This window comes from Pinus tabuliformis, chromosome 4_1 (genome assembly GCF_031772625.1).
Source record: "Pinus tabuliformis cultivar Carrire ecotype Pingquan chromosome 4_1, CPIR1, whole genome shotgun sequence".
Classification (NCBI taxonomy): domain Eukaryota; kingdom Viridiplantae; phylum Streptophyta; class Pinopsida; order Pinales; family Pinaceae; genus Pinus; species Pinus tabuliformis.
In genome coordinates, this window is record NC_142303.1 from 470,404,241 (window position 1) to 470,476,329 (window position 72,089).

Sequence of the window (72,089 nt, forward strand, 5' to 3'; positions counted from 1 at the left end):
TGTTGTAATACTCTCTCCACTCGTCATTAAACCATAGGAGTAGGTGTCCTTTGACCTCTATCCCCTATCCTTATTTTGTATGTTTGTGATGCTGTCAACATTCTTTAAGGAATATGTTGGCTGTGCATTGCATTTAGTCGCTTCTGAGCAAGAAAGGGGACTCCTGGCTGGTTGGTAGCACTTCCACATTCCATGAAAAAACAAAAGATTATAGAGACTTAAATGGCTCTGTTTCATCATCAATAAACTTTTGTTGTATTTATGTTCATCTTTCCTTCCAAGCATTTGAATGCCTCTGTTATGAAGCGAGCCACCGTAGCCATGCTTCCGGAATACCTTCATTTCTGGCATTGCAATTGGTTATAAATATATGTACATCAAATTTTATTAAGAGGTGGCCATCATTTCCAAGCGGCGGCTCGGGCTCTCTTTTGCCCAAGGGGCATTAATCCCATGAATTTCCCAAATAATAAGATAATTTAATTTAGTTGAATTCTCATGGCAGAATCTCAGCAGCGGGAAAATAAAAATTAGAAACCCACGGTCCCCAGTCTTCCGTCAGCTGGAAGGGAATCCCATAATCCTCCACTGACACGTCCAAGGGAGGAATGTCCTCTACATTTAGAGACCCCCAACTCTCCAGACTTTCAAGTGCTACTGAATCCCTAAATGCCGGATCCTGCGCTGCTGTAATTTGTCGGTCGTCAATGTCGCGTTCCACTTCCAAACTGGACGATGGGGATGACGCGCCGTTCTTCTCCGAAGTCAGATGAAATTCCTGTGCGGCGAACTTGGCTGCCGCGGCTTGAATTTGCGGCGGCGATAGAGACGAAGAGCTGAGAATTTTCGGCGGGGAGTGGGGGAAATTGAGCTTCGCGTTGGATCCTCTGAGGCAGTACACAGCGAAATCGTATGCGCGGGCAGCCTTTTCGGGAGAGTCATAGGAGCCCAGCCAAATTCTACCGCTGGAATTGGGCATTCGAATTTCCGACACCCATTTTCCCCATTTCCTCCTTCGGATTCCGTTGAACTTCTCGGACTTCAGTGAGAGGCTTTCGGGACTGCTGTGGCGAGTCTGGTTTTGCGAGGGTTTAGTCATGGCCGGTTTTTAGGGAAAAATGAAACTAAGGACGTGCTGGTGAAAGTTTGGAGTCTGTAAAGGAGGGATTGTGATGGCAAGAGTATTTGAAAGTCGGGACTTGTAGAGGTGTAAGTAGCTACTACACGTCCGCCACTAAATATTTGCAGGATGAATGCGAATGAGATTGTTTGCTGTATGGCAGCAAATTTATAGAGACGAAAAACGTGTTTGAACTTTGAGTGTATGGAATTTCTTCAGATGTACTCCATGACGACGGATGAAATGAAGACAAAATCCCATGTTGACAAAATAGTCCACTTTATCTGATCCCTTTTAATCATAAGTTGTTTACTTCTGGAAGATTCTTTTGATTCATTGCCCCTTTTCTTCTAGAACTCTATTTCAGTCCACCGACCCTTTCCCACCGTAACTTTGCGAAGGCGACCAGAAGTGATCACCTATTTCCACAACGACGGACATGTCACACTCCAGAGGGCAGTGTGCTGATCCTATGGATTACTAAATCTCACTGTTTTGTTGCTTTGTGGGGTGGTTTTTTAATACCGCGGACGCCTTCTATGCCGGGAAGAATGGTCTTGCAAGAGTGGTTTATCCACCTCTACTAATTTCCTTTACCCTCCATGTTTTTATGTTTTTAATTTACATTATATAAATTAAATGGGTGGCAAATGTTAATGGGCATTATTCTATAACAGGTATAAAACATTCTTTTCATGTTATAAAACTTTTTTTTATGTTATACATTTTTTTTTATTGTTATATATGTCAAGTTGCTAAATTTATTATACATATTAAATTGTTAAAAAAAAATAATTAAATAAGAATTTATTATTATAGAAAAATTAATTTATAAGTTAAACATATGTATATTTAAAAACACATGTAACAAGATTTTAACAATGGAAATTCACTTCAATTTTTTTAATTTATAAATAGGTTTTCTTACAATATCATGGGTCAATATCATGGCTTATGAATACCACATGCCAAAAAAATCATAACTCATTTGATACTACACTTAATCATATGATATTTGTTTTTCTTAATGAATTTAATTAAAAGGTAAAAAAAACACAAATACTTTGTAAATAAATTTTAGCATTTGATCTGTATATACTAGTAAGAATTTCTTATGGAAGATAAATCCCTACCATCCACTTAAGAATTATTGGTAGTTAAATTAAAAATTTGAAAGTCCAATTCCAAAAAAACATGCATACTGACATACATATAATTACATAGGTGATTTGCATGTCATATGGCTATGCTCTTCCTTCTCTTGGCAATTATATTCTAGCACAACATTATCACAACAACTCTCAACTATAAAGAAACTTATAAATCTCTTATAATCCATTTCAAGGTTAGTCCTAGGTCACTATGTCAGCTCTTCTAAAGTCAATGAAATAACATAGGAGCATAAGAAGGTGTTCCATAATTAATGGTGTTTATTAAATCTAACCTTAGCCTTTATCTCTTTTTCCATGGTTTTCTACCCATACATTGATCTTATTTCCCATATAATTCCATATAAGTTGGCTAAAAAGGGGATAATCATAATGGTCATATAATTAGAGAGTGTTTTTAGAGAGATACCCTTTTATGATGAATTGTAACTCCCATCTTATAGCAATTAAGTGATACATGACAAATTTATATCAAGGGCATAAAAACAAAATCATATAGTAAAATTGAATGTCATAAGTTCTTGCAAGCACAATTGAGCAAGGATGAGATGAGAACACTATTTATTGTAAGCTCGTGAGGTAGAGTTTAATTTTTTTCCCCTTAAAATACATAAATTGCATTGTCTCTTATTAAGAGAAACCCTAGTTCCAAGAATAATCAAATAAAACAAGCTTCGAGGCATGGGCACATGGGAGAGGAGTGCCATTAATTATAATTGGGTCTCATGAATACAATGGAATTAATTATAATTGGGTCTCATGAATACAATGGAATTACCAATTTATTGTTCTAAATCCCAATTGTCCTTTTATGATGAGTTGTAACTCACTTCTTGAATCCATTTAGGTAAACATGATGAATTTGCGCCAAACAAATTTTAATTTTTGGGTAACGCTAATTTGACAATGTTATACACACAAATATTTTTAAAATTGATCCCTAAATGCAAAATTATCACATTGCCTCTTACTCAACAAAGCCCTAATTTTGTAAATAGTTAAATGGAACAAGTGTTGGGCCATGGAGTCACCAAATAGGAGGATCTCTAGCTATACTACATTGTCACAAGTTCAACGTAATCAGTAATTCATTGGTTCAGATCCCAATTATCATTTTATGGAAAGTTTTGTTTTGTTTTTTTTTTTTTAATCTAGGATAATTGGTAACTGGTGAGAGTTATCCTCAACAGGCCCAGGATCAAATCCAACTGGCTGCCACTATAAACCTAGGCTAGGTGCAACAGCCTGCAAGCCGCACACAATAGCAATTAACTTATGCCTCAACAAGAGCTGAGACGTCCACTCTGGGGTCGCCTACTCTTCTAGCCAAGACACAACAGGGATCATTTTATGGAAAGTTGCAACTCACATTTTGGAGTCATTTAGGGCAAGGAAAATTTTATGGATGGAAGTTTATCTTAAATTTTAGAAACTTTGGTGAATCTTACTAGTCTCTAATATGCAAATTGTAAAATGTTTGGCAATATTTTTGTAAAAATATTTAGATTTATGATAATTTTATATTAGTCTATATAAAATTTTGGTAATTTTTAAGATAAAATAATTTTATACTATAAAATGTGGGCGAATTATTAAAAAAACAACAGAAAATTAGCCCACCAACTAATATTAGCCCCTAAAATTTTCTCTCATTTAGGGACACATGGTGAATTTGTGTTAAGAGTATGAAAAATAAATCAAGTAATATAATTGAGTGTTGGAAGCTCCTACAAGTGTGTGTGGAGGAAAAGATGATGCAAAGGCTCTGCCCACACACTCATGGGGTAGAGTTTTTCAAAATTAATCACTAAAAGGAAAAATTATATTGTCTTTTATTAAGCAAGACCATTATTCTAGAAATTGTCAAATAAAACAAGTTCTAAGCCATTAAAAACCAAGAAATTTCCAATGCCTGGAGGACACCCTCACTAGTGTCAAAATCATACAATAAAACTGAGATAAATACTAAGACCAAGACCATGTGTACATGTCTTATTTGAAAGGGTGTACCTATTCTTCCAATTCAAGTATAACTATTTAGACCAATACAAGAAGAGCTAGTGGGGCCATAGTCATGGCTAAAAATGGTGTACATTTTATGCAAATAAAGAAGGAAAAGTTAGTAGAGGTAGGTAGTGCAAAACCAAAAATAAAGTCAGGTTTGAAATAGGGCATTTATCTTTTGGCGAAATTGGTTTCTGTGCTGAAAACACCCATTATTGTTATTGATGGCACTCATGTGACTATGATTCTTCCTCTAACCACAACATATATAAAGGCAATAAAGGCAATAGTGTTAGACTCATGCATATATACTTTTTATATATTTATTTCTGGTTATTAAAATCTATAATTGATATGGTATCACAGCCAATGATTTTCCACTATGTATATGAAGAAATGTGTAAGAAGGAGACTATGTGGTTTGAGATGTGTGGAAGAAGATTATGTCAATGAAAATTGCAATGACTTATCCAGTTATGACGTAGTGGGATCAACAGTGCCAGGTCGCGTGGGGGCGTAGGAGGTGAGGCTACGACGAAGGGGAAATAAGCCCTAGGCGCCGGACGATCAATTCAGCGACAGAGCGAAGTTCCACTGCTGGATCTGAGTTCATTGCTCGAGAAAGGTGGATTTCGTGGGTCCCATAACCCACAGGTTCAGGAGATTGAGTTAGTAGGGATCCAAATTTAATGGAGCCCATAATCGGTTTTCATTAGATAGAATCATTCTAATTAAAAACATATTTTTGTCTTAAAAAAAAATGAATTTATTAAATAGTAATTTTTTTTTAATAAATTAAAAAAAAATGAATTTGGTTAAATAGTAAAAATTACCAAGGTCAAAGCTATAAATTAGACCAACACACGAAAAAGGATATCTATAAATATTAGAGAGCAAATGTGATATTATGGATATTTTGTTAGATGATAACATCACTCTCTAATTAGAAACATTTGTTCTTAAAAATTAACTCTGTAAAATAGTTAAAAACATTAATGTTAAAGCTATGTTGAAAGATGGACAATAATTATGTAAATAATGTAATTGTGGATTTTTTTAATATTCAATTTATTTTTTAATAAAAAATTATGTAACGAAAAAGCTCATATTTATTGGGATTGGCCGAGAGGCTCATTATAATTTGAAAAATCATTTCTTGAGTAATAAAATTTACCATCCTTTACCAAAAATTTCCTTTAACACATTATTAAAATTTGACCTCTTACTTTTTTTGTGTGAATTTGTTTGATTCAGTTTCCTAAATTTTTTCGTACATTTCTTTCCGGTCATCTTTTTTATTTCATTTATATTTAAACCGGCTTTAAATACCATCACACCGAAACTGATATACAGCAGATTTGGAATCGATTAAAAAAAAAAAAAAAATCTACAAAAAGAAATCATCATATTTAAATAATGTAAAATTATGAGAGATGTATTTTGTAATTGACGACTAGAAACGAAGAAGGGCATCAAGACTGAAGATGCTGTAAAGAACAACACTTCACTCGCCACTCCTTAATAACACTTAGGGTTAGCGGTGTCCTTTGTCCTTACAGTGTATCACTGCGATGCTAGAATTTGAAAGTACGGACTCGTAGAGATGCAAGTAGTTAATACACTTGTGCCACTAAATATCTGCAACAACGAATGAGAATGGATTGTTTGCTGTAAGTTAGCAGTGCCACTGAATATGTGCGGGAACGAGTGAGAATGAGATTGTTTGCTCTAAGATATATAGAGACAGAAAACGTATTTGAGTGCATGGAATTTTTCTGATGTACTGCATGACGTCAATGAACGCTCATGTGAATTTTTTATGATTTAACAGATTGCAGGAAGATTGTTGTACCACTTTATATAATAAATAATTAAAAAAAGAAGAGGCAAATGAAACCAAATCCCACGTTGAAAAAATAGCCCACCTCATCCGATCCTTTCTAGATTCTAATCACTATGTTTCATAAGTTGGTTGTTTATTTCTGGAAGATTCTTTCAATTGGGTGTCCCTTTTCTTCTAGAATTCTATTTTAGTTCACTGCCCCTTTCGCACCGTAACTTGGTTGGCATTTGCCTGGGTGCCCTTATTTGAGCTTGACTTTGCAAAGGCTACTAGAACTTCCACGACAGAGGAACATGTGGTAGTCTATAGGGCAGTGTGCCGAGCCTATGGATGACGGCAAGCCATAAATCTCATGCTATAGGGATTTTAATGCCTTATAGTATGTCTTTTTATTTATGACTATAGCCATTTCATGCCATGGTAATCGGCCACAATAAATGTGGGTACGTTACGGCATCTACACATCACTGGTTTCGTGCAATGAGATCAACCAAAATGGCAACAACATTATACAGAAAGGCTTTTCGATACGGCATCTACACATCACTGGTTTCGTGCAATGAGATCAACCAAAATGGCAACAACATTATACAGAAAGGCTTTTCGATACGACCATTATATTACATTTAATGCAATAGCATTAAATATTACACTCTGATGTACGTGTCAATTTGGTTTTTGTTTGTATCATATTTGTTAAACTTTTATTTTATTTTATTTATAACAATGTTTAAAATGAGTAATGTTAAACCTATAAAGGACTTCTTTTAAGAATATTTATCTCAATTACCATGCTCATTCTGAATCTTTTATTTATATTATAATATTTTTCAAATAATTTAGAATAAATTATATAAAATTTATTATTAATTATTAATTTAATAAAAAATAATATGTTATAAAATATAATTTATATTTAATAAAAAATAATTATTTTTACAATTACTTGAAATATTTTAAAATACATATTTATGAATTAAAGATTATAAGTTAATTAAAATGTTATAATAATTTAAATTTTTATTTTTTTTATAAATAATAATTATTGACATATGGATATGATATAATTTATAAAAAAAAAAAAAAAAATCATATATAATTTATAAAAGAAATTGACAAAATTCAACGTAGACATCAAACTTATTATTTAAATCTCATTTATTATTATCATTTTTTTTATAAAGAAGAAATACATTGAATATAAAGAATAGATTTTAATCTGGAAATAATGGTATCTATATTAATACCAAATAATAATGTTTATGTTAATGTGATTATAATAATGATAATTCATATTCATTGAGATCAAAATTAGTTTATCTCATTTTTAAAAACCAAGATTATTTAAATTTTTTAAAAATTTTGTTTTTAAAAGGGAAAGTTTATTTAAATTCATTGAAATCTTGTTTTTATGCTTTAAAAGTTGTAAGAGAAGTATTCCAAGATTATCATAGTTTTTTAGATTTGGGAGGTTAGAAAGGTAAATGAGTTTTAATTTGAGAAATTGATTTTCATCTTCAACCATCACAAAGGTGACAAATTTTTATATCCCACAGTTTTAGGAATTTTCCCAATGACCATTGTAGTTATGTAGTTCATGGGAGTTGGTTCTTATTCTAGTAATGTTGATTTCTTTTTTATACTAGTTAGAACTAAAAGATATTTTTGATCTTTTAGAATCCGGGTTACTCCCTCGTAATATCTTGGCTTCCTTTTAATGTCTAACTCTTCAATGCACCACAAATCCTCTTTAAATTTAGATACAATTATATTTTAATATTGTCCGTATGGGTAGGATGACATCCTCCTATATTCCCTAATGATTTAACCAACACATCATCTTGATGCCATCTTTGCTTAAGGTGTTGATAGTAATGGATAGAGTTCAATTTTTTTTTTGGGGGATTCTCTTATCATCCATGTTGTTTATCTTGTTCATGTACATTAGGTCCTTAACCATAGTTGATCTATAAACTATCATGGATATTCCACTAGATAGTCCATCAAAACATATATGTTACTTAAATATAAATCTATACTATGAAGAGTTAATTCCTTTAGATTCGAGATCCCTTATTACCAATTTTGTTCTTTATGTATGCAATAAATTAAATGTGAAAAATAAAGAAAAGTATTCACAATCACTCACAAACCACAATGAATGCCAATTATTTTTTGGAAAACCCTTTCAAAAGAAAATTCATTCGAAAGGTGAATCTACTATGTCCTCTTTTATCTCGAATTGAAATAATACAAGTGCAAAGGAGAAGACATTATCTATGTAGTTACCTGAGACATGTGGTCCATGGGCTATTACAAAATGTAAACCCTCTCAATTGTGCTCTCTTTGTCTCTATCCACTCTGAGCTACCTAAACTTGACATGTGGCACATATTCTATAAGGTATTGTAAAGTTCAATAGGATACTTAATTTGATCTACCTAATGGAATTTACGTAAGACATTATGTTGCATTGAGTTGTGTACATTATGTTACATGGCTCCAAAGATAAATAAATGAATTGTTAATATATATATATATATATATATATATATATATATATATATATATATATTATAAAACTTAAATAATACTACACCACTTATCAATAAAGTTTTCATCTTTAAATGTTAGTAGTTAAGTGGTAAAGGCTCAAATCATTATCTATTTTTGCAGATTTTCTTATATGGCATGTATAGTGTACTTTTTTTTTCATGAATTCAACTTTAGTTTTCTTTTTCATAAATAAAAAATTAAAATAAATCTAAATCCATATATATGCTCTCTTCATGTACATGATACATCTATTATGCAAAGTTCCTTGGTAATGATATGTTTTTTCATGCGTGCAACATTGAGTAAGATATAAATATAAAAGTAACTTAACTTGCAAACTTGATAACTTGTAAATGAAACAAATAAATCCATTCTAACTACATTCCTCAAAACTAATGTAACATTGATAGAATATAACATCAAATCCACATCATGAATTTAAAAGTCAATGAAGACATTGTCATACACACAAGTTCAAATTCATGTATTTGTATTCCAAATTTGTCTAGTTATACATTTTTCTTTTCTACAAAATGGAACTTCATTCCCAACATAGATAATGGAAGTTCATGCCCATGAATGACATTATGGAAATGCCGCCTCACGACTGATCTAGAAATTGGGTGTATAAGTCACCATCGCCACTCTTGGCACTCCCAAGTGCATTTCCAAAGTGATATTGCTGCAAAAATTCAATAACCAATTAGTTGTAAAATCCAAAATCCATATAATCAATTTCGTTAATTAATGATAAGTTTTTGATCAACTACTCATTCTCACCATGAAGATCTAAGGCAATGGAGAAGACTGCCCTTCCTGGGTAGATGGTGGAGCACTTGGTGATGGATATAGGCATGGTTCAGGGGTGATGGATAAAGGCATGTTGGGAGAAAAATTGGAAAAATGTAGTGGGTTGGGGCGATGATACATCCCCATTGGTTGTACAATAGTGGGAATAACCCTAGGGCGAGCGATCACCCTAGGGGGGGAAATTGGAATTTTAAGGGTGGATGATTGGAACAATGAGAAGGGCGGATGGTTAAAGGGGAGGGGTGGGAATTAGGAAGGTTTTGCGAAGGCGGTTATAGGCATGGGAGAATTTATGAAGGAAAAAGGTGGTGGGTGTGACCGACAATACATCCCCATTGGTTGTACAATAGGGGGAAGCACCCTCGGGGAGGGAATTGGGATAGTACTAATTGGAGAAGTGCTCCCAATGCTATAGTTTCTTTCATCGACATGCTCATCAAATAATTGGAGTCGACAAGTTGGCCTGTCAACTGTAACAACAAAAAAAGTTCATATAGTTATGCCTATGCATTGCAAATGATAGTATATCATATTTCACATGAAAAAATGCATAACATCACATTTACCATTTTTGTGTATAATAGAATGTTGCACTAACTCAGGCATGTGGTCCACAATTCTTTGTCGTTGAGAAGACAACTCCAGCTGTTCATTCATGCTCTTTCTTTTTGCACGAACTCGTCCAACCCTTTCAAATTGTAGTTTATCTTTCCTTGCATTTGACTTGTGACCACAACACCTTTTCTTATTGATTGGGCTCAAGAAACTATGTTTTCTCTTGGTAGTGATCTTGGATGGAGTTATAGTATTGAAAAACATTTTGTTGTATTCTTGACATACTTTGTCTACCAAGTTGTTTAATGCATATGCCTGTTCCAAATTTGTAGGTATTATGGATCTCAATTTCTCATGAGTTGATGAGTTAACGCGTTTCATTTCATCATCTTCAAATAATGCACTATCTGGTCGTACATTGGTCGTTTCAACATTATATGAGAAATTATCTAAATCATCAATGCTTGTTTCATTATGATAATTTAGAATGGGAGGAGAATCAAAGCATGGTAGAAGCTTTGTTTGGATTTCTGGGCCCAATATAGCTGATTCATTCAAATCAAATAAAATTCTAGGAATTTCTGTAGTAGGATTAGTGACATTAGGGAATACATTTTCACCCAAACTAATGTTACTTACCAACATCTCAACTTTCAATACATGTTTACAGATGTTTCCATTTAAGGCCCACTTGCAATTACACAAGTGTAGATTGGAATCTTTATATATGACATTGTACCAAATATCACGAGTATTGTTATTTTGGCTACGAACCCAATAATCGTTTTTACTCTTTTCATCAGGCACACAATCTTCATTTGGGATTTGGTTAGCTCTACACCTGGATGAATTCAACTGTTCCTCAATTTTTCTTGGTCGTACAAAACCAGCTTCTTTTAAACATTGCATATGATTGTAATATAATACAACCTTTGTCAACAACACATAAATCAACCAATCAACCCGCCTATGGCATGCATTGTTTTTCTCACTTAGGTACCTTTGCTTGATATACCGATGGTAAGACTCAATTGCATTATTTGTATTTTGATTGGAATGTGGAAAATTTCTATACGCTTTTGCCCACATATCTGTAGAAAGAAATTTATTGGTTATGAATTAATAACTATACATATGACATGCAAAAAAGAGTCATTAAAGCCACTTATAAGAAACTTACATATTTTGTTGTTGGTTAACCAAGTTGTTTTAAAATATTCCAAAACTTTGTACGGTCACTGAATCCTTCAAATAAATTTTCAACTGCCTTTTTTACAGATTCATCATCTGCACATGTGTGCATGATTTCTCCTAAAGCATGGAAAATTCAGATTTGGTTTTCCCTTCCTTGGACTTTTTTTCCAACATTCTTCAACCATGCACGACGAACATGCCACACACATAATAATATTGTACAGTTGATTGAAGACCTGGAATAACATAATTTTTAGATAGAATATACATTAAGAATATTTTTATGTCTCTTATAAAAAGAATAAACACATCACCTTAATGCTTCAATTTCAGCAGTAGCATCATCTGTAATGAAGGCTTTAACATGCCAATCTGGTTGCTCTTTCTTCCCAATGGCAAAGAGAGTTGACATCCATTTACAAATATCAGCTATAGTATTGCGTGATGATATCACCCAAGCTACTAGAACCCCATTGTGATGTTTGTCGAAGACCATTAAAGTGTAAAGTTGATACTACATTACAAACAAAGTACATAATTATATTTATATAAGATACAAGCATTAAAATGGTGTTGAATAAATGAATTAGATTTAGGGTAATTTTGTACTCACCCCGTACTTATTTGTACTAAATGTTGAATCCATTGAGATTATATTGTTGTGAGAATATTTTAGCATCATTGAACGCATCCACTTTGTCTATATGCCTATGATAAAAGGGATGTTTTCAGCAAGATCTTGTTTCTGGTATAAGAAAAAGCTCTCAGCGTGTTCCTTATACCAACATTCTACACTGATTGGATCACTTTGATCTTTAACATACTCTAGCCTTATGGTATCATTGTAAATGTTTAATATATCTTGTCTTGTCATGTATGTATCTCGATATGTCCCTGTGTATAACTCACCGAATCCATCCTTCACATTAGAGATGAACTTATCCCATATCATTGTAACATTAAAACCTCTTTGGATTAAATGTTGGACAACAGATCGCATATCCCTTGTTAAATGTGGTGCATAACTGAATCTCATAGGCCTATTGATTGCATCTTTTCCATGACAAACAACATTGGATTTATCAATATGCCTACATGCAGTATATATTATTACAGCATCATTTGGTCTAAGTTGAAGTCGCCGCACAATGAAGTGACATTGGCAACCAACTTTAATACTTTCATGTTGATTGTGTTTTTTGTTTTGATCTGAGGATGCACTCATAATTCTGTTGTTGCACTTCGGACCATATGCACACCAATAACTATATATAAAACATTTGCAACAAATTAGATATAACATTTATGCATATTGAAAGGAATTATACATATATTGAAAAAAGATATAAAGACTCACATAATGTACTCCAGATATGTTGAAAAATATGTTTGTCTAATATCCTCTGCTTTTTTACTTCGTTGAGAAGCAAGAAGAAATTGAGTGGGTGCCCGTTCACTCGATTCCTCTCTTCTTATAAAATCATCAAGTCAACAATATGGACTAATTGCAACTTGGTCCCCATTAATCTTTGTCCATGTTAAATCTTCTGCTGAAAATTCAATCATATCCTCTGGGTCTTCAACTTCCAACTCATTAATCCTCTCCCACTTCTTCATTCTTCAAATACCTATAAAAATTGCATTGAAAATAATTTGGTTTGAGTAGATATTATGGTCTTGATTAATGCATATCACTAAGAATAGCAATCACATTTTTAGGTAAATATTTTATAATTTTCAGGTAAACCACTTTGGTAAAGGTAATACTTGGGTCATTAATCAACTTATAGATTTCATACAAATTTAGACTAACCATATATGACATATGATGTCTTTGTGGAGGTAGTGTCACCATGTTGGTCTCATGGTACAACTTGTGATGAGTGGTTGAGGTGGAAGGGGTCGAAGGGAAATGCCTAACATGAAAATCTCATAAAATCAAGGATGTGCCCAACATTGAGACATGAGATGGTGTGCTAATAGAGGCCCTTCAAAGACGATTCGAAGGGAGAGACATAACACCTCTCTCAAAGGAGGAATGTTTTGTAAACTCCTAGATTGACGGTTTGGGTCAAAAATAATGTAGGAATGTCACACCACTTTGAGTTTGATCAAGAAAGAACTAAGTTTACTAAAGGGAGCAAGACTCAACGCATTCTCCATAGTAAAAGTGGGCATTCTGAACAAAGTTGATTTAGAAAATTTAGAGGCTACATCCATATGAGGGAAAAGGTGATTTTGATGCCTCCCCTCAAATAACCTACAAGGAAACCTAACTTTACCCTTTTCCCCAAGAACTTAAGAATCACTAGTCAATGGATCAACCATAAGTTGACGAGAATATTTATACCACACTTCTAAGACTCTAGGTATACCAGAACAATCCTTAAGAAGGTGATCACCCTTACAAAGCTTGCAAAGGTATTTGGGCATGTGTTGCATGTTGGAGGGTTCCTCAACATTGCCAACACTCACGGCCATGGCTGGTTTGTTAAACCCTTTCTTATGTTGCTTCTTCTACTTCTTCCCTATGTTATTCTTCTTAGCCTCCTAGTTACCAGCATCAAGACTTTCCCCAGGGGAAGAAGAAGAAAGGGTAGAAGACATGACGGGAGAAGAACTGATTTATTCATAGTAAAGTTTTATACAAGATTAATCAACATCCTACTCACTTGGCCCTTCTTCTCCTAATGGTGTATTTTATTAATTTTATTAAAAGTATAAATATGAACATTCATGTCATATTTTATTAAGTTTTTTAAAAGTATAAATATGAACATTCATTAAGTATAAATGCACTTTCAATTAATCATATAGGACCTGTAATAACCCCTATATCACCCACCACCCCACTCTATAACATGCTAATTAGTAAGTTCAGAAAATTAGTAGAGTTTTTAGAATTTTAATTGAATAATCAATAATTATTAGTGGCAGGAATTTAATTTTTGTGGAATGTTGTAGAATATTTATGTTTTTTTGGTCTTTTTAATTAAATTGATCAATTAAAAAAAATTCCATACAACCAAGTATCATATAAAACAAGTTATGGTGTTTGGTCATGTTGTATTGATAAGCCTTCATATTATATGAAAGCTTATTTACATTAGAAAATCTCCATGGTAAAGTGAGTGCAAATCCTCGTGATTAAAAATCTAGATACATGTTTTTATAAATGTATAGATGTTTAATTTATGTATTACTTGTTTTTATAATTAATAATAATAATATAATTTAAAATACAATTATAGATTAGTTAAGTTTTATGTTTTTTTAAATCTTAATAAAATGAGATAGACTAAAGTAGTGTCTATTGTTATTGATTATGAATTGATATCCATTATTTACTAGTCATCTAATTTATATGGTTGCAGTAGTTTCATTGAACTTTTCTAATCAAACATATTGTTTTTCAAAAACACAAGCTTTGGAAGTATTTTTTTTTTACTTTGATATATATTGAGAAAGGCATGTCTCCTTGAAAATTGATATCTACCAATATTTATTAGCCATCTCATTTTTATGACTGCACTAGTTTTATTATTTTAAATTTTTCTAACCGAACATAAACTTTGCAGCTAGTTCTAAGAATTAGAATCCTACTTTTGTTAGTACATTTGATGAACTCGGTAGGTTATTTATTTATTCAATATGTGTGTGCTTTTATTAAAATGTGTTAGTTGTATTTCTTTCTCCACTTATAAATAAATGTTAAGAACATTGATTTGGCTCCTAAGACATAGAACTTAATAAACCATAACCGGTTTTATATCATTTGGTAACAAATTTCAAAATCTCAATGACAAATACGTGAATTATTTCCATTTTAGTATAACAAAATTTCCATTTAGATATTAACAAGAGTATTTTGGGAACATATTTCAATTTGTACAAAATATATTATGAACTAAGTTTACACTTCTTTTCATTTTTTTAATGGATCATTTGAATTTGATTAAATTATTAAATTTTGGTAATAATAATAGTATATTTTACAGTCCTAATTACATTTCTAGAATAGTTAATGGACAAAAAGGAAACATTATTTATAAGTAATTAGAATTTATAATTATAGTGAATGAAATTTAGTTAATGGTTTCAATTTTCTTAATTAATCATAATTTGATTAACTATTTTATTATTTAAAAATATTTTGTTCATAAACTTAAATATTTCGTTTCAATTTTTATTTGTAGAATTTATTTTAATGTATATTTAGGTGAAACGGGAATTGGAATGTTTTGCATTTCATTCTCTTAATATTCTTAATATGAAAAAGTAAGGTATTTATATATTGTTAAATGGATTGCTTGTCATTTCTGTGGTGAGGCGAGGGATATGTATACAAAAAAAATTACATACATAAAACAAAGTGAAAAATAAATTGTTACTTTCCGTTTAAGTTAAGCTATGTGATAAATCAAACAAGAAAAATGGTTTTCGTTTGTTTTGCGTATGATAAAAGATCCTATGAAGACCTATTCGTCCTTTCCACTCTCAAAGTAGCTGGGCCTTGCGGAGATATCTTTTATGATGGGTGTTGGGGCTATGTCTCAAAAGAACTAGTGACGCTTCCAGCAGCCAAAAGAATCAACCAAGGTAATGAATCAGGCTTTAGTGCTTCCCGCACCTCCACCTATAGGGAAAGATGCCCTAAAATTTGGCCAATAAGATACCTTCGTCCCACGGGGGCAGTCGAGTCTTTAGCTTCTTGGTAATCAGTGATCAGTACCGAGCACTATACAAGTCGGGTAGCCCCATATAGTACTGCACGCACTGAGCCTAAGCCGAACCCCCTCTGAATCGGGTCTCTGTGCTGCCCGGGTAGTCTTTTCCGTGGGATGATTGAAGGATTTGAAGCACCCTAAAAGACAACTTTTATGTTTCAAAATGTAACATGACCATGGCGGCTTATTTGATGCCTACCCCCAACAGTCCTAACCCAAACTATAAATTATTTTATGGCCCCTGTGGGGAAATTTAGATTGTTCAAGTTATGATTGGTTTTAGGTGTCTTCCTTCACTTATGGTGTGAAAAAGTAAACTCAAATAAACTATGAACAAAAGCTCTTGAAACTTGATGCCCTTTGTTCAAAGTATAGAGTAGCTTAGTGTGTGTAGTGCAATGTGTGTGTAAGTGACAAAGTGAACATAAAAAGTGGAATGATGTAGATATACGATGATCCTTTACAAAATCCTCTACTTTTACTAAGTTATGCTTGTTCCTTACCTGCAAATAAAATAATGTGTGGTTGATGGGCCACTTACTACCTTCCTATTACACTATGTGAGCCTAAAAAGGGAGATGGAAAACCAAGTGCTTTGAGAAAGCTTTCAGATGCAAGCCCAGGATCGTCTAAAAGACGCAAGGGAAGCAGGGGCTACTCCCTTTCTTTAATAACACTCTGTTCCTAGTCCCACTGCTAATGAAGTAAAAATGCTTTGGTTAGTAAAAAAATATGTGTGGATTATGGACCACTTACTCCTTTACTAATTAAGTTATGTGACTTGTGAAAAATAAAAAAAACAAATTAAAAACGATGTCACACTTCGTTTCTCTTAAGAGGCTAGCTATAAACTTTCATTCACAAATATATAGTGTTCAATTAAATAAACAAAATTATATCTAATCTCACAGTTATTTTCGCAAATGTGTATTATAAATTGAATGTATGTAGATAAATATGAGTAGATATGCATTTTTGAAACCAAAATCATAACAAATTCATATGTAAAATTAGGCCAAATTAAATTAAATTAAATTGAAAAATCATGCAACCCAATATAGTTTTGGTAACCAATTTATTTTAACATTGCAGACTAATAAATAGTAACTAATACAAATAAACCAAATTATATAAACAAATATTATTTTAACTCAAAAGTAAATGTAATTAATTTTTTATAGAAAATAATTTATATTCCATAAAATTTAATTAAAATCAACCAAAATCACTAAATTCTTATTAACCAAACAAAATCCTAATGAAAACGTTTCCTGGAATACTTGATTTAAAGCAAGAAATGGAAAAAAAATTTAACCTGAAATAACAAATTTTTTTTACTAAATCAACCAAAATCACTTAATTCTTATTAACAAAACAAAATCCTAATGAAAACTTTCCCTGGAATGCTTGATTTAAGGCAAGAAATGGAATATTTTTTTAACCTGAAATAACAGTTTTTTTTTTACTAAATCAACCAAAATCACTAAATTCTTATTAACAAAACAAAATCCTAATGAAAACTTTTCCTGGCATGCTTGATTTAAGGCAAGAAATGGAATATTTTTTTAACCTGAAATAGCAGTTTTGTTTTTAAGAATATAAAACATAAATTAAAAAATAAAAAGATAACATGTTATCTAACCTTTTTAGAAATAAATTAATGAATAATAACCTCTAACTTATAAATAAAAATTAAATTAAAAAAATTTCATATGGATGGAAAACCTCCGCCAATATTTTAAATACCCTAAGTATTAAAAAGCAATAACGAATGGAAATCTCATAAATGTAACTCATGGAAGCGCTTTTAACGAAATTCAAAAATTTATATTTGGTGTTCAATCTTAAAGATGTATCATTGTATTGTATAAAGCGGATTTCCCAGAGACTGGAAGATCCGGAATGCGTTCAGTGATAATCTTTGTTTCGGAACGATGCTTTGGATCGTTGTATGAAGATGCTATATCATTATTTAATATCTGCTATCACCTGTAAAGATATTATGCAGAAATCGGAGGACACCAAGCTTTTCTAGATGCCACAGAAGTATTTTTGTAGAAAAGAAAACAATTTCAGCATCTCTTTATTTATAAAATTGGATCCAATATTGAGCTGCACGACTATAGAAAACTCAGACAAACCATGTGAAATCGTAATGGTAGCATCATAAACTTACCTGTCAGGTCTCAGAAAGCAGCTGCAGGTCTGAGAAAGACGAATAATCAATACGAGCGGGGGGTTTCTCAGAGCTTCCTAATCGCTGCAGGCTTTTCTAGATGCCACAGAAGTATGTTTGAATGACTCTGTTCTGTAGAAAAGAAAACAATTCCAACATCTCTTTATTTATAAAATTGGATCCAATATTGAGCTGCACGATGATAGAAAACTCAGACAAACCATGCGAAATCGTAATAGTAGTAGAATAAACTTACCTGTCAAGTCTGAGAACGCAGCTTCAGGTCTGAGAAAGCAGGTTTTCAAAATGCAGAAATGGGTGCCCATACTATTGTTCGCCCTTCAACTGTTATATAAAAGGCGGAATTCATTCATCCAGATGGCGGGAAAATTATAATTTAGTGCAGGTAGATACGATCTGATCCGATCGTAAATGGAAGACGAAAATCTATGCATTCACTGCTAATTGTACCGGTCGTATCTACACATCAGATCCATTCGCACCATTGCATTTACTGCCGAAGGATGCCCGTGATACCATGGGGGCGGGGTATGGTGCTACATAAGATGGGGGTAAGCATTAATGGCCCAATAGCATGGGATCTATTGGTTGCCTTGGGCAAGCCATAAATCCCATGCTATAGGGATTTTAATGCCTTATAGTACGCCCTTTTATGTATGACCATAGCCATTTCATGCCATGGTAATCGGCCACAATAAATGTGGTTACGACATCTACACATCACTGGTTTCGTGCGATGAGATCAACCAAAACGGCAACAACATCATACGGAAACGCTTTTCGATACGACCATTATATTACATTGAATGCAATAGCATTAAATATTACATTCCGATCGTACGTGTCAATTCAATCGGAATTTGGTTTTTGTTTGTATCATATTTGTTAAACTTTTATTTTATTTTATTTATGATAAGTGTTTAAAATGAGTAATGTTAAACCTATAAAGGACTTCTTTTAAGAATATTTATCTCAATTGCTATGCTCATTCTGAATGTTTTATTTATATTATAATATTTTTCAAATAATTTAGAATAAATTATATAAAATTTATTATTAATTATTAATTTAATAAAAAATAATATGATATAAAATATAATTTATATTTAATAAAAAATAATTATTTTTACAATTACTTGAAATATTTTAAAATACATATTTATGAATTAAAGATTATAAGTTAATTAAAATGTTTTTTTTTTGCTTTTTTTTGTTTTGTTTTTTTGTTTTTTTTTTGTTTTTTTTTTTTTGTTTTTGTTTTTGTTTTTTTTTTTTTTTTTTTTTTTTGTTTTTTGTTTTTTTTTTTTTTTTTTTTTCGCGTAAAGGCTACTTCTATTAAAAAAGAGAAAATATATGTACAAAGAGGTCAAGACCTCAGAGGGGGCTGAAACCTGGCCTCAACCAGATATCCTGATACACATAAACCCCTTTGACAACCATCGCGGGATTGAGAAACCTTGAAGCATATTTTTTAAATCCCTTACAAACAAAAGTGTAAACCAGAGCTGTGTTTAACACTACAGTACTATCGACGACTATGGCTTTATTGATAAACATTCTGCCCTGATAGCCATATGCAAAATTAGACCAAAACAATGGCTTGCTGAGCCATGACCTGATACAATTCATAGGACTATAATGGCGCGCATCGATACTAAACCAAGAGCTGAAGCAAAACAGAGTTGGCATTATCCAGAGAAGCATAACAGAAAAATGAAAAAGACCAGAAGAGAGATTGCCATCAGTGGGCATTGTACCAAATTCATCAAACATGTTTCTGAGAGTCGAGAGCATCCCTTTCCACCTGGCTAGGAGAACCCATCCACGTGACGACCGCGTTGTCTGCATCTCCCATGTCGCCGCCACCTGGAGGAGTTTCCAAATTCAGAATGCCACCGGGAGGATGCTCCGGCTCACCTGCATGCACATTGCGCTGTGTAGAGTCCACTGGAGGCTGAGGAATATTGTCACCATTGAACACGACACCAGCCACCTCTCCCTGAAGAACGCTATCATCCTGAGACTGAGACGTAGTGGTATGGGCCGAGCTGCTAGGCTTATCCTCCTCCTCAGCAAGGATTACTGTTATACTGGCTGACAAAACGGGCTTATTGAGCCTACTATGGAATTTGAAGCGGGTTGTTTGGAAGGAATTGTGCGGGAGGGGCCTGCCATGACCAGAAGGCGGAGAGGATGGGGAGGCAGAGGCCAGAGGGACTATGTTCTGGGGAGCAGATTGAGAAGCGCGGCCTCGATTGCCAGTGGTGCCTCCACGGCGAGAAACTCCACGACGTCGGACCATTTCCGAATTAACTGAGAGACCAGGGAAGGGAATTAGGCAGGACCAGATGGGAAAGGGCCGAGCGCAGGCGGACCAGGCCAAAACCAAAAACCAGATGAGCTTCCAAGCAGCCAGAACGAAGCAGGGGTGCGGGAAGAATAGCAGACGGATATAGAAGGAGCCGAGGAGGGCAATTGCATGAACCAGAAGCCAAGCCATGGATAAATCACCTTGCGCGGCCTCTCGAGCTGAGCGCGCATTCAATACCAAATGCCTGACCATAATTCTGTACCCTGAAGTATTCATTTCAAATGCGGTGGGTTTGTGGGATCCGCGCCCGTGAGCCAGGTGCAGGGACAGCTGCCGGCGGGGAGTAACTCCGCCTTAAATGGGCTACAGTGACACCCGCATCCGGGTGTGTATCGTCTTCTTGATTCACATCATTCTTCACAATGTTATGGAAGTTTAAGAGCTGATCCTCTGAGGCTATGCTGGAGAGCGAACCTGCAAAGAAATCTACCCCACTTTCCACTCCTATATTAGCTAGAAAATCAGCCAGCTTGTTTCCTTCCCGCCTAGTGTGTTTGAATGAAATTGCTTTGTGTTGAGAAAGCCATTTGTCAATTAGCTCGAGTCTTTGAGCCATTCTCCAACTGCTGCTGACCTTGTGTGTGGGAGAACCCTGCATGATTTTTGTAACCATGTTTATGATGATTTGCGAGTCCCCTTCAATGATGAGTGGTAAAAAACCTCTGTCCTGAGCTAGGGTAAGACCTCGCCATAATCCTTCCAGTTCCGCTGAGTTGTTAGAGTCCCAGCCTTTTGAGCCAAGAAAGAGCAGTAAAGGTGTATCGTGATGATCTCTGAAGATTTCCCCAAATCCTACTTTTCCTGGATTGCCCTTTGAGGCTCCGTCGAAATTGAGTTGAATCATGTTACTGGGCGGTAGAATCCATCTTGTCGGGATTTGGTTAATCTTAGTAGGATTGTCTTTAAATGTAGGCTTTTGATTCAGATGAATTTTCCAGTTGGCCTAGACGGATTGTTCCTGCGGCAGTGTTGGAAAATCTTCTTGGGACCAGGCCTTAATGGATAGAGTTTCTTTAATGTTCTGGTGTAACCTAGTCCAGATCTGCTCTATAGACATTGATTGGTCCTTGAAAACCCTGCGATTCCGCTCCTTCCAGATGTTCCACATCAGTAGACCAGGGATAAGCTGCCAAAGTGTGTTTAGGAGTTTGCTTTTATAGGGCGCTTGGCTCCAATTGCGTATAGTAGCTTTAATATCCCCATGCACTCTGCCTTCTTTTTGGCATCGAAAGGTAGCCTTTTCCCACAGCTTCTGTCCTATTTGACAAGTCTGCATTAGATGTAAAGCTAATTCCTTTGCTTGCTTGCAGTTGAGACATATAGATGGGCCATAAAAGCTCCTTTTTCTGAGGTTATCCCAAGTGAGAATTTTATTATGACATAGGAGCCAAAGAAAAGTGGACACCTTCGGCTAGTTAGAGGAATCCCAGATCTTATCCCATAAGACATCTTTGATTATCCGTTCCTTGATGATTACATTGTATGCTTCCCTTGTGGTAAAAGTTCCCTTCTCTTCATATCCCCATCTAAGAATGTCCATTCCTTCTGAGGAGAGGATTTGTCGTTTTTGTAATTCAGAGGAGAGAGAGATCTGAGCTTGCTCAGAGCCATGCATTAGTATTTGTTTAGCCTCAATCCATCGTCTGTACCCCTGTGTGGAAGAAGGGTCCCAGAATTGACTAACCTTATCTAGCATATTTATATCTTGCTCTGGTAAGGGAAGGTTAGAGAGAATGTCCTTGATCTTTGGGAGCTGCTGCCAGGAGTCCTCCCAGAACCTTGTTGTATTGCCATTCTTAACTTCCCAGAAGCTATGTTGTTGTATTAGTTTCCTATGTTGAATGGCCGAATTCCAAATTACTGAACTTGTACTTACTTCTGACATTCGAATTCTTTCTTCAATAGGGCTATTGTTCGCATATTTGGCTGTCCATAGGGAGGCCCAGGGAGTGTCAGGTTTTGAGAGCCATCTCCACCAAATTTTAGCTCCCATTACCTCATTACTGTGCCCTGGATCTCTTAGGCCAATACCATCAACCTTCTTTGGAAGACAAACATTGTCCCATTTGACCAGAGCCCACTTTCGATTGGGACCTGAGTTGCCCCATAAGAAATTGCGCTGTAGCTTCTTTATATCCTTGAGCACCCATTTGGGAGCTGCTAGAATTGAGAAGAGATACAGGGGCATGGAGTGAAGAACGACTTTAATGAGAACGAGTCTGCTGGCCATGTTAAGAGCTCTGTGAGTCCAAAGGAAGAGCCTCGCTTCTAGCTTTTCTAGCAGGACTTTCCAAGAGGAATGCTTGAGAGCCGAGGCCATTAAGGGCACTCCAAGGTATTTGGAAGGAAGAGACGCTATGGTAAAACCAAGAATGCGGGCTATGGCCCTTTGGGTGGGGGCAGGGGTATTGAAGAAAAAGATTTGAGATTTGACCTGATTAATAAGGGCTCCTGAAGCTTCAGAGAAGTTCGATAGGAGGGCTTTGAGAAGGCGAGCTTCCTGAACAGAGGGATGGCCAAAAAGCATGTTATCGTCTACAAATTGCTGATGAGAGTAAGTAGGAGAATTGAGAAAAGATAAGCCCTTGAGTCGCTGGGAGTGCAAAGCAGATTTGATGCTTCTACCCAGTCCTTCTGCCATAATAACAAAAAGGAAAGGTGAGAGGGGATCTCCCTTCCTGATACCCCTGGAGGGACGGAAAGTGGGCGAAGGGATACCATTGATAAGCACATAAAAGAATGAGGAAGATAGTAGACTCACAACCCATCTAACCCAGGAAGGGGCAAAGCCAAAGGCAGTTAAGATTTTTTGAATGTAAACCCAGCTTAAGCTATCAAAAGCTTTAGATAAATCAATTTTAAGCATCATACCTGGTTTTTTTTATTGCTTCAAAGAGTGGATTATTTCATGAGTTAAAATAATACCATCCGTGATCTGCCGACCTTCTACATAACCAGATTGCTCTGGCGAAATAATGAGAGGGAGCAAAGGTTTCAATCTGGTAGCTATAACTTTTGAGACAATCTTGTAGATGATGTTGCAGAGAGCAATCGGTCTGTACTTGTCTGGAGTATTGGATTCCTCTGCCTTGGGGATTAAAGCAATGAAGGTCGCATTCAGCCCTGGGTACATCCATCTTAAAGTGCGTGATTCTTCTACAACTTGCCAGACTTCCAATTTGATTAGATCCCAGAAGTTGTGAAAAAAGTTGGAGGTGAATCCATCCGGACCCGGTGCTTTTCCTGCTTTCAACTGATGCACAACATTCTCGACCTCCTGAAGGCTTGTGGGCTTAAGAAGGAGAAGATTATGCTCCTCTGTGATTAATTTGGGAATGTTCCTTAGAACTTTGTCAATAGCAGACGTTCTATCTATGTTGGGCTCTTGATGGGCTTGTTTGAAGTATCTGAGAAACTCATCTTCAATGCCTTCGTGCGTCTCAATTCTGGCTCCCTGCTCATTTTTGATGTGGGAAATGTAGTTGTTCATTCTACGCTGCACTGTGGTTCTGTGAAAAAATTTTGTGTTTTTTTCCCCGTCCTTCAGCCACTTAACTCTCGATTTCCGCCGCCAAAGTGTTTCCTCCTATTTTGCTCTGTCTAGGATTTGGGCTTCAAGAGTTTGTTCCTGTTTTGCTAGGTCCTCGGAGCGTCCTTCTATAATGATTCTCTGCTGAACATTCTTCATTTCTTGATTGAGGGCTACCTGTGCCTGAAAAATGTTGCCGAAAGTGGTATGATTCCAGTGCTTGATTTCACCTTTAAGGTGCTTTAGTTTCTGCTGGAATATAGACATCTTAGAACCATTAGAGGGATTAAACTTGAGCCAGGTTGATCTAACAAATTCATTGAAATCCGGATGAGTTAACCAAAAAGCTTCAAACCGGAAAGGGCGCCGAATGCTGTTGCCTGGTCGATTCCATTGGAGAGCTATTGGCCAGTGATCAGAGCCCGATATTGGAAGGATGGAAGCAATGAATTCCCCCCCCAGGTGAATTGCGTTGTCTGATAGTAGAAATCTATCAAGACGTGAGGCTATTTGTTGCGTTCCTTCTCTTTTGTTGTTCCATGTGAACATGCCATTATTTGAAGGTAGATCTATCAACCAATTATTTTGTATAAAATCCTTTAGAATGTTCCCATCTCTGTTGCTCTTGTTTCTACCTCCCTGCTTTTCTTCCATTCTTGCTATCATATTAAAGTCACCTCCAGATATCCATAGCGGGTGCAACCTGTTTGAGTTAAGCTCCGATAAGGTATCCAGGATTTCAGCTTTGTGTATGGTTTCCTGAGGGAAATACACATTAGTCATGTGGCCGTGGATGTTAGTGCCGATTATGTGAAATATTGCTTGGATGAAGTTCTTGTTTGCATGTATACTGTCAAGTTGAATTACTCGCGCATCCCAGAGAACTGCCAGTCCTCCCGACGCCCCTTGAGCATCAACAGCTGTTACCAGCCCTCCTGGCCAAGCTTTTGCTGCTATTTTTTCCAAAACTGTCGAGTTACATTTTGTTTCTTGCAGAAAGAGTATATTAGGTTTTTCCTGCATGAGCATGTTTTTTAGAAGCCTGCCTTTCCTTGGGCTATTGAGCCCCCTAATGTTCCATGATATCAACTTCATTGAGAAGGGTTGGGATTGATATTGAAGTACTTGGTCAGCTTGGCATATCTGCCTGACTCAACTAACACTTCACCTATCTTGATAGTTCTTTCGAGAGTGGTTTTTCTTCCTCGCTTTTTACTGTCTTTGGTGATGAACTTTCCATCCCATTGACTACCAATCTGGACTCCTAGAGAGTATTTTTTTTGTGCGCGATTGAGGACCTCCACCAGGTTGTCCACTTGCCGATCTGGGATTTTATCAAAGTTTCTTGTTTTGCATGCTTGCTCTAGTCCTAGAATGTCCAGTTCACCAATATCTATATTCTCAGGGTCTTCCTCCATGAGCTGGGGTTCTTGATAGTCTTCAGCTGTTTCCTCCACTGCCTTTGAACTGGGTTCTGGATTGTCGACTTCCATTCCTTGGAAGCTCCAGGCTGGGAGCTTGGTTTGGGTATGATGGGTCGATTTGCCGGACAAGCTTCCCCCTGGCTGCGGTGAAACCCCATCTTGCTTCTCTTTGCTGGTTTCCTTGTCATTTAGAGGTAGGTTTTCAGGTTCTTGAATATCATCACTGGCCAGAGCAGCAAAGCTATTGCTCGTTGAGGGTTTTGACAAGTTAGCTGGGTTGGTCCTGGTATTGGCTGTCGATTTCTTATGACCTCTTCTGCGATTTACCACTTTGGTAAATCCATCAGAAGCAGGATTGTCTGAGTCCATTTGAGGAGGGGGCTTCCTGTTCAGAGGACAATCTCTGTAGAGGTGACCTAGATCATGGCATTTCCTGCATCTAAACGGTACATGCTCATAATCTATCAGCTGTATCCATTCAATATCATCATGGAAGAGACTTACCGTATCTGGCAGGGCTTGCTTGAGGTCCATGTAGACACAGATCCGGGCATATGATGTGTATCTGCATAATTTTGTTTCCTCTGCTACCTTGATAAATTCGCCCAGAGCATTTCCGATCTCTTGTAGGGAATCCTCCTCCCAGTATTCCCAAGGGAGCGAATACAGCCTTATCCAGACAGGAGCACAACTAAGATCTTCCTTATCCGGATTGAAGCGTTCAACCCACCCTTTGAGGTATAGGCCTGCGGAATTAAAGAAGTACGGGCCTCCATCCAGAACCCTGTTACGATCTTCCAAGCAGTTAAACACAGCCGTAAAAAACCCTTTTGGCCCTAGTTGCAGAGTAATGTGACCCTTTGGGTTCCATTTGGAATTTATCCAGCCCCTTAGTGCTTTCTCAGTTGGCCATAGTCCAATAAGCTTGACAATCAATGCGTGATCCCTCATGAACTGTATTCTGGCATTGATTCGATGACTAGGAAATTCCACTTTTGGCTTGTGAGTAGCTACTGGCCTGCATGTGGATGAGCTCGTTTTGGGTTTGTCCTTCTGAGCTTGTTCACTGTTCTGATGCTTGTTGCTGTCCGTATTGTCCTCATTCTACCTCTCTTCCTTGTCGTTATCCTCAACTTGCTGCTTTTGGCTATCATCTTTTGGGGGAGGCGCATCGCCCTCCCCCTGAGGGGGCTGCATGGTTCCTTTGATCTTTTGCAGGAAACCAAGACCGCAGATCCGCCCAGGTTCTGTCAAGGCTGAGCTCTGTCAGGGGAGCCTGCCGTAGCAGGGGTTGCAGAAACCCTACCTTCACCAAAAAAATCCACAGCTTATAATTAACCTTAATTAAAATGTTATAATAATTTAAATTTTTATTTTTTTTACAAATAATAATTATTGACATATGGATATGATGTAATTTTATTAAAAAAAAAAATTATATATAATTTATAAAAAAATTGACAAAATTCAACGTAGACATCAAACTTATTATTTAAATCTCATTTATTATTATCATTTTTTTTATAAAGAAGAAATACATTGAATATAAAGAATAGATTTTAATTATGGAAATAATGGTATCTATATTAATACCAAATAATAATGTTTATGTTAATGTGATTATAATAATGATAATTCATGTTCATTGAGATCAAAATTAGTTTATCTCATTTTTAAAAACCCAAATTATTTAAATTTAAAAAAAAAAATTGTTTTTAAAAGGGAAAGTTTATTTAAATTCATTGAAATCTTGTTTTTATGCTTTAAAAATTGTAATGGTAGCATCATAAACTTATCTGTCATGTCTCAGAAAGCAGCTGCAGGTCTGAGAAAGACAAATAATCAATACGAGCGGGGGGTTTCTCAGAGCTTCCTAATCACTGCAGGCTTTTCTAGATGCCACAAAAGTATGTTTGAATGACTCTGTTCTGTAGAAAAGAAAAAAATTTCAACATCTCTTTATTTATAAAATTGGATCCAATATTGCGCTGCACGACGATAGGAAACTCAGACAAACCATGCGAAATTGTAATGGTAGCAGAATAAACTTACCTGTCAGGTCTGAGAACGCAGCTTCAGGTCTGAGAAAGTAGGTTTTCAAAGTGTAGAAATGGGTGCCCATACTATTGTTCGCCCTTCAGCTGTTATATAAAAGGCGGAATTCATTCATCCAGATGGTGGGAAAATTATAATTTAGTGCAGGTAGATACGATCCGATCCGATCGTAAATGGAAGCCGGAAATCTATGCATTCACTGCTAATTGTACCGATCGTATCTACACATCAGATCCATTCACACCATTGCATTTACTGCCGGAGGATGCCCATGGCGATACCATGGGGGCGGGGTATGGTGCTTCATAAGATGGGGGTAAGCATTAATGGCCCAATAGCATGGGATCTATTGGTTGCCTTGGGAAAGCCATAAATCCCATGCTATAGGGATTTTAATGCCTTATAGTACGCCCTTTTATGTATGACCATAGCCATTTCATGCCATGGTAATCGGCCACAATAAATGTGGTTACGACATCTACACATCACTGGTTTCGTGCGATGAGATCAACCAAAACGGCAACAACATCATACGGAAACGCTTTTCGATACGACCATTATATTACATTGAATGCAATAGCATTAAATATCACATTCCGATCGTATGTGTCAATTCAATCGGAATTTGGTTTTTGTTTGTATCATATTTGTTAAACTTTTATTTTATTTTATTTATGATAAGTGTTTAAAATAAGTAATGTTAAACCTATAAAGGAATTCTTTTAAGAATATTTATCTCAATTACTATGCTCATTCTGAATCTTTTATTTATATTATAATATTTTTCAAATAATTTAGAATAAATTATATAAAATTTATTATTAATTATTAATTTAATAAAAAATAATATGTTATAAAATATAATTTATATTTAATAAAAAATAATTATTTTTACAATTACTTGAAATATTTTAAAATAAATATTTATGAATTAAAGATTATAAGTTAATTAAAATGTTATAATAATTTAAATTTTTATTTTTTTTATAAATAATAATTATTGACATATGGATATGATATAATTTTATAAAAAAAATTATATATAATCTATAAAAAAAAATTGACAAAATTCAACGTAGACATCAAACTTATTATTTAAATCTCATTTATTATTATCATTTTTTTTATAAAGAAGAAATACGTTGAATATAAAGAATAGATTTTAATCATGGAAATAATGGTATCTATATTGATACCAAATAATAATGTTTATGTTAATGTGATTATAATAATGATATCATGTTCATTGAGATCAAAATTAATTTATCTCATTTTTAAAAACCAAGATTATTTAAATTTTTTTAAAATTTTGTTTTTAAAAGGGAAAGTTTATTTAAATTCATTGAAATCTTTCTTTATGCTATAAAAGTTGTAATGGTAGCATCGTAAACTTACCTGTCAGGCCTCAGAAAGCAGCTGCAGGTCTGAGAAAGACGAATAATCAATACGAGCGGGGGGTTTCTTAGAGCTTCCTAAATACTCTCAGAGCTTCCTAATCGCTGCAGGCTTTTCTAGATGCCACAGAAGTATGTTTGAATGACTCTGTTCTGTAGAAAAGAAAACAATTTCAGCATCTCTTTATTTATAAAATTGGATCCAATATTGAGCTGCACGACGATAGAAAACTCAGACAAACCATGCGAAATCGTAATGGTAGCATCATAAACTTACCTGTCAGGTCTGAGAACGCAGCTTCAGGTCTGAGAAAGCAGGTTTTCAAAACGCAGAAATGGGTGCCCATACTATTGTTCGCCCTTCAGCTGTTATATAAAAGGCGGAATTCATTCATCCAGACGGCGGGAAAATTATAATTTAGTGCAGGTAGATACGATCCGATCCGATCGTAAATGGAAGCCGGAAATCTATGCATTCACTGCTAATTGTACCGGTCGTATCTACACATCAGATCCATTCACACCATTGCATTTACTGTCGGAGGATGCCCATGGCGATACCATGGGGGCGGGGTATGGTGCTGCATAAGATGGGGGTAAGCATTAATGGCCCAATAGCATGGGATCTATTGGTTGCCATGGATGACTAAATGTCAGAGTTCTGTTGTGTTGTGGAGTGGCATTTTTATATTGTCAAAAAGGATGTTTCTCCACCTCTCCGAAGTAAAATTGTTGAAAGTGTGTGGACGAAAAATTCTGGGATGCACATTTCGGTCAACAAATCGAACTTATGTCATCGGACAGGTCTGTTCTTCCATAGGTCGCGAATCTCGTGTGTCCGACACAATTTGAGCCTGACACGTATCAACACAAGTTTAACTTACGTGACATGAGCGTTACTAGTGTCCCGAAATTTGGACGTGTCATTTGAAAAACAACATCCTAAAATGGATTTACTCCCTCATTCTCATATTATTCAGTCACAATTTTGGACCTCTCAAAATTTTTGAAGAAAGGGCAATTAAGCAAGGTTAGAAGGGATTTCAAAAGTTCAAAAATGGATTAGTTCATACTCTATTAATGTTATTAATGGTAATGTTTTTAAAGTGAAAGTGACATTCTCTTTTTCTTTTTTTCATTGTCATCTTTAAAGTTTTAATATTACCATGAAATGACTAATATGTTTGTGAATGGTTTCAATTTCATTGGATTTCATATAGGGAAAGTAGAATTTTAGATCTCACTCGATATCTAAAATATTTAACAATTTTAAGGATTTTAGGATTGGGGGATTACAACATTTCCATCTAGTTTGTCATGTATGAGGGTATGGAAGTAGCATTTAATTAAGAGGACCAGGCCCTCTCTATACCTTGATGTTGGTGACATTGATTGTTGAACTCCTTTATCATGATCATAGTAAAAATGCATAGGACCAAGCCCTCTATGTACCTTGATGTTGGTGACATTGATTGTTGAACTACTTAATAATGATCATAGTAAAAATGTATAGGACCAAACCCTCTATGTACCTTGATGTTGGTGACATTGATTGTTGAACTCCTTAATAATGATCATCGTAAAAATGTATAGGACCAAACCCTCTATGTACCTTGATGTTGGTGACATTGATTGTTGAACTCCTTTATCATGACCATAGTAAAAATGCATCCATCACTCCAACAAAATCTCGATTTGACATGTTAAGTTTTTTCTATCTTATTTTAATGTAATGTTAATGATGAAGATCAATATATGAGCAATGATTTTAATGATATATAATACTATTTATTTGTTGTAGCATGATTTTTTTTAGACTATATATGCCATTTATGATTTCTTTGTTGATGCATTTTTGGGCAAAGATGGATCACATTTACACTTAATACTATTTTGATTACAAATATTCATTATGTATTAAATTTATATCATCATCTAAACACTATATAAAGAATCATCCTTATCTTATTTTTTAGAATCCTCATATGTTGGAAACTCATATTTTTGTGTCCTATATGCCCATTTCATCACCGTGTTAAGTGGTTTATTTACAAACACCTTCCCAACCAAACAACACCAAATCTCAATTCAAAAAAACCACATTGCTAAAGCAAATATGCAATTGATCCCAGACATCTGGATTTAGTTGCTATTTCTGAACTCAACCAAAGTTGATACAATGTGTTTAAATATTTTCATAAGCTAAAACCCAAGATAATTAGTATAAGATTCATTTACAAGAACATTTTATAATGAATAGTCATAATTTTGTCATCTTTACTTTTTAAATTAAATTAAAAATTACAAAATATTGTAGCAAAATTATTTAAGTAATTTTAATTTAATAATTATAATTGATTTAGTTGTTTAGAGTGTGGGAAACTCATGATCAACTCAGGTAAGATGAAAGATCTCACTAGTTACTCATTTACAAACCTTTATTAATGAAGCTTACAACCTGGAATATTAGGGGTCTAGGAAGTAAAAGGAAACAAAGAAATCTTAGCAACAGAATAAAAGAAGAAAAACCAGATATGGTGTTTATCTAGGAGACAAAATGTTCAATAGATAAAATAAGAGAGATACATAGCAAATGGCTGATCAAGTATGAATATTTAGAAGTTAAAGCAGACAACACAGCAAGAGGGATTCTCACACTTTGGAACCCCCAGAAATTTGGAATCCTAGATGCTAAAGCATCCAGGAACTACCTATCAATGGTGATCCAACCTCTAGGTGATAATGAAGTCTATTTGATGGCAAAGGTCTATGGTCCTCAAAAACTTGAAGACAAACTCAGGCTTCTTATCTCACTGGAGGAGCTAAGAGAAAGATACCCTGTTATGCCCTGGATTCTGGGAGGGGACTTTAATATGATTAGATCTCTTACAGAAAAAAAGGTGGGACTAGAATACTAGGCAGAGACTCCATAGCCTTCTAGAACTTCCTAAACAACATGAGGCTAGTAGATATGGAGACCAGAAATGGTACCTTCACCTGGAATAATAAGCGGGGAGGGGCTTCTCAAGTTGCCTCTAAACTAGATAGATTCATAATCTCTGAGGACCTCATTCTCACAGGCCTCGACTTGTCTGCATTAATCCTCCCTTTTGGAGGCTCAGATCACTGGCCTATCCAACTTGAAGCTTCCTTTATAGGCACTCCGAGAAACAAACCATTCAGGTTTGAAAATATTTGGCTCACCCACCCCCTCTTCTTCAGCAATATTGGTAAATGGTGGGCAGAAGATATGCCCATTCAGGGAACTAATATGTTCCTTCTGCATCAGAGACTGAAACACATCAAACTCAGGCTCAAAGATTGGAACAGAAATGAGTTTGGAAATATCTTCAAAGCCAAAAAAGAAATTGAACAGAAACTACAAGGAATTAACCAGGTCCTCATCATAGATGGCTTTACCAAGGAAAGGAAAATACAAGCTGACTCTCTTCAACAAGAATGGGAAGAAAAATGCAAACAAGAGGAGATCTTCTGGAGATAGAAATCGAGAGTGCAATGGATAAAAGGAGAAAGAAACACAAAGTTTTTTCACAAGTCAACCATGGATCACAAGTCTCATAATAGGATTTCAATACTCATAAATACTCATGAGAAATAGCTTAGCACCCACAAAGAAATAGAATCTTCTCTAGTACAACATTTCCAAAGCATAGCTGAGGAGCCTCCCATAGACAGATCGCAATTTATCCATAACTTCACAAAGCACATTCCTAAGCTCGTAACTAGAGAAGACAATCACAATCTTAATAGGCCTCTAATTGAAGAGGAGGTCAGCGTAGTTATCAAAGAGATGCAAAATGGGAAAGCTCCACGCCCGGATGGGTTCAATGTAGACTTCTTCAAAGCATGTTGGGAAATAGTCAAACAAGATATCCTTGATGTGGTGGAGGACTCGAGGAAAAACAAAATTGTTTTAAGGGTGCTTAATGCCTCTTTCATATCTTTGATCCCAAAGCAAGAAAGAGCTATGACACCGGATAGATTTAGACCCATAACTTTATGCAATGTAGTGTACAAAATTATATCCAAAGTAATTGCAAACAAGTTCAAGCCCCTTCTTCCAACTCTTGTGTCTGAGGAGCAAACTGGACATGTGGAAGGAAGACAAATTCTAAATAACATCATTCAAGCTCACGAGGTGGTACATTCTCTCAGGAGCAATAAGAAAGTAGGTATGATCATGCAACTTGACCTAGCAAAAGCTTATGATAAGCTAAGCTAGGCATACATCAGGGAAGTACTAAAAGCATATAACTTTGACCACAATTGGATAAGATGGGTAATGGCCCTTGTCACCACAGCTAGTTTTTCAACCCTGCTTGATGGCTTACCTTCCAGAACCTTTAGGCCTTCAAGAGGCCTCAGACAAGGAGATCCACTCTCCCCCTTCCTCTTTATCCTCATGATGGAAGGTTTAGGCAATGTGATCAAATAAGCCAAAGTAGAAGGAAAAATCTAGGGTCTCAAACTCACCCTGAATGGAGATGCCTTGACTCATCAACAATTTGTGGATGACACTATGTTGTAGGGTGCACCCACGGTCAAGGAAGCTAAAGCTTTCAAGCAAATCCTGAACTACTTTGCTATGGCTGTTGGTACAGAGGTAAGCCTTACCAAATCTAAGCTTTTCTTTTTCAATACTAACATTTCTATTCAGAGAAACCTCACCAAAATTCTCGGCTTTCAAAGAGAACAACTACCATCCAAATATCTGGGAATACCTGTAACGGACAAACCCTTGAGCAAGGCAGTTTGGGAGCTAGTCACTAATAAACTCCAGGACAACTGGCAACAGGAACCTAACCTGGTAAGAGAGGAACTAGCCAATCTCAAGAATGACAGCTAATGCTAACAAAAGTTGTCCTACAAACTGTTCCCATCTTCATGTTCTCAGTCCTTCTTGCTCCTAAAGGAGTTGTGCAACATATTAGAAATATCCAAAGGGACTTTCTATGGGGCAAAGGGGAAGAGAAAAAGAAATGGGCTTTGGTAGCATGGGATAAGATCTGTAAACCCAAGACACATGGAGGTTTGGGACTTCATGACCCTGAAACCCTAAGCAAAGTTTTGGGGGCTAAACTATGGTGGAGATGGCTAAAGGAATCGGTAACCCCTTGGGCAAAGGTCTGGAAACAGAAGTATGCAAATAATTGGAAAGAAAGGGACCACATTCAAATGTTTGGGCTCATCAAAGGCTCCCACATTTGGAACAAAGCATGGGAGAATAGAGCCATAGTTCAGAAACACAGTTTCTGGGAGATCAGAGATGGAAACCTAGCTTGGTTCTGGGAGGACAACTGGCAACAGGAACCTAACCTGGTAAGAGAGGAACTAGCCAATCTCAAGAATGACACTGACAATAAGGGTTTACTCAGGGTAAGTGACTTCTGGGATCAGGCCAAGAGCAAGGGAAAATGGAGAATATGGAAGGACCTGGTATATAGTGAAGAAACCCCTTTGAAGGCCTAGGAAGAAGCTCTTGTAGTGATCTTGGAACAGAGAAAGATTTTGATATCAACATCGTCAAACCAACTAAGATGGGGAAGAAACAACGAAGACAACTTCAACCTCAAAGAAGCTAAGAGAATGGCCCTAGGGCTTGAATTTACAAACCCTGATAAAATATGGAGGGATCTATGGAAGAACCCACACTAGATGAAAATAAAATTGTTCATGTGGTTGGTGCAACATAATAAAATTCAAACGTGGGAAAACCTTCAAAAAAGAGGTGTGGCAGGTCCTTCTAGATGCCAGTTATGTGAATTACAAGAAGAGACAATGGAACACCTACTCAACCTCTGCCCATTAACCTCCACCTTATGGAATTGGGTGGCTTCAACCTTCAAACAAACAGATAAGGACAATGTCAGCATCACTGGCACTCTGAAGAACTGGAGGAGAAACTTCTTTGAAAATGAAATAATCAACAAAGCTTGGACTCTGGTTCCAAGCTTTCTAATCTGGGATGTCTGGAAAGAACGCAATAATAAGATTTTCAAGAACAGAATTGGCTCATCCTAGAGCATCATAGCTCAGATCATTAGACAGCTCAAAGAGACTGTAGGCACCCTTCTAAAGAAATCCCTCGAGAACCCACCTCAAGACTAGGATGCTCAAATACTATTGCATTTGGGTCTACAGGTACCTTTCCCCCAGAGCATAACCAAGATAGTAAGTCATATAACAGCAAGAAAGGACTTCTGGCAACCTCCCCCTCTTGGCTTTTTGAAATTCAATATAGATGGAGCCTCTAAAGGAAACCCTGGGGTGGTTGGTTATGGTGGAGTCCTAAGAGATGAGCAGGGTTACATAAAAGTCATCTTCCATAGTCATTTGGGGAAGGCCACTAACAATATGGTGGAACTCATGGCCCTAGAGCAATGCCTAGAAATCTTGATTGAATCAAATTTGCATAACACCATCATTAAAGCTGACTCTGAATTGATAATTAATTCAGTCAAGAAAATATGCAATGGCACAACACCAAAAAGAGTGTCGAAACACTGGCGGTTATTGCAGGTCTATCAACGTATACAATCCCACCTGAGAGCCCTGAGAACCCTCAATTTTGTTCATGTGCGTAGAACAACCAATAGTTTAGCGGATCATTTGGCGAATGAAGGAGTACTCTGTTCAAAAAGTAATAAAAGATATGACTGGATGTTGATTCCACAAGGGAAATTGCGTGAAGACTATCACAGATAGGCTACCAAAGACAGGGAATACTTCCAAAGCATGAGAAATAAGCAGAGAGAAGACTAGTGGAAACAGAAGAAAGTGGAACATTCACAAGTTCATAGCAAGTGATAAATAGCGGGCAGAAAGGCAGGCAGGTTGCAGATACCTAACCAGAGTTTGCCCTGAAATCCATCATCCTATGGATTTCGGGCTGGAACAGGCTCGTAGGTCAATTCTTCGGGTCCATTTGAAATGGTAAAGAGTGGGAAAGTAACCGAGATCGCCTTCATCCTGTGGATTTCGGGCGTTAAAATTCACGTTCGTTATTTCTCCTTCGGACCCAAAAAATTATTGTGCGATGGCTTTTTTAATCTTCGGGTCCGTCAGGGAGGGTAAAGTGTGGGCTAGTCGACGAGTCCTCTTTGGTTCTCCTTCATCCTGGGGATTTTAGGAGGAATAGTTGCTCAATGGTTATTTCTTCATTCGGACCCGAAATTGTTTAGAGAGGTGGCCTATGTTTCCTTTCAGGTCTGCATGAATAGGTAAATAATGGGCTAGTTGATGAGATCGCCTTCATCCTATGGATTTCAGGCGATTAAGTGCGCGTTCGTTATTCCTCCATTCGGACCCGAAATAATATAGAGTGGAGGCTTTTTTATTCTTTGGGTCTGCTAGGGGAGATAATGAGTGGGCTTGTTGACGAGACAGCTTGGGATCCCCTTCATCCCGTGGATTTCGGGTGGATTAGATGCACGATGGTTATTTCTTCATTCGGACCCGAAATCGTTTAGAGAGGTGGCCTATGCTTCCTTTCGGGTCCATAATAAGAGTTAAAGTTCGGGCAAGGTGTAGGCCCGAAATTAGTTGATGACCGTTGGATCTTTGATGGTTGGATCACTTGGTCTTCAGGTTATTCAGTTAATCGAAGGTTATGGTCAGTCTTTGTTGCAGTTATGTGGGCCTTCGGATGGTCACATAGTGCTGTTGTGTGGGCCTTTGATGTGGTGGGCCCCGTCTTCAAAGGCGTTCAGGTTTTTGGATACTCGGGGGTTGTGGTGCATGGTAGGTCTTTTGTTGCAGGTATCCAGTTCATTGGTTGTCCAGAGTGACGCCTTGTGGGTAGACTATTTTTTGGATGTTTTGTTTGGGTTTTTCACAGATTTTGGAGATAGGTTCGGGTTTTGCCAGTCCAGCTGCCTGTTGATTTTTCACAGAGTTGGTGCTATGCTTTTGTATTATGTACATAATGTATTTTTTCTAGATTAATAGAAGGTCCTACTCTTACTTGATCAAAAAAGATATAATTGATTTAGTTGTTATTTCCCAACTAAACCAACTTCATATAATGTGTTTAAATGTTTTCATAAGCTAAATCCAAAGATAATTACTATGAACATTTTATTATGAATGGTCAGAATTTTGTCATCTTTATTTTCAAATTAAATTAAAAATTATAAAATAATGTTGTAGAAAAATTATTTAAGTAATCTTAATTTAAAAATTATAATTGATTTAGTAATATTTATTTTATAAAATTTAATTATAAAAGAATTTTTAAAGTCAAAGTTGAATAATAAAAATAATTGGTTTATTTATAATTTTAAAATTGTAAATTAATTGAAATAGATTTGAAATCACATAATTGTTTCACACATCTATAAATTAATTTTTAGATTTTATTTTATATAAATTTAATTATAAAAGATAGTATTATTATTTAACTTTGAATTAAAAAATAAAAATTATTTGGTTTATTTTAAAATTTTGTTTCTATATTGTAAAATATTATTTGAGGAAAGAAATATTGTTAAATAATTATAGTTTTTATGACTTAAAAAGGTTAACAAGTTTTATATTGTAATAATTATTTTGAAATTGAAATTTAATGTCGTACTACTCAAAACGCATTATGAGAAAGTTTTATTTAGCTTTAACTGTTTTAGTGTCACAATGATCGCAAATTCTCACCTACAACATTTTAGGTAGTACTCAAAACGCATTATGAGAAAGTTCTATTTAGCTTCAACCCTCTTAGTGTCACAATGATCATAAATTCTCCCTACAACATTTTAGGAACAATCAAATTCATTGTTTCACTATGCATCTTGTGAGGGATTTTCCTTATTTTAGCAATGTTGATTTCTTTCTTTACACTATTCAAAACATAAAAATATATTTTTGATCTTCTAAATTAGCTTTGATAAATTCCATTTAGTATCTTATTTTTTTTTATCATCTAATTCTTTGTCACACCATAATTTCTCCTTAAATTTAGATCTAATAATGTCTTTAATATTATCATATTTCTATAAAGTGGTATCCTCCTTTATTCCTTAGAATAATTTAACTAAGGATTGTCATATTAATTCTAACCTGATTTGAGTTGCACATGGTTTCCATTGAAATTTGAAGTAGTGTTAGGAAGCCTCTTATCTTCCATGTTGTTTATCTTGCTCTTATACATTAGATGCATAGTCATAGCTATGCTCTAAATGCAAGAAAGACTTGATTTTGTGATGAGGATAAGACAGGGTGCACTGCCTTAAATTTTGAAATTATAATTTATAAAACACCTTTAGATTTGCTTTGTCTTTCTTTGCAATTCTCTAGAGATGTTGCAAACTCAAAATTACAACCATTTCAAATAATAGGAGTGTATAATAACAAAGAGGAGTTTCTTCTTATCCCATAGCTAAAGGTCCACTAATTTATCACTATTTTCAAGTCCATAATAAGCTTTCCACCATCCATTTATCCTTTTCTCAATGTTGTATTTCCACTCAAGATTGTGATGAAGGTTATGAGATATTTGAGATATTTCATTTAACATCACCTTCATTTTGTAAGTGTTATTAATCATACCCATACTATACTAAACTCTAGTTGACATAACCTACTTCTTCCAAACAACCCTCTAACTCAAAAATGTATATGCCAAGAAAGGTAGGGAACAAAAGACAACTTTTCATAACTTCTATATTACAATTAATTTCCTTTGACTATCCGTCAAAGTTTCTAAACTTTGTACGTATATTTTTGTACAACCTTGTTGATTTTCTCTTCTTTATTTATCTTTGGTACACTTCTAGACTACAAATGAATAACATGGTCATGTTCTCCATTAGGTGGAAGACCCTTAGGCATTAATCCAAATACTTTTGGATGATTGTTGACAACTTTATGGAGATTTCCCAACATAGATGATATTGATGTTTGAAGATTTAGTGAACATAATTGTGCCATTACACCCTGGTGCCTCTTTTTGAGTAAGTTTGTCATTCCATTAGAGCTTATGACTTTAGAGGGTTTCCCTTGTATACCTATAAACTAAATTTCCTTTCCTTCTAAGGTAAATCTTGTAAAGAGGCCTTGAAAATTAAAGGTCATTGTTCGTAATTATTTTAATCATTAGACCCCTAATACAACATCAACACCATCCATTTGTATTTCAATCATGGGACTATCCAAAAAATACTCCCCCATATTGACCTTAATACTATGGCACTTCCTGAGCAATTTATGGTGCCTCCATCTACAATCTTCACTTGAAACTTTCGACTTGCTGGAGATTTGAAATAATTGAGAAGTTTTGTTAATTTTTAATTGATGAAGTTATGGGTATTTCGTGAATCAATCAACATTGTTACCTTGTTCCTTTTTATGTACCCTTCCATCTTGAGGGTTTGTGGAGTATTGATGCCAACCAATGCATGATAGGATGTTGTTGGAATAGTCTCTTGTAGCTCTAGATCTTGTGACTCTTTCAATTATTGACCTTCTTCCTCTTCACAGTTAATGTAGAATAATTTCTTCACATTACATTTATGATCCTTAATGTACTTGTTGTCACAATTAAAACATAATTCGTTTTCTCTTCTTTCACCCATTAATTGAGGAGTCAACCTTGTTGGTTTATGAGATGAAGTATGATCAACTTTCCTTGCTAGATTAAAAGCATGATCGCTCAATTTCCGGCGAGGAATGGGGAAATTGAGCTTGGCATTGGATCCTCTTAGGCAGTACACAGTGAAATCGTATGCACGAGTAGCCTTTTCTGGAGTGTCATAGGAGCCCAGCCAAATTCTACCACTGGAATTGGGCATACGAATTTCCTACACCTAGTTTCCCCATTTCCTCCTTCGGATTCCCTTGAACTGCCTCGACTTGAGTGAGCTGCTTTGGGTTAGAAGTTAATAAATAGAAGTGACGAGAATTCATTTTAGCATCGTCACTTGGATTGGACTTGTATCTCTTTTGAGAATTCCGCTATCCTTCTTGGAGGATGAATTTTGGAGCATGGAATGAATTTCGATGTTTGGATTATTTTCTCTTGTCTTGGAGCTTCTTGATTGGAAAATTCTTAATGGTTTGATATACTCTTAATACATGTAGGTGCAATTTAATGCTATTTTCTTTTCTATTTTTGTCACATACATTGTTGTTGGGATTTCGCTATACTAGGGTTAATTTACTACATCCATTTATGCGAAGTTGTGGAAATTCGGTCTCTAATGATGCTTCATGTATGGGCCATGTATTATGAATGAATGTTCCTAGAGATGCTTCTTCATTGAAATTCGTCTTCATAAGCCATCAATTTTGCAAAACAAAGTATAAAGTTGTTTTTGTTGTTGCCCTAATGCTATGCGAAGTTGTCTTTGAGACCTCCTTAACATAGAAAATTGAATGTCCATAGTCAGAATTACTCTTGACTTCAAATCTCCCCAAAGGATTAGGCATTGGTCCACCATAAGTTGATAACCTTAAACCTATTTTCATTCTCCCTTCTCTTGTTCTCTAGGTATAGTCCTCTAGGTCACCTAGGGAATCAATTATATCACAATCTAGCCATCCAAATACTTATATTTTTGGTCCACAACTACACTGGTGTGTCCTCAAGTAGCCCTCCAAATTTCACGATATTCCGATGGTGGGATCTTGAGATATCACAAGCCCTAGCTCGAAGGCCAATTCTTGCCCTTGGTTTCCCTTAGGTTAGAAACCTCGATGGGACCCTTGCATTACCTTTCATTGAAAATTCATTCCTTGATCCCTTTCCCCTCCCTAATTAGGTCAATTATATCATTGGTTGCTAAATCTTATCCCCTTGACCTAACCTTGGGTCCACTTGGTCTTGTGTGGTCCCACAACTTATTGAGGCCAATTCTTCAAAGACCACTTGGAGCCCAAGTTTTCATAAGAATTATAGGGCTTAGGGATCTCCTTTATAAGACACCTGCTCAAAACATAACTCTTGGAATTCTCCCCAAGCCCTTCCTTGAGAGCCTTCCATCTTGTCTTCCAAGACAAGCAAGCCACATATTTGAGCCTCTCTTGGGAATAGGCTTCCATGATCGCCTCTCACCCTATCATTGGTCCATCCATTTCGTGATCCTTATCACAACATTTCTTCTCCCATTAGTGAAAGTTCATAAAGAGTAGGGAGCCTTAGTCGAGGTGACAATGGGCTATTGCTCCACTATTGCCTTTAATCTGGTAGTATCCCTTGAAGGATTCCCTTTTAGGACCCCTGCTAGTTTGAGCGGTAACATGTATAATAGATTATCCTCTAAAATATTCTTTACTTTGAGACTCAACTTTTGGAATTGTTGAATGTGATGTGTAACTAGACATTTTTGTCGAAGATTTACCAATTAACTAATGAATGTGTTTCTCTTAATATCCCCAAAATGTGATATCAATCCCTTTGTAAAAATGGACCAATATATAATAGTATCCTTTTTCCTTTCACAAAGCCATTAATACCATAGATGTTGGTCATATTCTAAACACATGGATGTAATATTTACATTTTGTAAGGATGCCACATGATGTAGATCAAAGTATCGCTCCATCTGAATTATTCATGTTACAAGATCATAACTTCCTCATATCAATCTTTGGAATGTAATAGTTCCTTAGTGTTGACTTAAAGCCTTGATGATATGGATCATGGATTGAAAATTCATGATCATGGTTCTGGGATTCAATATTTGTACTCTTCAATTGTGATAACCTACTCACGATGTGAGTTTGATTCTCAGCACCATGCTTCTCCTTATGTTCCTAATTTCCTTAGATCTCTACATCCCCTTTAAGAAGCTTCTCCAAGAGAAGATTTTCCATTAAAATTGTCGATTTTTGTATTTCTAAATCTTATTTTAATTTATCTTCTTTTCTATTTATTATTTATTTTCATTCATATTCTTTTCCATTTCTCTTTTGATCTTTTTCTTGAGAATTTGATAAATCCACCTTTTTCAATATATTATTACCATCCATTTCATTAACTTTCTTCTGTAATTGAGATAACCTAAATTCTAATTCTTCAGTTTCTTTATGAGTCATGGATGAGCCTTTAATAGATTGTATTAGCTTTCTTTGGAGGCATGTTGGAATATAATAGTAACACTTGTCTTCATAACAACTTTCAGTCACAAAAAAAGGGAATTTCTCATCAATAGTTAGGTCACTTGCGTACTTTAATTTGGAGAATGTCATAATGGTTGAAGTTTTATTGATATATATATGAAATTCGAGCCCTTCTAAGTCAGAAAATTGTTCTATAATACTTTGATATTTATTTTCTACAATTTTGTAGGGGTAAACTAAATTTGATGTGTCAAGTCAAAGTTATGGTAACTTTCATAACACTTGGGTATTTTTGGCATCTTCCCACTATCAAACTTGTATATTGTGCCACATGTCCAATTCTTCAAATATAATTTGAAATCTATACATTAGGTACTTCTATACAAATCTTGAAATTCCTGAAGAGTTTAGAATCTAAAAACTACCAAACAAGAAGATATGGAAAAAGCACCAAGCTCACCTGTTTAAAATTTATTTCAAGATTATTCACAAATCCTAAATTCCATAGGGTATAACTCTCAAAATATAGTGAACCAAATTCTAAATGTTGAACTAGATGTTCCTTGAGATTTATTCTTAATATGGTTAAAGTTTTATTATTTGAAACTTCATAGAAAAAAGTTATTGATTTATTCTTAATATGGTTAAAGTTTTATTATTTGAAACTTCATAGAAAAAAGTTATTGATTTATTCTTAATATGGTTAAAGTTTTATTATTTGAAACTTCATAGAAAAAGTTATTGCGAAAAAACCAAACTGACCTATTGGAAATTGACTGTAGGAGCATTCGAGAATCTCGAATTCCTTAGAGCATATATTTGAAGCTAGAACGAACCAAGATTTATTTGAGACAAATTTCGAGAGAATTCAGAAACTATAACTTCTTTGAAACATATCTTTAATAATATAACCAACCAAAATGTGAAATTTGAACTAGATATTCTCCAATTTTCACCATCTAAAACCTCTGAGTAAAAAAATTATAACTAAAATACCACAATACCCTGTTTAAAGCAACAAAACACTAAAATCATAAATTTTCATGCCAAATGATATAATACTTGCACCATTTTATATTTAAATTTAATTTTTTATGTATAGTAATATCTTACCTTCATTATACAATTTAAACTACTTTTTATTATTGATTTCGTTGATTTATTCAAAATTACTGTTTTATATTTAAATTTAAATTTTTATTTATAGTAATATCTTACCTTCATTATACAATTTAAACTACTTGTTATTATTGATTTCATCTATTTATTCAAAATTACTTTAAAAATATTTTTCTAATTCATGTTCCATAATGATAATACACTTTAGCTTAGGTTATTACAAAAATGAATTGTAGCATGATTTTAAGGTGGTCCAAAATGTACACACGATATAGCTAGAAGCATGTGGTCAAAGCATACTTTGGTTGTGATTTTTATTTTTTTAATGAAAAATGCATAATACTAATAATAATTAAACTTTAAACAACATTATAAAAAAAAACTATTATCATATTTAAAATGAATATAAAATATTATTTAAAATGAATGTAAAATATTGAGGGATTTTTTTAAATTGATGACAAAGGACGAAGAAGGGCAAACACTAGAGATGTTGTAGACTCTCTCCACTCGTCAATAAACCATAGGATTAGGTGTCCTTTGACCTGTATATTTGTGATGCTGTCAACATTTGGCGTGGTTAGCTTTGACAGTACACACTTTTAAGGAATCCGTTGATAGCACTCCAACATTCCATCAGAAAAAACAAATGGCTCTGTTTCATAATGAATAAACTTTTGTTGTATTTATGTTCATCTTTCCTTCCACGTATTTGAATAACTCTTTTATGCAGCGGGCCACCGTAGCTATGGTTCCGGAACACCATCGTTTTTGGCACTACAAATGGTTATAAATATATGTAGATCAAATTTGATTAAGAGGTGGCCATCATTTTCAGGCGGCGGCTCAGGCTCTCATTTGCCCAAGGGGCATTAATCCCATGAATTTCCGAAATAATAAGATAATTTAATTTAGTTGAATTCTCAATGGCAGAATCTCAGCAGCGGGAAAATAAAAATTAGAAAATGAAGACAAAATCTCAGGTTGACAAAATAATCCACCTTATCTGATACCTTTTAATCACAAAGATCATAAGTTGTTTACTTCTGGAAGATTCTTTTAATTCATTGCTCCTTTTCTTCTAGAATTCTATTTCAGTCCAACACCCCTTTCCCACGGTAACTGGTGCCCTTCGTTGCGTTGGACTTTGCAAAGGCGACCAGAACTGAGCACCGTACTTTGAGTTGGACTTTGGAAAGGCGACCAGAACTGAGCACCGTACTTCCACAACGGATCAGACATGTCAGTCCAGAGGGCAGTGCGCTGATCCTATGGATGACTAAATCTCACTGTTTTGTTGCTTTGTGGAGGGGTTATTTAAAAGAAATATGTAACAAGATTTTAATCATGGAAATTTACATCTATTTCTTTTATAGAAATGGTTAATCTGTTAATAGGTTTCATTACAACACCATAGGCTAATATCATGGCTTATGAATATCACACGTCAAAAAAATCGTAACTCATTTGATACTACACTTAATCATACGGTATTTTTTTATTTAATGAATTTAATTAAAAGGTAAAAAAAAAAAAAGACAAAAATAATTTGTAAATAAATTTCAGCCTTTGATTTGTATATACTAATACGAATTTTTTATGGAAGATAAATCCCTACCATCCACCTAATAATTATTGATAGTTAAATTAAAATTTTGAAAACCCAATTCCAAAAAAAACATGCATATTGGCATAAATATAATTACAAAGGTGATTTGCATGTGATATGGTTATGCTCTCCCTTGCTCTCTCCTCAATTATATTCTAGCACAACATTATCACAACAACTCTCAACTATAAAGAAACTTATAAATCTCTGATAATCCATTTCAAGGTTAGTCCTATGTCAGTTCTTCTAAGTCAATGAAACAACATAAGAAATCAATCTTATTATTGTAAGACTCGTCCATAGTGACCCTAAGCATAAGAAGGTGTTCCATAGTTAATGGTATTTATTAAATCTAACCCAACCTTTATCTATTTTTCCATGGTTTTCTACTCATATGTTCATCTTCTTTCCTATATAATTCCATTTAAATTGGTAAAAGGGGGATAATCATAATGGTCATATAATTAGAGGGATTGTTTTTAGAGGGATACCATTTTATGATGAGTTGTAACTCCCTTCTTATAGCCATTAAGTGATGCATGACAAATTTATATCAAGGACATAAAAACAAAATCATGTAGTAAAATTGAATGTCATATGTTCTTGCAAGCACATTTGAGCAAGGATGAGATGAGCACACTATTTATTGTAAGCTCATGAGGTAGAGTTTAATTTTTTTCCCCTTAAATACATAAATTACATTGTCTCTTATTGAGAGAAACCCTAGTTCCAAGAATAATCAAATAAAACAAGCTTTGAGTCATGGACACATGGGAGAGGAGTGCCATTAATTATAATTGGGTCTCATGAATCCAATGGAATTACCAATTTATTGTTCTAACTCCCGATTATCTTTTTATGATGACTTGCAACTCACTTCTTGAATCCATTTAGGTACACATGATGAATTTGGGCCAAACAAATTTGAGTGACATAAGCTCCTATAATAATTTTGGGTAAGGCCAATGTGGCAATGTTATATTCACAAAGATTTTCAAAATAGATCCCTAAATGCAGAATATCACAATGCCTCTTACTAAACAAAACCCTAGTTTTGTAAATAGTCAAATGGAACAAGTGTTAGGCCTGGAGTCACCAAATAGGAGGACCTCTAGCTATACTACATTGTCACAAGTTCAATGGAATCAATAATTCATTGGTTCAAATCCCAATTATCATTTTATGGAAAGTTGCAACTCACTTTTTGGAGTCATTTAGGGCAAGGAAAATTTTAAAGATGGAAGTTTATCTTAAAGTTTAGAAACCTGGCGAATCTTACTAGTCTCTAATATGTAAATTGTAAAATGTTTGGCAATATTTTTGTAAAAATATTTAGATTTCTAATGATTTTATATTAGTCTTAATAAATTTTTGGTGATTTTTAAAGTAAAATAATTTTATACTATAAAATATGGGCGAATCATTTAAAAAAAATGGAAATTGGTGATTTCTTTTTGGAAAGAAAATATGGAAAATTAGCCCACCTGGGAATATTAGCCCCTAAAATTTTCTCTGATTTAGGGACACATGGTGAATTTGTGTTAAGAGTTATAAAAATAAATCAAGTAATATAATTGAGTGTTGTGAGCTCCTACAAGTGTGTGGGGTGGGAAAAGATGATGTGAGGGCTTACACACACACTCATGGGGTAGAGTTTTTCAAAATTGACCACTAAATGGAAAAATCATATTGTTAAGCAAAACCATTATTCAAGAAATTGTCAAATAAAACAAGTTCTAAGCCATTAGAAAATAAGAAATATAGATTTGCAATGCCTTGAGGACACCCTCACTAGTTTCATAATCATACCATAAAAACTAAGATGAAGACTAAGACCAAGACCATGTGTACATGTCTTATTTGAAAGGGTGTACCTATTCTTCCAATTCAAGTATAAGTATTTAGAGCAATACCACAAGAGCTAGTGGGGCCACATCATGGTTAAAGACGGTGTACATTTTATGCAAATAAATAAGGAAAATAGAAACTAAGATGAAGACTAAGACGAAGACCATGTGTACATGTCTTATTTGAAAGGGTGTACCTATTCTTCTAATTCAAGTATAAGTATTTAGAGCAATAATAGAAGAGCTAGTGGTGCCACAATCATGGTTAAAGATGGTGTACATTTTATGCAAATAAATAAGGAAAAGTTAGGGGGGATAGGTAGTGGAAAATAAAAAATAAAATCATGTTTGAAATAGGGCATTTATCTTTTCGAGAAATTGGTTTGAAAAAAAACCATTATTTTTATTGATGGGCCCTCGTGTGGTTATGATTCTTCCTATAACCACAACATACATTAAAGAAATAGTGTTAGACTCATGCATTAAAACAATTTTAGTCATATGTAAATGCATTTAAAAATAACAAATCAACAATTTACTTATCTCAATATAAGACACAAGATTGAACATTGAAGCGTTAACTTCTATTTGTGAATTATGAATAATGTCTGAATTATATGATAGTCCATATTGATGTAGAAAATCATAAAAGCCTACTTAAGAATCAAAGATTAAAAGAAAGAAAAAATGTTATGGATAAAGATTAGTTAAAGCATTCATAGACAAATTATTATGGAGATAGTCATGCATTGGGTTGAACTAAACATATAATTATGACATAGCTTTTATGGTCACCTATATACATATAAGAAAATATATAATTTAATATAATTTCTTTTAAATATTCTAATATGTAAATTTTCAATATCCCTCGCTTTATATATACTTTTATATATTTATTCCCGGTTATTAAAATCTATAGTTCATATGGTATCACAGCTAATGATTTTCCACTATGTATATGAAGAAATGTGCAAGAAGGATATTATGTGGATTGAGATTGAGATGTGTGGAAAAAGATTATGTCAATGAAAATTGCAATGACTTATCGAGTTATCCTAACATCCTTAGATTGTTGTGTGCAGTTGAATAGATTTTGACAATTGAATTTTTTTTTGTTAAATGGCAAGCAGACATTTGGATAAGAGAGGCTTTGGAATGGAAATCTATGTATAGCATATTCGGTATCAGAGACCGTGTGCACTTGCCGGAGCCCCTGGGAAAAAGTGTGGGAGTTTGGAGAATTAAGTGTGACAACTGATTTAATTGATGTGGTGAAATAAATGTGAAGGAGCAGGAACTGTATGTATAGTCTGAAGAGCATTCGATTGTAGGGAGGTGCATTGTGAATGCTCTGAGTAATAGAGTGTTGAAATGCGTTGAATGCAGTCAAATCGTGACATGTAGTGTAAGCAGAACAACCATAAGTCAAAAAGTTGGGGTTTGTGGTAATTTTATATGAAGACATCTCGATTGGTAATGAATATTATTATTTTATATAAAAACATGATACCAAGTGAGAGAATAAAGGTACAAGGGACAAAGTCTGAAGCTAATGTCAATGCAATCCTCTCATATTTTTTCTTCAAAAGTATTGAAATTATGGATGCATGGAAAGTATTCTTGCCATGATTGAGGATGTATTAAATTATTTTCGAAATGCGAAAAGAATATATAAGCTGATATGTTTCTAAGGGGTATTTTTAGATTACATGGTATAATGAAGAAAATTCTCAGGTATTAATTAAAAATTAAATATTTTGTATGTTAAATTTTAAAGATTTGATCTTAAAAAAATAGAAAATCAAAGCGTGTTAAAATCTTTTTTAAGTTGGAGGTTAAGAATATGTTCAAGGAAAAATGATTGTGAAGATAAATTAGCATCATTAAGTATATAGAAGGTTTGCATATTGAAATAAACAGTGAAAGTCAAGAACAATGAAATTTGAATAAAAAATAAAATAAAAGTAATAACTAAGTTATTTAAAATTACAAAAATAAAATAAAAGTCATAAATAAGTTATTTAAAAATATAATATTAATGTATTAATTTAAATTTATATATTTATTATAGATATTTTGTTAAACGATAAATATTTAAATTATATTTTCGGAAATTATTGGAAGGCGCATTCTGACAACCATATGAAGAAGATATAATTATTGTAATTTTATGTCTTGTCATGTCTTATTTAACATTTTGACTTGGTCAAATTACATAAAAATATAAATATAAATAAAATTAAAATTAAATAAAATAAATTGATAATTAAAGAAAAATAGTTAATTTATCATTATCATTTTTAGACTCTATATTTTGAATATATTATTTTAAAATATAATTATTTTTTTTTATTTCAAAATATAATATAATATTTTTTATTGCTCCCACTATGTTAGAGATGTGTAGTTTAATGTAAAGTAATGTAATGTAAACATTTTAACTCAATGAAAATACAATTAAAAGAACAAAGTAACAAAACAAAAATGACCCTATAAAAATTAAATAAAAATAAAAATAAAATCTAGTCATGGTATTAAGAACCCGTGGTATTGACCCACCATATTCATGTAGAATATAGCTTATTTAAAAGGGAAAATTAAAGTAGTATAGATCCATCTTAGTTTAATGTTATATTTAAATAGATAATTAGCTGTAAAAAATGATGGCATTAAATTCATGTAGTTGGTAAAGCTAAAATATTTTTATGGATTTGTTGCATTTGTACAGATTGTTAGGTGGTCCTATCTCTTTTCATATGTTTCATTTCTATCATTGAATGGATGAATACATAATGTGTATATAGGAGCTTCAAATTATCATTTTGTACTAACATATAAAAATAACGTAACTAATGTACTTTAAAGAGGAGAATTGGAAAGTTCATCTTTATAACTCTTTTTTGAAGAGGAAGAGGTGGGGGAATATAAGGTAAAATTAAATTATTACATTTTACCTAGTATTTATGTTTATCTCCATCCACTTTTTACTAGGTTCCTAAAAATATTGGGTAAAATATTTACATTTTACTCAATGTTTCTGTAGGAATTTACAGGGTAAGTTCCTCAGACAGAACACCAAAGGACACCGCTTACACACATATCACAGATCAATACACCAGTATTTTGACGTGGTTAAAACCCTCAAAGAGGGAAACAGTCCACGGCCTGAGCCAACGCGGCTACTTCAGGCAATTTATTAATAAAAGAATGAAATTTTACATAATCTTCTCTCATGAACAGTTAACCTACAAATGACCCTCCATGCTCTTTAAATAGAGATCATGGACCAATCGGGTGTTAAGCCACGGATCAAGTGTCGGTAATACCGAGGAGAGAATGGACCATCGGATTGTAAGTTACAAAATGTACATAGTAAAGAAACACACTTTACCTAAATCTATACTAGACCAAGTTATACTTAACTATTTCCTATTTGTCGGAATATCCTAACATCCCCCCTTAAGAAAAACTTGGGATAGGATTGAAGGATTTACAAATATGACACAATAGGAGAATGAAGGAGGCACTAGAGCCTATCCCCCCCTTAGTGACAACTTCCTGAACTCCAAACATAAATCGAAGTTTAGTGAACTTCGCCTCTGTGAGAGCCTTTGTAAAGATGTCTGCAACTTGATCATCTGTTGAACAATATTGCACTTCAAGAACATGGTCGTGAATGAGCTTTCTGATGAAGTGCATGTGCATTTCAATGTGTTTGTTGCGCTGATGTTGGACTAGATCTTTGCATAGTTGAATGGCACTTTTATTATCACACCAAAGTGTAGTCGGATGTTGCTGCTGAAAGCCAAACTCTGACAGGATCTGGCGAAGCCACAAGGCTTCCTTACTAGCTTCTATGGCACCACGATACTCTGCTTCTGCTGGAGAAAGAGAAATGGCACCTTGTTTCTTGCAAGCCCATGTAATAGGTCCTAAACCAAGAGTGAACACATAACCTGCAGTAGACTTCCGATCATCAGGGTCACCAGCCCAATCGGAATCAGTGAAACCAACCAATAGAGGAGATGCTTCGACACTGTAATGAATCCCAAACTGAACTGTACCTCAAACATAACGAAGTATTCTTTTAGCTGCTTTCTAATGACTTTCACGTGGGTTTTGCATAAACCGAGCAACAAGGCCAACAGCAAAGGAAAGGTCAGGACGAGTATGGGTTAGATACAAAAGTTTTCCTACAAGTTGACGATATAAGGTAGCATCAACTTCAGGAGAAGTACAAGTGACTGAAAGTTTGACTCCAGACTGAAAGGGAGAAGGGGCTGGCTTACAATCTTCCATGTGAAAATGGCGTAGAATATCACAGGCATACTTAGACTGGGAAAAGGAAATACCTTCCTTGGATTGCAAGACTTGAAGACCAAGAAAATAATGTAAGTGTCCTAAGTCTGTCATTTCAAACTTCCTTTTAACACTAGTCTTCACATGGTTTATAAGGTTGGGATCACTACCAGTCAGGATAAGATCATCAACATAAAGAACAAGAATGATAAGAGACTTGCCCACTTTCTTGGTGTAGACAGTATTGTCAGAATGACACCTAGAAAAGCCATTTTCTAAAAGAAAGTTATCCATTTTGGCATACCAAGCTCGAGGAGCTTTCTTGAGACCATAAAGGGATTTCTTAAGCCGACATACAAGGCTAGAGTCTGTTTGTATAAAGCCAATAGGTTGTTCCATATAGATTTCTTCATGCAAGTCCCCATGCAAGAAGGCAGATTTTACATCCATCTGATGGACTTCCCATTTGAAAGAGGCAGCAAGGGAAAGAACAAGGTGGATAGAGTTCATTTTGGCAACAGGGGAGAAGGTTTCAGTATAGTCAATGCCTTCAACTTGTGAAAAACCCTTAGCAACAAGACGAGCTTTATGTTTATCAACTTTCCCATCTCGTCCATACTTGGTTCTATAAACCCATTTGCATCTAACAAGTTTTCGTCCCTTTGGTAGAGGAACAAGATCCCATGTATCATTTGCCAATAATGAATGATATTCTTCATTCATAGTTGCTTCCCAATCTGGATGGCCTGAAGCTTCTGCAAAGGTGTCAGGATCATAATTCACTGAAGCTTGAGCCAGTAAAGAAGAGCCTCTATCAAACTGAGAACGTGTACGTCGCTAAACTGTAGGATCACCGGCAAGATCACCTGCTGCATCCCGAGTAGCACAAACCCATTTTGGAAGTTGAGGAGTTGAAGGAGGATCCTGAGAAGGTGGGGGAGGATTGTCATCCTCGCTTTCATCATCTGAAGAAGAAATATTTTCAAAAGTAGAAGAGATAGGGAGAGGTGGCACATCTGCCGAACTAGGCTCGTAGGCCGATATATTTTCAGCAAACTTTACATCTCTTCTAGTGATAACATTTTTGGACTTAAGTAGAATAAGTCTATATCCTTTGACATCTTTAGAATATCCGACAAAAATACATTTTTCACTCTTAGGTTCTAAAGCTTTATGTTTCTCATCTGGAATATGGGCCCATGCTTCACTTCCAAAAACACGAAAGTGACTTACAGCTGGTTTAATTGAGCTCCATGCTTCTTCTGGAGTGATATTCTTTAAAACCTTAGTAGGAGTGCGATTTATTATGTAATTTACACAGTTAATTGCTTCTGCCCAATAATTAAGACTAAGTCCTTTAGATTGAAGCATACAATTAGCCATTTCCTTTAAGGTGCGATTCTTCCTTTCAGCTACACCATTTTGTTGTGGAGTATATGGAACAGTATGTTGCATTTGAATTCCATTCTCAGTGCAAAAGTTGATGAATTTGCTGTTAACATATTCTCTGCCATTATCAGATCATAGCTTAAGAATTTGATGTCTAGATTGTTTTTCAACAAAGGCCTTAAAGGCCAAGAACATGTTAAATACTTCACTCTTGATTTTTAAGAAGTATACCAAGTGCGTCTGGAGAAATCATCAATGAAAGTTAAGAAATACTTGTAGCCAGAGAATGAAACAACTGGAAGTGGACCACATAAATCACTATGCACGAGCTGTAAAAGGGCTGAGGCGTGCCAAGAGGCGCGTTTTTCAAAACTGTCCCGATGATGTTTTTCGAGTACACATCTGGAACAAACACCATCTTTGCAAGATACCATTGGAAGACCTGTCACCATATTTTATTTACATAGATTCTGAAGAGAGCGATAGTTTAAGTGACCAAATCGCTCATGCCAAAGTTTGCTCACTTCATCATTATGAGCAACAAATACCGAGGGAAGATTTGATGACCCAAAGTTGTGAAACTTATACAACCTTGTAGAATCATCAGCAATGCCAGTAGCTAAAATCTGTCTAGGATCTCTTAGGTCCTTAATTACAACATCGTGAGGTGAAAATTCAACGATTTTACCTTCACCTGAATGAGTTATCTGATATACAGATAGAAGGTTGCAGGATAAGGTTGGAACACATAATACATCATTAAATTGACCATTGTCTATATGAACAGTTCCAGTCCCTACAACACTAAGAGTTCTATCATCACCAACATATATATTTTTGGTGTTACAATCATTTAAAGAAGAAAACATGGCTTTGTTTTTGGCCATGTGATAAGAAGCTCCAGAATCAATGAGCCACTCATGAGAATGAGAGGAAGAAGATACATTTAGTGCATAGCTAGACCGAGATGCTTGACAACCACATGCAAAAAGTGCCATTCCTGAAGATGAAGTTGAAGTTGAAGATTGCTCCAAATGGATGTTATGCTTCTTCATTGCTACTTCCAAGGCTTGCATTTTCTTAAAGCATTTGGATTCTAAGTGGCCATCTCAATTACAAAAGTTGCAATGTCTATCAGTCTTCTTCCCTTTTGTTTTTATTTGTCTTATCATTTTGTTGAAATGATTTTTCATTTTCAGGCTGAAATTGCTTAGGACCCTTGTTTGGTTTAGGACCATTCCTTTTAGGATACAACTTCTTAGGATTCTTTGAATTTGGTTGCAGCTGGGCAGCTAACGCTTTCTTAGAAGAGTTTCCAAGATGAAGAAGACCAAGGTGTAAGAGTTTTTCTTGTTCTCTTATTAAAGAATCACAAAAGGAATCAAAGGAAGGGGACTTGTAGGCTTGTCCTTGAGAAATGAAGGCTTCTCTTGTAGAATGGAAGGTGGAAACAAACACAGAATAGGTTGGTCCCAACTTAGTAAGAATGGAATAGATAAGGCTACTATCTTATTTCTTAACCTTAACACCTTCCAAGAGAAGTCTAAGGGTCTTGAACTTGGACAAAAAATCTTCAATGCAAGAAAAATTATTGGGGTCCAATGTAAGCAACTCATTTTCGAGTTGATGAGCTTTAAGTTCATTTTTAATTCCAAAAACTTTAGTGATCTGTTTCATTGCTTCCTTAGGAGTATCAAGTTCTGCAATATGGAATCTAAGATCGGGAAAATAGACATCCCTATCAACCCACGTGCTTGGTCTTGCCTATTTTCCCATTTAGCTGCCTTATCTTCATCTTTCGGTTTGGCCTCTTGGCCTGAGGCTATTCTCTAAAGACCTTTACTTCTAAGTAAATCCACAATGTAGGACCGCCATTGGAAGTAGTTGGTGCTATCAAGAATAACTTGGCATGGACTTTCCATTTTAATAGAAACTGAAGCTATAGATGCTGAGACTAAGTGTTCCAATGGAAAAATTTCGAAAAATTAGGCTGGTTCAAAAAAAAACGGCTCTGAAAACGGCTTCCGGATGAACAAGTTATGGCTTTTTGAAGAAAATTTGATGAAGATGCTGACGAAGTGCGGGAATGTGCGTAAATGAAAAATCCGGCCCCACAAAAAGGAGACTTGAACTCAAGACCTCTACTCTCATAAATTAGCTTTGGACCAAGTGAGCTAAACTAAAAGTTTGAGAGAGAGAGAAAGAGAGAGAGAGAGAGCGGGGGGGTTGAAGCTTTGGGTTGCGTGCTTGCTTTGAGAAAGCTCTTTTTCCCTACAAAACAAAAAACACAAAACCCAACACGGACATACAAAAAAACAACCCTTGCGGCTCGAAGTTAGCTTTAGCCGGAAACTAAATATTTTCCTCAATGTTTCTGATTTTCCGAGATCACACTAAGGCACAGTGAAAAAGAGCATACGCATGAGAAAAATCCTTCCTTTCTGTTTCTGATTTGCCCAGATCGCACAGAGTCGCGGGGCAAAGAGCATACGCAGAAATGAAAGGTATAGATCCGGTAATAAAAAAGGCTAAATAAACCGAAACCGAAATAAACAGAGAGAAATTAATTGTAAACTGCAAATAAACATTGTATACCTCCAGATCTTAAAAATGACGTAGCTAGGGCTACCAGAAACCTTTTCGCGTGAAACGAAAGGGGTTCCTCACTGGAACAGATGCTCCTAACACAATAGAGTATTCCTCTCGGCCCGAAAGTAGTCATAAACAGTAGATCTAGGAAACGGCAGTTGGATGCAGTTCTACCAGCTTCAGATTTGGATCACCAACGGACGCGGCCCTCAAATAGCTCTGATACCATGCAGGAATTTACAGGGTAAGTTCCTCAGACAGAACACCAAAGGACACCGCTCACACACAGATCACAGATCAATACACCAGTATTTTGACGTGGTTAAAACCCTCAAAGAAGGAAACAGTCCACGGCCTGAGCCAACGCGGCCACTTCAGGCAATTTATTAATAAAAGAATGAAATTTTACATAAGCTTCTCTCATGAACAGTTAACCTACAAATGACCCTCCATGCTCTTTAAATAGATATCATGGACCAATCGGGTGTTAAGCCACGGATCAAGTGTCGGTAATACCGAGGAGAGAATGGACCGTCGGATCGTGCTACATATCGTGACCGTCAGATTGTAAGTTACAAAATGTACATAGTAAAGAAACACACTTTACCTAACTCTATACTAGACCAAGTTATACTTAACTATTTCCTATGTGTCGGAATATCCTAACAGTTTCCTCTTAACTAGTCCCCTTTTTATTGTATTTTTTCTTTATATTTGAAGTTTAAAAGTAAATAAACTCAACTATAAAATTTGTCAAGTTAAAGGAAAATATTGAATATTAGTATGTAAAATACTAATTACATTTTAATTAGTATTTCTATATTTTCTTTATATTTTAGGTTTAAAAGTAAATTTCTAGAGAAATATTTGATCCAATTATGGTAGAGATGTTATAAGGCTTGACATTTTGATTTTATCAAAATAAAATAAAAATAAAAAACAAAAAAATAATAATTATATTGTAATTATAATTATAATTACCCTGTAAAGCGTTCCCTCCGAAATCAACTCTTTTCTCTGCCCACCTGTCATCCTTCTGCACCATAGGATTATATGTTAGATGATAACAAAAGTTTCAACAGTTCGATCATAATGGTTACAAAATGGTTACAAATTCGTTTGGGAAACGGTTTGCGCATTAGTCGGCATAACCGATTACGGCGTTGTATCTTGAATTCATCATTTCCAACATTTTAGTTGACACTAAAATTGTCTGCCCAGTGGATTGTGGCAATGGAAAATGAAGCGTGGTGAACCTCCTTCTTTACTCACGATAAGGGCAAGTTGTTGGACGACAGGGTAGAGCGGCCGAGAATGTTTTTATACAGGTTATGTATATAAATCATGGCGATCGCGATGGTCATGGGGAGCTTGACATTGAATGGCAATGGCGATGGTCATGGGGAGCTCAACACTGAAATTGTCTGTGCAACTTGTTGTGGCAATGGAAAATCAGGCGTGGCGAGCCTCCACCTCTGACTATGCCGATGCGTAAACTTATATGGATTCTGATGTTGCCAGACATCAATCTGTATTTGGATAGTGAGCTCCTCCGTCCATGTCTTTATGTATTTTGTGCCCTTCGTTGTTTTGGCTACTCCATGTACACTTGGTTTTCCTTCTGTCTTGGCTCTTACCTATGTGAGGTGCAGCATTGTCTCAATCTCTCATTCGCCACTGCAATTTCATGACATTATTGCAATGGGGAGCTCTATTTGGGTGATACTCTAATTAGTACTTCAATTCAAGACTATCAATTTCTACCAAGTATTCTAATATTCGTAAAGTTGAACCAGAAATGGTACATTATGTAATGAAGAAAATACAATGATGAAGAATTTATTTCTTGCTGTACGTTTGATTAGATTAGCTCCAAAAACTGCTTAAGATTGGTTTTGTATAACATTTGTATGTATCAAAAAACCGCTTAAGATCGGTTTTGTATAACATTTGTATGTATCAAGTTAATACAACTTGAAATAATTCATTCCTCGTGCACATTTGAGTGGATTGAATTAATGTATATTCGAATACCTTTTTATGGGATTTTGCATATTTTAAATAATGGGATCTTTAACCCTGATCGGCCTCAGTGAGGTGAAAGAGATTAGAAATAATTATCATCACGTTACCATCACGATCAAGGGAGACACATATGTGAAGGTGCCCAAAACCATGAGGAGAAGTTCAACAATTATAGTGAGTGTGAGTTGCAATGAACAGAGAGTATCCGTCAAGAAAATATAAGCACAGTTTCAATCTAAAAAGTTGTAGGAATTACAGAACCATACTTGCCCTGGTGTCTTCCATGTTGCATTCCACTTCCAAGCTGAACGATGAGGATGTCGTGCCATTCTCCGAAGGCAGACGAAATTCCTATGCAGCGAACTTGGCCGCAGCGACTTAAATTTGCGGCGCGGACAGAGACGAAGCGTAGAGAATTTCCAGAGGGTAATGGGGGAAATTGAGCTTGGCATTGGATCCTCTGAGGCAGTACACAAGGAAATCGTATGTGCGGGCAGCCTTTTCCGGAGTGTCATAGGAGCCCAGCCAAATTCTACCACTGGAATTGGGCATATGAATTTCCGACACCCAGTTTCCCCATTTCCTCCTTCGGATTCCCTTGAACTGCCCCGACTTCAGGGAGCTGCTTTGGATTCTGCTGTGGCGATTCTGTTTTTGCGAGGGTTTAGTCATGTATGGATTTTGTCAGGGAATGAAATTGAGGACGGGCTGGTGAAAGATTAAAGTCTCGAAAGGGAGGGATTGTGATGGAGAGAGGTTTTGAAAGTAGGGACTCGTAGAGGTGCAAGTAGCTAATACACTACTGCTGTAACTTATGAGAATAGATTGTTTGCTGTAACCTAGCAGTGCCACTGAATATGTGCAGGAATGAATGAGAATGAGATTGTTTGTTGTAAGATATATAGAGACAGAAAGCGTGTTTGAGTGCATGGAAATTTTTTGATGTACTCCATGACGTTAAGGAATGCTCACGAGCTTTCGGATTCCAAAATATGTTAATAAATTTTCATTAGCGTGATGTGAATTTTTTTATGATTTAACAAATTCCAGCAAAATTGTTGTACCGCTTTACTAAAAAAGGAGGCGCAAATGAAGACAAAATCCCACGTTGAAAACATAGGCCACCTCATCCAATACCTTCTAGATTCTAATCACAATGTTTCATAAGTTGGTTTTTTTTTTTTTTCCTGGAAAATTCTTTTAATTGGAATAGTATTTCAATTCATCGTTCCTTTTCTTTTGGAATTCTATTTTAGTTCACCGCCACTTTCCCACCATAACTTGGTTGGCATTTGCCTTGGTGCCTTTCGTTGAGCTTGACTTTGCAAAGTCGACAAAAACTCACCACGGTACTTCCACAGCAGAGGGACATGTGGTAGTCTATAGTCTATAGGGCAGCGTGCCGAGCCTATGGATGACTAAATCTCACTGTTTTTTTACTTTGTGGGGTGGCATTTTTATATTGTCAAAAAGGGTCTTGCCAGAGTGGTTTCTCCACTTCTCCCAATTTGCTCACCGTTTGATGATTCTAAATGACCAGTTTGGTTCCTCTGTTGAGTTCAAGTAGTCTTCCCAGGATAATGTACCAGATAAAAATGTTGAAAGGGAGTGGACTATGAACTCTGGAAGCACATTTCGGACAAATATATGAACTTGTGTCATCGGACAGGTCCGTTTTTCCACAAGGGAGTTTTCTTTAGTGCGTCTTTTTGGAGATTCCCGTGACAGATTCCGGCGGAAAAAATTGAGGTTAAATCTTGATTTGTATTATTTAAAATGGTTTTTTAACAACATATTTGGATTCAGCACTCTGAAAAACCCCTAGGACGCTTTGATTATGCAGAAATTACCTATCAACCTTGCAATTTCAATAAATTGCTGCCGGATTTTAGAGAAATTTGACCGGAAAAACCCACTGGAAAAGCCTCCAAAAAGTCTCACTATAGGCAACTGCTTCCAGAAGTCGCGAATCTTGTGTGTATGACACAATTTGAGTGACACGTATCAGACACAAGTTTAACTCACGTCTGACATGAACCTTATTAGTGTCTAGAAATTTGGTTAGTGTCTAGAAATCTAGACATGTGTCATCTGAAAACAATATCTTTCTAGGATTTATTGTGTGTACGACACAATTTGAGTGACACGTATCAAACACAAGTTTAACTCACGTCTAACATGAACCTTATTAGTGTCTAGAAATTTGGTTAGTGTCTAGAAATTTGGACATGTGTCATCTGAAAACAATATCTTTCTAGGATTTATTGCCTCATTCAGAGGTTATTTAGTCACAATCTTGGAAGTCTCAAAAGTTTTGAAGTAAGCCAGTAATGTTAGAAGAGATTCCAAGTGTTTAAAAGTGGATTTGTCCATTTCCTACTAATGTTATTAACGGTAATCTTAAATTTTTAAAGTGAAAGTGACATTCTCTTTTATATTTCATTACGGTCCTTAAAAATTAACATTTCCATGAAATAACTGAGAATGTTTGAGAATCGTTTCAACTTCATTGGATTTCATATGGTAAAAGTAGAATTTTAGATCTCGCTCAAAATCTAAAATAGTTAACATTTATTTTTAAAGTGAAAGTGACATTCTCTTTTATATTTCATTGTGGTCCTTAAAAATTAACATTTCCATGAAATAACTCAATTATTTTTAAAGTGAAAGTGACATTCTCTTTTATATTTCATTATGGTCCTTAAAAATTAACATTTCCATGAAATAACTGAGAATGTTTGAGAATCGTTTCAACTTCATTGGATTTCATATGGTAAAAGTAGAATTTTAGATCTCGCTCAAAATCTAAAATAGTTAACAGTTTTAAGCATTTTAGGATTGGGGTATTAGAACATTTCCATCGTAGTTTGTCATGTATGAGGATATGGAAGTAGAGCTTTTAATTAAGAGTACCAAACTCTCTATGTACCTTGATGTTGGTGACATTGATTGTTGAACTCCTCTATCATGACCATAGTAAAAATGCACCACTCAAAACATAGGCAATGATTTTGATGATATATAGTACTATTTATCTATTGTAATATACATTTTTTTATATTGTATATACCATTTAGAACCACTTTGTTGATGTATTTTTGGTAAAAATAAATTACATTTACACTTAATATTATTTAAATTATAAACATTAATTATATATTAAATTTGTATTATCATCATCTAAACGAAATATATATATAATATATAAAAAGTGGTCCATATCTTATTCTTAGAAATCTTCATACTCATATATGTTTATTTTAATGTACTATATGCCCATGTCCTCCCTCATGTTAAGTAGTTTATTTACAAACACTTTACCCAACCAAACAACACCAAAACTCAATTCAACAAATATGCAATTGATCCCGGAGATCTTGATTTAGTTGATATTTCCCAACTCAACCAAAATTGATATAATGTGTTTAAATGTTTTCCTAAGTTAAACCCAAAGATTTTAGTTGATATTTCCCAACTCAACCAAAATTGATATAATGTGTTTAAATGATTTCCTAAGTTAAACCCAAAGATAATTAGTATAAGATTGATTTACATGAAAATATTATAATGAATAGTCAGAATTTTGGTATCTTCATTTTTAAATTAAATTAAAAATTATTTGTTATCTTTATTTTTAAATTAAATTAAAAATTACAAAATAATGCCGTAGCAAAATGATTTAAGTAGTTTTAATTTAATAATTATAATTGTTTTAGTAATATGTATTGGATATTTTTGTTATAAAATTTAACTACAAATGAATTTTTGAAGTTCTACAAAAGTTCAATAATAAAATTGTTTCACATATCTATAAATTAATTTACCAATTTATCTTATCTAAATTTAATTATAAAAGATAATATTATTATTTAATTTTGAATTTTAAAAAAAGGTACTTGATTCATTTTAAAAATTTGTTTCTATATTGTAAAATATTTATTTAAGGAATGCAGTGTTGTTAAATAATTATAGTTTTTATGAGTTAAAAGGTTAACAAGTTTGATATTGTAACAATTATTCTGAAATTGAAATTCTCCAACCAACAAAATTTTAGGAACTATAAAATCCATTGTTTCACTATGGATCTTGTGAGGCATTTTTCTTATGTTAGCAATAATGATTTCTTTCTTTACACTACTCAAAACACAAAAAGATATTTTTGATCTTCTTAATTAGCTTTGATAAACTACATTTGGTATCTTATTTTCTTTTATCTTCTAATTCTTTGTCACACGATAATTTCTCCTTAAATTTAGATCTAATAATGTTTTTAATATTATCATAATTCTATTCCCTGGAATAATTTAACTAAGACTTGTCATATTTATTATAACCTGACTTGCGTTGTAATCTTCCATGTTGTTTATTTTTTTCTTATACATTAGATGCATAGTCATAGCTATGCTCTAAATGCAAGAAAGACTTGATTTTGTGATGAGGATAAGATAGGGTGTATCACTTTTAATTTTGAAATTATAAGCTATAAAACACCTTTAGATTTGCTTTGTCTTTCTCTGCGATTATTTAGACATGCTGTAAACCCAAGCTTCATAAACATGGAAAATAATAGGAGTGTATAATATTAAAGAGGATTTTCTTCTTATCCCATAGCTAAAGATCCACTAATTTATCACTATTTTCAAGTCCATAATAAACTTTCCACCATCCATTTATCCATTTCTCAATGTTGTATTTCCACTCAAGCTTGTGATGAAGGTTAATTATGAGATATCTGTATGAAGAAACTTCCTCGAGGGAATTGTAGTTATCCATGAAATTAGTGTAAGAGATATTTTTAAATTTAATAAACATCATGTTCATTTTGTAAGTGTTACCAATCATACCCATACTATATTAGACTCTAGTTGACATAACCTACTTCTTCCAAACAATCCTCTAACTCAACAATGTTTATGCCAAGAAGGGTAGGGAACAAAAGACAACTTTTCATATCTTCTATATTACAATTAATTTCTTTTGACTATCCCTCAAAGTTTCTAAACTTTGTAGGTATATTCTTGTACAACCTTGTTGATTTTCCCTTCTTTATTTATCTTTGGTACACTTCTCAGCTGCAAATGAATAACATGGCCATGTTCTCCATTAGGTGTAAGACCCTTAGGCATTAATCTAAATACCTTGGGATGATTGTTGATACCTTTATGGAGATTCCCCAATATAGATGATATTGATGTTTGAACATTTGGTGAACATAATTGTTCCAGTACACCCTGGTGCCCCTTTTTGATTAAAGAGACCTTGAAAATTAAAGTTTATTGTTCCCAATGATTGTAATATTGGACCCATAATACAACATCAACACCACTCATTTGTATTTCAATCACAGGATTGTCCAACAAATACTCCCCCATATTGACCTTAATACTATGACACTTCCTAAGCAATTTATAGTGCCTACATCTGCAATCTTCACTTAAAACTCTTGACCTGCTTGAGTTATGAAATACCTGAGAAGTTTCATTAATTTTTAATTGATGAAGTTAAGGGTATTTCTCGAATCAATCAACATTGTTACCTTGTTATTTTTTATGTACCTTTCTATCTTGAGGGTTTGTGGAGTATTGATGCCAACCAATGCATGATAGGATGTTGTTGGAGTAGTCTCTTGTAGCTCTAGATCTTGTGACTATTTCAATTCTTGATCTTCTTCCTCTTCATAGTCAATGTAGAATAATTTCTTCTCGTTACATTTATGCTCCTTAATCTACTTGTTGTCATAATTAAAACAATTTGTTTTCTCTTCTTTCATCCATTAGTTGAGGAGTCAACCTTGTTGGTTTATGGGAAGGAGCATGATCATCACTATAGTTATTAGTGACCAATTTTCTAGTGTCCATATTTTTACTTTTAACATTCCTCTCTAGACTAAAAGAATGCTCTAGGGATTTAGGCTCAAAGAGACACACCTCATGTTCGATGCTTTCCTTTAAAGTTCCCATAAATAGATATTGTTACCCACCATTTTTTGAGTGATATCCCTAGGAGAAAATTTTCTCCAAGATGGTCCTCAATCAGCATCCAACAATCCCTTGCAGCCACCAACTAGCTCGTTGTGCCATTTCTTTTCCACTTGAGCCAACCATGTGGTCTCTCACCCATATTTCATGATTGTATGTTTGAAGGTGGGCCTCCCAAACTTAAAGGTATGCCTTGTCATTTTGGTAATTGAGTATTATAGTTTGTTTATCATGGACACTTTTGGGCATGGATTAATGGAGGCATTTGGTGGAAAGAGTGGGTTAGGTTTGTGCTTCTTTCCTCTAGACCTCTTTTGGATATTACCCTTGGATCTTGGTCTCGTGGGATCTCTTTTACTGACATTTGGATTTTAGGGTGGTACTACATGGGAAACCCTGATTTTGGTTGCGTGGTCCCGCTCTCTCATCCACATACATTACTCCCCTTCCATTCATTATAGCCCCATTCATTATTCTTGCCACCTAGGTCCAATTTCCCCATTGGGACCACATAGGGTTTCCCTCCCCTTCCCCTTACCCACACCTTGGGTCAGGCCTAGAATGATGCCTCGAAGGTTGATGCAGTTGAAAAGAAAAGTAAAAGCATAATTGGACACATTCAACAAGAAAATGTACCAAAAAATGAAAAAGATGGTCAAGACAAACACATTTAGCACGTGGGAAAAAAATAAGGCATGATTTCTACCCCATTATCATGGTCATCACCTTGGTTCCTATAGGCCCTAAATGAGCCTCCTTTATCATTTAGGAACTCATGATTGTCTCAATCCTTGGTGGGCAATGAACCGCCGTACCTGAAAGGGATATCCACTAATATACCTTACACATCATGTGCTTATCCTTTGATCCCCGAGTAGTTAATCAAAGAAAAATCATAAAAAGGAGAAGGCATATAAAGAAGGGTGGAAAAATCAAGGTCAGGGCACCTCATGCACCATGATTTCTCCCTCCTATACATTATATACCCAAGTGTGGGCTTCCCGTTTACTAGCTACCCTTGTACCCCAACATGTGAACCAAGGTTGCCCCTTTCATTCCATACTCCATTCATCTCTTTATCACATGCCACCAACCTTTGAAGGATGTACCTTGGACATACTATCCCATTTAAATGTAGAAACCACCTAATAGGGTAGTTGGTTAACCCCATTTGGAGCTTGGAGATATTAGGACATGCCAAAGCCCACTATCGAAGGGCATGCCATTATGAAGTTTCCACTTGTTGTCCATCGTTTATAAGCTCTTTAACTTGGTTTCCTTAAATGACTTGTTCTACTGGAAGACTAGGGGGCGCATTGGACCTTATTCATGATTGCATATGGTCTCCATTTTGGGTTTGGTCTCCCTATGCAGGGTCCTAACCCTCCAGAGATCTACAATGACACATGTAGGGTGTGTGTAGAGAGCCACATGCCTCCTCAGCAGTAGACAACACTCCATGGATCCCTAGAGATGTTCAGAGATTTCTCGGGATTCACCTATTGAACAAAGAAGATGCACCTAGTTCACCATGCCTAGTCAGCCCCATAGTTGTACCATGCACTTGGCAGATGATCTAGGGCTTGTATGGTGATGTGACATCACTTGCACCATCATCTAAGCCCTTACATATGGTATACATGAATCTTTGATCAACTTGGAGACCCATGAGGTTGCTTTTGTGCCTTCACACCCATTGGGAGCACCACAGGTTTATTATTTGAAGAACAAGGGGCCAACCCCTTGTCCACTACTTTTGGGAGTCCTATTTATCATTATGGCACTCATGGACTTGATCAAGATTGTAAGAAGGCCCAACAACATGTATTATTGATCATTTTACCTCTTGAGAGGCTTGTTCTTTTGTTTATGAGCTAGTTTGGTGGGCTTATCACCAAAAGTTAGTTGTTTTGTGCATTATTTTATTCTAAGGGCTAGTGTAGGCCCAAGTAGCTAAATTGAAATCATCAAAAGTTAATAAATAGAAGCGACGAGGATTCATTTTAGCATCATCACTTGGATTGGACTTGTATCTCTTTTGAGAATTCCGCTATCCTTCTTGGAGGATGAATTTTGGAGCATGGAATGAATTTCGATGTTTGGATTATTTTCTCTTTTCTTGGAGCTTCTTGATTGGAAAATTCTTAATGGTTTGACATATTCGTAATACATGTAAGTGCAATTTAATGCTATTTTCTTTTCTATTTTTGTCACATACATTGTTGTTGGGATTTCGCTATACTAGGGTTAATTTACTGCAGCCATTTATGCGAAGTTATGGAAATTTGGTCTCTACATAATGTTGCTTCATGTATGGGCCATGTATTTTGAATGAATGTTCCTAGAGATGCTTCTTCATTGAAATTCGTCTTGATAAGCCATCAATTTTGCAAAACAAAGTATAAAGTTCTTGAAGTTGCTTTTGTTGCTGCCCTAATGGTATGCGAAGTTGTCTTTGAGGCCTCCTTAACATAGAAAATTCAATGTCCATAGTCAGAATTACTCTTGAATTCAAATCTCCCCAAAGGATTGGGCACTGGTCCACCATAAGGTGATCACCTTAAACCTATTTTCATTCTCCCTTCTCCTGTTATCCAGGTCTAGTCCTCTAGGTCACCTAGGGCATCAATTATATCACAATATAGCCATCCAAATACTTATATTTTTGGTCCACAATTGCATTGGTGTGTCCTTAAGTAGCCCTCCAAACTTCATGAGATTCCGATGGTGGGATTTTGAGATATCACAAGCCCTAGTTCAAAGGCCAATTCTTGCCCTTGGTTTCCCTTAGGTTAGAAACCTCAATGGGACCCTTGCATTACCTTTCATTGAAAATTCATTCCTTTATCCCTTTCCCCTCCCTAATTAGGTCAATTATATCATTGGTTGCTAAATCCTATCCCCTTGACCTAACCTCTGTTATATACCTAGGGGGGATAATTGTAGATCTAACCCAGAAATATTATGATAATAGAAATAACCCAAGAATAACAAGATAGAAATAGATAGAAATTCTTCTTTATTATCAAACCCTTAAGGTAGGACAACACCATACATTCACTCCTTAAGGAAGGAGAGCACTCCACAAGCCATATGCCTGTTCATACAATAATCCTTCACTATATCCCATGTGGAGTCTCTAGCCTCTATATAGGCCTCATACATACAATACCATGGATCATTACCATGGTTCCCTCATACCATCAACTAATACCATGGGCCCATTACATTATTATTAACTACTTGTGGTCCCTTACATGACATGGGTTAACCACCTTATTTATTACTATGGCCCATCCCATTATTACATTATTACCTTGGGTACCTCCCTTGGTACCCCATATTATCCCCCCTAGGTATATAACATTCCACCCCCATAAGCATGTTTCGTCCCCGAAACATGGGAAGAACAAAAATAATAAGATCTACTCAAAAGAGTAGTCCACTGGTACCATGAACGTGCATCTAGCCATCCAAGAGAAAGGTGAACCCTCGATCTCGCTGGTGCCTCGCTCGCTTGAGATGGAAGTTAACCGTGGCAGCTCTTTTGTGTGTAGTAGGTGGATCATCGCTCCTCGCTATCCGTTATACGGGGGTTGTTGTCCTTGTGGCTAATTGGTTGCCATCTTGTTGGTTGTTGTCTTGCGGGGTGATGTGGGTGATGATATGTTGAAGTTTTAACCCACGGTGTCTTTTTCTTTAATTCACCCTGCTGTGGTGCCCGTTGTGGTGTCTTTTTTTCCAATATGACTTCAACCACTGAACCCTCATCATATGTGTCAGCACATGTTACCTTTTCGGCTTCAGCCTCTATTTGTGTTTGATTGTCGACCATCAACTGCTCATCATCTGACATGTCATTCCCTGGAACATCTTCTGCGTCAACCTCCGTGGACTCTACCTGTTTATTGATGGAAATACCTTGTAATGTAATTTTCTTCTTTTTATACTAGAGCTTCAGGAATTTCTTCTGCACATTAATATTTATAGTACCCACTGATTTCATCCACGGGTATCCCAAAACAACATCCATATTATATGTCTCTGAAGCATAAAAATCACCATGCAACACATACTTATCCATAGAAATCTTCAAATCCTTATACACTTGAACATCCTCATTATCAATCTGCGCAGTTCCAATGTGTTGTGTTGGAACTTGCAATCTTTTTGCCAAATTAACACTTATAAGATTTTGCTTGCAACTAGGATTTATAGACACAACGATTTTCTCCTTCTTAATCAATCCATGAACCTGCAATAAAGATATACCAGTAGGAAGTAATTCCATATGTTTCTCCTTATCTTGTTTTCTAGCATGAGACCGTCTGTCTAAAAGGAATTTTTCAAATGCTTCATCAGACAGGTTGTAACACTTCGTTTGGTTAAGTAATCCCCACCATGTGGCCGCCTGATCTATAAAATCCTCCACTGCCCACCATTTCCATTTGTTTTTCCATACCCACTTCTTTTGTTTTATGTATTCTTCAATAGTAGGACCACTATCTTTTCCTGTAAAATAAAGAACCTTGCTAGAAGCCATGAAGAGAGTTTTGAAAAAAAATCACTTACTTGGCGAAAATTTGAAATTGTCACAGTTTAGTCAATATTGCTCAGAATCCCTATTATGACCTATTTTTGGAAATGGAACAATCATTCTGCATCTGTCCGTGTGGTATAAATCTTGAGCCAGGCACTTGGAATTTCAGATCTGCACTGCAACTCTCCCGTCGTCACCAAAATTTCTACAAAAAGAGCTGATTTTAAATCAGCGATATCTCCCTCATCCGGACTCCGATTCAACTGATTTTTTTTTTGAAATTGAGTGTTTTTTCACACAAAATCCAGATCTACAATTAGATTTTGCAGATCGTGCACCAGGACGTCCAGATCTGCGCCGCAAACTCGCTGCCCTGAAAAATTGTCTGCAACCCCACTGATTTTTAGATCAGCGATATCTCCTTCATCCGGACTCCGATTCAACCGATTTTTTTTTTGAAATCGGCTATTTTTTCACAAAGAATACAGATTTGCAATTAGATTTTGCACATCTTGCACCAAAACATACAGATCTGATTTGCAAACTCATCGCCCCGAAATCCTGCAAAAATTTAAAAAAAAAATTCTCCACTTTTATGCCCAAGAAAGTGCTCTGATACCACTTGTTGTAGATCTAACCCAAAGATATTATGATAATAGAAATAACCCAAGAATAACAAGATAGAAATAGATAAAAATTCTTCTTTATTATCAAACCCTTAAGGTAGGGCAACACCATACATTCACTCCTTAAGGAAGGAGAGCACTCCACATGCCATATGCATGTTCATACAATAATCCTTCACTATCTCCTATGTGGAGTCTCTAGCCTCTATATAGGTCTCATACATACAATACCATGGATCATTACCATGGTTCCCTCATACCATCAACTAATACCATGGGCCCATTACATTATTATTAACTACTTGTGGTCCCTTACATGATATGGGTTAACCACCTTATTTATTACTATGGCCCATCCCATTATTACATTATTACCTTGGGTACCTCCCTTGGTACCCCATATTATCCCCCTAGGTATATAACAACCTCGAGTCCATTTGGTCTTGTGTGGTCCCATAACTTATCGAGGCCAATTCTTCAAAGACCACTCGGAACCCAAGTTTTCACAATAATTATAGGGCTCAGGGATCTCCTTTATAAGACACCTGCTACATAACTTTTGAAATTCTCCCCAAGCCCTTCCTTGAGAGCCTTTCATCTTGTCTTCCAAGACAAGCAAGCCACATATTTGAGCCTCTCTTGTTAATAGGCTTCCATGATCACCTCTCGCCCTATCATTGGTCCTTCTATTTTGTGATCCTTATCACAACATGTCTCCTCCCATCGGTGAAATTTCATAAAGAGTAGGGAGCCTTAGTCAAGGTGACAATGGGCTATTGCTCCATTGTTGCCCTTAATCTAGTAGTATCCCTTCAAGGATTCACTTTTTGGACTCCTTCTAGTTTGAGCGGTAACATGTATAATAAATTATCCTCTGAAATATTCTTTACTTTGAGACTCAACTTTTGGAATTGTTGAATGTGATGTGTACAACTAGACCTTTTTATCGAAGATTTACCAATTAACTAATGAATGTGTTTCTCTTAATATCCCCAAAATGTGCTACCAATCCCTTTATAAAAATGGACCAAGATATAATAGTATCCTTTTTCCTTTCACAAAGCCATTAATACCATAGATGTTGGTCATATTCTAAACAAATGGATGTAATATTTACATTTTGTAAGGAGGCAACATGATGTAGAGCAAAGTATCGCTCCATCTGAATTATTCATGTTACAAGATCATAACTTCGTCATATCAAACTTTGGAATGTAATAGTTCCTTAGTGTTGACTTAAAGCCTTGATGATATGGATCGTGGATTGAAAATTCATGATCATGGTTCTCAGATTCAATATTTATACTCTTCAATTGTGATAACCTACTTGTGATGTGAGTTTGATTCTCAGCACCATGCTTCTCCTTATGTTCCTAGTTTCCTTAGATCTCTACATCCCCTTTAAGAACCTTCTCCAAGAGAAGATTTTCCATGAAAATCATCGACTTTTGTATTTCTAAATATTATTTTAATTCATCTTCTCTTCTATTTATTATTTATTTTCATTCATATTCTTTTCCATTTCTCTTTTGATCTTTTTCTTGAGAATTTGGTACATCCACCTTTTTCAATATATTATTACCATCCATTTGATTAACTTTCTTCTCTAATTGAGATAACCTAAATTCTAATTCTTCATTTTCTTTATGAGTCAAGGATGAGCCTTTAATAGATTTAATTGATGTATTAGCTTTCTTTAGAGGAATGTTGGAATATAATAATAACACCTGTCTTCATAACAACTTTCAGTCACAAAAAAGGGAATTTCTCATCAATAGTTAGGTCATTAGTAATTTGTGTACATTAATTTGGAGAACGTCATAATGGTTGAAGTTTTATTCATATATATATGAGATTCGAGCCCTTCTAAGTCTGAAAATTGTTGTATAATACTTTGATATGTATTTTCTACAATTTTGCAGGTGTGAACTGAATTTGATGTGTCAAGTGAAAGTTATGTTAACTTTCATAACACTTGTGTATTTTGGACATCTTCCCACTATCAAACTTGTATATTGTGCCACATGTCCAATTCTTCAAATATAATTTGAAATCTATACATTAGGTACTTCTATATGAATCTTGAAATTCCTGAAGAGTTTACAATCTAAAAACTACCGAACAAGAAGATATGGAAAAAGCACCAAGCTCACCTGTTTAAAATTTATTTCAAGATTATTCACAAATCCTAAATTCCATAGGGTATAACTTTGAGAATATAGTAAACCAAATTATAAAAATTGAACTAGATGTTCCTTGAGATTTATTCTTAATAGGGTTCAAGTTTCACTATTTGAAACTTCATAGAAAAAATGTTATTGCGAAAAATCCAAACTGACCTATTGGAAATTGATTGTAGGAGCATTCGGGAATCTCAACTTCCTTAGAGCATATATTCGAAGCTATAGAAAACCAAGATCTATTTGAGACAAATTTTGTAGGAGCATTCTGGAATCTCAACTTCCTTAGAGCATATATTTGAAGCTATAGCAAACCAGGATCTATTTGAGACAAATTTCGAGAGAATTCAAAAACTATAACTTTTTTTAAACATATCTTTAATAATATAACGAACCAAGATCTGAAATTTGAACTAGATATTCTCCAATTTTCACCATCTGAAACCTCTCAGTAAAAAAGTTATAGCTAAAATAGCACAATAGCTTGTTTAAAGCAACAAAACACTAAAATCATAAATTTTCATACCAAATGTTATAATGATTACACCATTTTATATTTAAATTAAAATTTTTATTTATAGTAATATCTTACCTTACCCAGATGCGGGTGCATTTATGTTACATTAATGAAGGGTCTACGCCGCGCCGGCATCTGGTCCTGCAAGTGGCAGGATAGCACATCATCCCAAGCTCTCCCGCGGATGAAGATGGATTACAATGAGTACCTGCAAATCAATTGGCATTCGGAATTGAATGCGCAGTTTGTTCGAGACACTTCGCCTGAAGTTCCATTTATGGCTGCCTCGGCTCTCTCTGCTATTATTTACCTCTGGCCTCCCTACATTAGCCTGCCTCAGATTTTGCATCCTTGCAATGCTTCGAAGGTGGCGTTGAATGTCTGGTTCATAACTCGTCACTGGCTCCCTTACACCGGCACCTGCTTTGTTTCGCCCTGCTCTTCATCTCCTTCAAGCTGCCCTGTTACTTTGACAATGGTGCGTCGTCGCGGTAGTTGTCGCCGAGGTGGCAGTCGTGGAGGCTGTGGGCGCTCTCAGCCTGCTCCCCCGCCTGTTATTCCTCTGGCTTCGGCTTCCCCTCCCTCTGACATTCGCAAGCCTTTTCCGCACAACTCTTTTCAAACCACCCATTTCAAGTTTCAAAGTCGCCTCAATCAACCTGTTCTCTCAGCCAGCATCACTGTAATTTTTGCGGAGGAAGAAGCTCGGCCCACTGTTTCGGTGAATACCTCGACAACGCAGTCTCAGGAGGAAAGCACACAGTAGGGGGAAGACGTTGGCATTATGTTCAATTGTGGTGATTTGCAGGCTGGAGGAAATGACCCTGATGTCTCCAAGCCTCCAGACGGCAACCTACAGGAAGTCCCGGCCTCTGTTCACCCGGCGAGTGGTTCTGGTGGCATTCGGCGTTTGGCAGCTCTTCCAGGTGGCAGCGGTTTAGCTAATGAGGACACTGTTGATGACTCGTGGATGGGCAATCCATGTCCGGTGGAGAAGGAAGCTCCGGAACATGAAACTGATGCTTGAAGACTCCTGGGCCATGTCTAATTCCCTGTTCCTCTCTTTGCTCTTCAGTTCAATGTGCTATGCCTATATGGCTTTTGTCAATGTCTTTTTGTATCAGGTCTTTAGTTCTGCTGTAGTTTCAGGTCTTTGGTTCTGCAATTTTGCTCATGGTTATCTGGGCAGTTTAGATAGTATGGTCATAGCTTTTCTTCTGTCCTTTTCTGTGGTTTACCAACATGGCCAGTTCTCTCTGTATGGCCTTGGGCTTTTGTATCTGGTTAATCCCAACCCTGGGACAGTTTGTATGTACTGTTGGACAGTCTTGGATCTCCTCTGAGGTCTC

General features: G+C 35.4%; 2 protein-coding genes across 2 annotated transcripts; both read right to left on the reverse strand.

Annotated features, from left to right (window-relative positions):
• Positions 1 to 1,271, reverse strand: LOC149176480 (ethylene-responsive transcription factor ERF012-like). Its single transcript, XM_089423123.1, has one exon. It carries the CDS (start codon positions 1,097 to 1,099, stop codon positions 497 to 499), a length of 603 nt encoding a protein of 200 aa, XP_089279249.1. The 5' UTR covers positions 1,100 to 1,271; the 3' UTR covers positions 1 to 496.
• A 22,861-nt stretch (positions 1,272 to 24,132) lies between these two features.
• Positions 24,133 to 25,104, reverse strand: LOC149176481 (uncharacterized). The gene has a single exon (XM_089421481.1). It carries the CDS (start codon positions 25,102 to 25,104, stop codon positions 24,133 to 24,135), a length of 972 nt encoding a protein of 323 aa, XP_089277607.1.
• Positions 25,105 to 72,089: the final 46,985 nt, after the last annotated feature.

Excerpts from the sequence above, each read along its gene's own strand:
- LOC149176480 (XM_089423123.1), bottom strand. The coding sequence starts at position 1,099 with ATGACTAAACCCTCGCAAAACCAGACTCGCCACAGCAGTCCCGAAAGC.
- LOC149176481 (XM_089421481.1), bottom strand. The coding sequence starts at position 25,104 with ATGCTCATGCAGGAAAAACCTAATATACTCTTTCTGCAAGAAACAAAA.